This window comes from Myodes glareolus, chromosome 4 (genome assembly GCF_982192425.1).
Source record: "Myodes glareolus chromosome 4, mMyoGla1.1, whole genome shotgun sequence".
Lineage (NCBI taxonomy): Eukaryota > Metazoa > Chordata > Mammalia > Rodentia > Cricetidae > Myodes > Myodes glareolus.
The window spans coordinates 27601131-27672650 of NC_142029.1; the positions used below are offsets into that span (position 1 = coordinate 27601131).

At 46.6% G+C, this 71520-nt stretch overlaps 1 protein-coding gene, 1 long non-coding RNA gene and 1 pseudogene across 2 annotated transcripts; 2 read left to right on the forward strand and 1 right to left on the reverse strand.

The window, feature by feature from the left end:
• Window positions 1–4682: 4682 nt before the first annotated feature.
• LOC146894585 (uncharacterized) lies at window positions 4683–7447 on the reverse strand. The gene is made up of 2 exons (XR_015001774.2): window positions 7283–7447; window positions 4683–6825 (listed from the first exon to the last, which is right to left on the reverse strand). It is a non-coding gene; the product is annotated as an uncharacterized LOC146894585 (long non-coding RNA).
• LOC148122217 (nuclear receptor ROR-alpha-like) lies at window positions 6772–16800 on the forward strand (annotated as a pseudogene).
• A 17885-nt stretch (window positions 16801–34685) lies between these two features.
• LOC148122218 (large ribosomal subunit protein eL37) lies at window positions 34686–35069 on the forward strand. The gene has a single exon (XM_087905036.1). It carries the CDS (start codon window positions 34726–34728, stop codon window positions 35017–35019), a length of 294 nt encoding a protein of 97 aa, XP_087761162.1. The 5' UTR covers window positions 34686–34725; the 3' UTR covers window positions 35020–35069.
• The last annotated feature ends 36451 nt before the right edge of the window (window positions 35070–71520 follow it).

Here is a 71520-nt window from a genome sequence, read left to right on the forward strand (position 1 = left end):
TTAGCAATTGATTGACTTCAGTCTCAACCCTAAGTGATACTAAGGGAGGCAGGGAACTCTGTTGCCTAAAGGTCTTACCTTTCCTACAAGACATAGGAGCTTGGTGTCTCCTGCTCTTAGCACCCTCCTGGATGCCATGTAAACAGCAGAAGCACAATAAGGACGTTAGGAACTGAGAGTATGGGTGCTAACTCTGAGCCAGGGGTGTTTATAGCTGAGCCCTCAGATTAATTCTTAATAGATCATTAACATACCTACTATGTGCCAGGCAGTTCACACTGCCCTACCTAGGATGTCAATCACACAGTCATTTAAATATTCTAGTGGTCAGATTTCAGTTTTTAAAGTTTTTATGTGTGTGATGAGTGTTTTTGCCTGAATGTATGCATGTAGCAGTGCGTGGTGGGTGCCCTCAGAAGTGAGAAAAGGACACAGGATGTCTTAAAACTGGAGTGGTAGATAGTTTGAGCCACCATATGGGTGCTGGAAAGTGAACCTGGGCCATCTGCGAGAACAAAAAGCACCATCTCTGCAGCTCCTCAGATTTTAAATAAAGGTGAAAGAGGTGAAATTAAATATGATTCAATGACATACTTCTATTTAACCCAATGTATCTTAAGCCATTGTCATTTCAACAACCAATTCCTTTATTTATTTATTAATAAATGTCTCTGGCCAATTGGGCTATCATGACAAAGTCACTTCTTGGTATTTTAGTGCCCTTCCTGGTCCAGTGGGATCAGTGGACCCTGCAGGCTTCCATTTCCTTTTTGACCTCTTAAGAGTCTGTTGTGCCTGAGTTTGCTCTGACCAGACAGAAGATTGTGTTTTCAGTCACTTGAACTAATACATCTGAAATAAACATCCTTCTAACAGGGGTTATTTTGACCCTGGGTTTCAGGTCATCAAGCTAGGGAAGGCAGAGTGAGGCTCCTTTTGTGGCAGCAGGACCGTGCATTGGAAGTTGTTCCTGTTCGCATGATAGCTGATCTGGAAGCAGAGAAGCTCAACAGGAAGTTGGTACCATTATAGCCTTCAAAGGCCTTTAGTGATCTACTTCCTCCAGCTAGACTTCGCCTCTTAAAGGTTTAAAATCTTCTCAAAATAGCATCACTAACTGGCGACCAAGTCTTTAAACTGGAGGCTGTGGGAGCCAGGCAGATCACATTAGTGACTAGGATATCCAGTCCACGCCTTGCTGTTTGGGTTTAGCCCAAGGCCTCTTGTGACCCTGGGTATGGACCACACTGTCTACAGGAGCAGGTGGCAGTTTGTCCCATGCTCGAGAGCAAGACTACATAGTCATTAGATTCTATTTCGGCACATGGCTGTGCTTCACTTGCTTGAAGCTGTTTTGAAAGGAAGGAAACTTGTTGTCTAGGCACTCAGGTTTAATTTTCTGTCTCCTTTGTTCTTGAGAGCATTGAAGAAAGCTCCGTGCTCCCAAGGAAATTCTGCCATATACTGCCATCGTGTTCACTCTCTCTTCTCTCTCTCTCTCTCTCTCTCTCTCTCTCTCTCTCTCTCTCTCTCTCTTTCTCTTTCTCTCTCTCTCTCTCTCCAAGAAACGCAAGGAAAATAACTGTCAACTTTTTTGCATATATAAATTTTAACAGCCCATACATGTCAGCCAATCTCTTCTCCAGGAAGGAAAGGCTTATTCCAAGTGATTGAAAGTTGAAATACTCAGCCTCTCATTCTTGTTGCATAATGGGACCGCTGTGTGGACATGGTAGCTTGTGATTAGTTCAGCTCCACTCCCCAAGCCCTCAAACTCTAATGGCTACCTACTGTGTACAAGGGCGTGATGATTGTTTTCAAGAACTGTTATCATCTACCAGGAAGATAAATGTTCAGACAATCCTGGCACACCTAAAAGGACAATATTTAAAGTCTTGAGGGGTTTAGCTGGGTATTGTGACTTGGGAGCCCCAAGGCTGAGGAAACACCATGGAAGATGGGGTGGGAAGAACGTAGGAGCTGAAGGATGGGGAAGAAAGCCGTGTAATGCTGTCTTCTGGACTTGACCTGTCTATTGAACCTTATGAGTTCATAGTAGCTATGGTTACTAGTCCAAGATCAAGCCAACTAACACTCAGCCTGAGTGTTGGATGGAAGATCCCCATTAATGCGGCTTTATGAACCCCTCCCCTAACTGAGGCGCTATTGGCAATTGATGGCTACTGAGGAGGAGTAAGGGTCATTTATCTTCAGGGATGTGGCTACTGGTAGGTTGCCCATGTTTTGGTGAATGACTCAATGCCCATGCACGTGTGGGAGGCACTAACTGACATCAGTGAGTTGTTAAAGGAAGAAGAGGGCCTGAAGGTTGGAGGCAAACTTGTTGGGAAGCAGACTCTGGGGAGCTATTGAGAGCAGAGTTGAGAATGGACTTGATTAAGACGTATAAAACTGCCATTTTAAAACATTTACTTGAAAATATAAGGACCTTTTTCTGAGGGACACAGTTTTAAATATTCATTTACAAGTATCACGACAACAAAACGGGGGTCTAGCTGGGGATATGGCTCAGTTGGCAGAGGACTTGGCTGGTATGGATGAATTCCTGGGTTCAATGCATAACTCTACATAAATTGGGCATGGTGGTGAGCAGCAGTCATCCTAGGAGGTGGAGGCAGGAGGATCAGAATTTCAAGGTCATTCTCAAGTCTGTGGCCAGCTTGGACTCCAAGAGACACTGTAGGAAAAGATCCGAAGAAGCACCGAGACAGGCCAAATATTGGCATGCACCTGGAGCTTGAAAGGAAATAGAGAAGCTTGGGAAGGCGCTCAGAGAAAAGACACACGGCCATGTAATCTGGACACACTAAGGAGGGAGAAGGAGGCAACAGTGCCCACCCTGGCTTAAAGACTGAACCTGCCTTGTAGGGATTATGTAAGGTAGTTTGGCAAACTCAAATTCGCAAGCATGTCACACTTCCTATCCTTCCGCCCATGGGAGACAGCATTCGTCAATCCCAGCCCACACCTTCCCAGCCAACCTGAGATGGGATCCGCTTTCCACCCTTGGTGTAGGAGTGCCGAGAGAAGTGAGGTAGAGCTGTGAATACCTTGTTGACTAGTTAGTAGCTAATTGGATAGGCAACGGGGAGCCATTAAAGTCTTGTAAGCATGGGAGTGACATGGTGGGAAATGAGAGCTTGTAGTGCAGGGTAATTAACTTGGCAGTGCTATCAAGAATGAATGGATTCCAGTGGTTAAAAGATTGGAGGCCAGTTACTGGGGAAGTTTACTCTGTTGGTTTGGTGGAGTAATAATGTCAGATACTGAATGAATTACAGCGAAAAGGAGGTGCAATTGCCAGGGCCAGGAGCTGAAAGAACCTAGCAGACACATTTAAATCTGGCCAGTTACGGACTGGAGTGTGAGAGAACTCTAAATGAACTCTGAGGTTTTCCGTAGCTACCTTAGCACAGAGGAAAGCACTGTCACCATTGGGAGAAGAGCCTGGGATTGGTGAGGTGGTTTCTGGACTCCTCAGTGGAGGCAGGGGTTGAAGAAACAGTAAAGCAAAACATGGATTTAGACTTATCTCTTCTACAGAGTAGCGTTTCTGAGCCAGAGCCTATCAGAGAACAGAGTGTAAGGAAAAACAATCCTTTTAAAGCAAACATTGTTGCCCTTTGTCAGTGAGCACAGTCTAAAGGAGGCTCCTGTCTCTCCAAATATTTGGGAAACTGGAAATCTTAATTAGTAATCAGAAGGGGACACCAGGAAAGGAAAGCATATGAACCCAGTCATGGAGCTCTTCCGGTTTCAAATGCTTCCACAATCCAGGTGATTTACACTTTAGTAACAATGATTGACAGCCAAGAATATGTCTAGCTCACTTTTATTTTTCCCCTGGGGGACAGCACTTGAGTTTCTGATTGTTTCAAATTGCAGAAGCAGTATCTATGTTGAGTTATGAGAACTTTTCCCCCACCCCCTCTGGGACTCTTCTATGAAGGAACTGCAGTCAATCTCAAGGTTTCCTTTTGTTTTGAAACAGGGTTTAGCTATGAATCCCTGGCTAGCCCGGAACTCCCTATGTAGACCAGTCTTGCCTCAGACTTAAGAGAGTTCTGTCTTAACTGATGAAGGCCAGCAGGGCTTCCCTGTCCTTTCTTTTCTGGAAGATGTTTCTGGAGTGACCTGTTTCAGCTGGTTGAAGGAGAATCAGAAACACACCAACTGAATAACTAGAATCTACTGCCACCACTTTGCTACACCAGCAGACTTCATTACTACATTCTAAATTTTACCCTTACACCAACAGATAACTGTAGCTACCACAGGCTGTATCGCAGATGTTACTCTTCACAGAGACTGAAAATCTACACAGAAAACCGAATACAAGGCCGAGATCAACTGAACCTGGGGAGGCCAGCCCCTGTGGACACACCTACATCACACCTTCTGTAACTATGGCTCAGGGAACATTGTGGAAGAGGAGGCAGAAAGATTGTAAGAGCCAGAAGAGCAGGAAGTCGGCTCTTAGAAATGGCTGAACAAGATCAGAACAATAGCAATATCAATCAATTGTCATGCTAAGGTGGAAGGCGCTCCATTTATTGACCTCTGGGAAAAGGAGAATTAGCCTTCCCCAGGGATGAGCCCCTGTGTTGTTGTCCGATCCTGAGAGGTCATCTTTGAAACCATGTACACACAAACAACAAAAATGGACTCATTGGTTTTATTTATTTGTGCATACATACATGCATACATATGCAACAAATATAATCAAAGATAAAAGAGGCTGTCGACTTGTGGGGGTGGGAGGGAAGGTAACTAGGAGGAGCTGGAGTAAGGCCATGGACCAGAGAGTGATGTAATTCTATTTCAAGTAAAAATTTAAAAATTAAAAACAGTATTCTAAAACAAGCAACAGATGTATTTTGAGACTGTCTGTCCCAGAGGAAGTTGTCTATTAAGCCGTGTACTTTGAAGCATTTGTTTACTTAAAAAAGTCAAATGTGACTGTGCTAGGTCAGTTGCTGCAAGAATATCAGCAACAGGCTAACCAACAGTAAACTCTGAGTGGAAGCTGCTCAGAAAATCTGCTGTGGTGTCTGGGGAAGCCACACATGATTTGAGACAGGAGACAATTATAGTATTGTGTACAGGCACCAGTGGACAGGTTAACATCATAGACCCTCGCAAACCCAGATGAAGGTGGCAGAACCCTTCAGGTCCCATCTAGATCAGCTGGAGAACAGACCAATGGACCACAGCTAGGCTGAGGAATATACAGTCTATGGCAAAGATCACCCTGAGCTTCAATTCAATCTAAACAACTAAGCAATAACAAACTGCAGGGTAGGGTGGAGGTGGGGGTGGGGGTGCAAACTATTTCTCTAGATTTATCTTTCTCTCTTTTTTAAAAGCATTTTTTCAGAACCAAAAAATTAGCAAAAGTGCAATGTTCCCCAGTTCTCCCCCCCCACATCACCCCCCTAAAGCACACATATTTTTGCCACCTTCTGGTACATAATAATATTTGTGTTGTCAAAATTTTCAGGCTTTCTGGAAGGAAAGTGGGGGTGTAAAAAAACGGGCTGATTTAACTTGCGTCTTTGGAAATAAAAAGGAAATGTGGCTTCACTTATTGAGGCAGAGAAGCCGGCTCTCCATATTGGGATCGTCACTAGCCATCCCATTAGTAATGGTGCTTTGTACTGGAGTTTGGGGTGGAGGCACACAGACTTAATTCTCAGATTTCTTTGAGCATCAGTTAGCAGAGGGGTGAGCTCCAAGGCAAGGAAAGCACAGAATCATGCCTTATAAAGATAAGACTCGTTAATTATCTGGATTTTTTTATTATTCAGACGTTATTAATACCTCTCCAGGATGTCTGTCTGCTATGGATGAGCCCGTGCATTTAATATCAAAAGTACTAGTGGGACTAGGAAGCCAGCAGTCACACCGGAGTTCAGATGCAGCTAGGCCCGTTTCATGGGCTCGGTGAATCCTTCTCCAAACTGGCAAAAGTTTGTTTCACAAAACATGGCTTCTTAACTGCCAAATGGTTTATAGATCTTCACGTAGAAAAACTGCAAAAGAGCTAAAAGAGATCTCTTTCCATAACATTAGTTACTGGCTGGCCATACGCATCCTACAACCACAAAATTTATTTTAGACCCAGTTACATCTAAGACTGGAAAGCAAGGCTGTCCCATCCCGAAGTCAAAAGCGCCACATTTCTCGTCCCACCTTCCTCCTTCCAGGGGGTGTCAGTCAGTTTCTAATTCCCTTTTAGTTTCTTCCCAGTCTTGGACCAGGCTTACAGAAGAGCTGCAGTTACCAGCAAGTGTCCCAACGCGGATAACCGGATTTGTCTCCTCCTCCCAAGCTGGCTACGCACAGGGGACACAGAGTTACTGCCCCCGAGGGAATCTCAAAAAGTAGACAGAACCACACGTCGCCGACCGTTCATTTCTGTCGCTGGGTTAAAGAGCAGAGGGAGGATCGGGGCGCAGGAGACACCCCCTCTTTCTCCTCCCTCTCTCTTCCCCACCTCCCAAATTTGGCAGCCTTGTGTGGCTCCCGGTCTGGGGTCTGGAGGGTGTGGAGTGTGGGTGCGGGGGCCGGCTGGAGACGCTCTCGCTAGCGCTGCCTGTGGCCAGACCCGCCTCGCGTCCTCTCTCGGCCGCACACGTTCACCGCCACTCGCGCGCTCGCTCGCGCTCTCGCTTGGCTGGGTCCCTCCTGCTCTCGCCCGTCTCCTTTTCCTTTTTTTTTTTTTTTTTTTTTTTTTGGTACCATAGAGTCGCTCTGAAAACAGAAGATAGAGGGAGTCTCGGAGCTCGCCATCTCCGCCGATCTCTACATTGGGAAAAAAAACATGGAGTCAGCTCCGGCAGCCCCCGACCCCGCCGCCAGCGAGCCGGGCAGCAGCGGCTCGGAGGCGGCCCCCAGTTCCAGAGAGACCCCGCTGACCCAGGACGCGGGCCGCAAGAGCGAGGCGCCGGGCGCGGGTCGCAGGCAGAGCTACGCGAGCTCCAGCCGAGGTAGGAGACGCTGCGACCGGGCTCCTGGCAGGGGGGCGGCGGGAGCAGTGCGCCGAGCCCGGAGGGGACCGGGCGCCCCGGGGGAGCGCGCGCCCCCGGGGGCGGGCAAGACGCGGGGTCCCCGGGACTGGTGCGCGCGCGCGCGAGCCTGTCGAGGTGCCCTGAGCGGCCGGCACCCCCGCCCCTCCCCCCGCGGCCCCCCACAAATGTTGCAAACTTTTGCAAGCCAGTGCTGGGCTTGCAAAAGAGGGCGAGGGGGAACAGGGACGGACCGGAGCGTTGACAGCCAGCCGACTTCAACACCTTCTCCTCCCTGATTGCGTGTTTTATTTTCTGCAAAGACGAGCTGTCCAAATTAAATACGATTTACCCCCACCAAAAAGAAACCGAGACGGGGGAGTGGGGGAAAGAAACTTTTAAAGCGGTAGTGTCCTTTTAAGAAGGGGGAGGGGGTCTGTTTGTGGCTACTCGCTTCCACGGTTACCTTTTCTGCTCTTGACAGTTTCTCACATACTCACTCCCCCCACCCCGCAGCAGCTGTAGCGGCGGATGTTCGAGTCCTCCCTCTCCCAGGAAAGCTTAGGGGATCTGGAAGAGTGAGAGACCTAGAAGTCTCAGGGGACGGAAAGGGGGCGCTCCCGGGGCTAAGAGGGGCAACGCGGGCAGCTTCTCCTCTGGAGCTCTAGAGGTGGGTTTGGAGGAGAAGGCAGAGGAATTGGGGTCCTGGCACGCTGGATGCTACGGAGTTTCACCGCTGGGAGCGGCGAGGGGGAGAAGCGCAACTTTGTAGCCAAGGGTTCGGAGCCCAGAGCCCTGGAGGAGGCTGACAGGGGGCGTGTACAGCGCGCGGAAGGAAGGAGGGCGGCAGTGGAGTGGGGGCGCTTCAGGCGGGATCGGAGGGAGAGGCTGTGACAGCAAACAAACGCAGAGAGAACGCTGAGAAAAGCACCCAAACTTATTTCTGCTCTGGGAATCCTCCCCTCGCCGCGATGCCCAGCGTTTCTGAGGGAACCTAGAGGTGATCAGAGTTGAGTGCTGGTGGGCCTGGGCTAACAAGGTTGCCCTCACCGGGTCATTGGTTCATTTCGTGTTGGTGTCTGGAATGTGTGAAGGAGGGGACCTGGGAAGACAAGAGTGCTTGCTTCCCTTTGGTCGTTTCCCTAAAGTGGCCTGATCAGGAAAAGCTGACTCCTTTCTTAAAGGTGTCAGAACCTGCTGTGGGATTTCCCCCACCTCCTCCTTCGGGGGTGGGGGATTATTTATTTGAATGCTTCAGGAGTTTGCAAAGAGCAGGAGGAAGCTGCAGCTTTAATTACTGTTGTAAATAATGTATAAATCACGACTGTCACTCCGGAGGAAGCGGGCTCGTGCAAGCCACCGCGGGGCTTGGGACCTAGAGGTTTTCTCCAGACAGGATCTGGCGGCTAGGGGGCCTGAGGGAAGGCAAAGGAGGGACTGAGAGCCTCTCCCTTGCTCTCAGATATGCTAGTTGGAGGTAGAAACATGGCTGATCATGTGCTGGCTGTTTTACAGTATTCCCCCCCCCCGCCCCACCTTGGCCACACCCCCTGTCCGGGCGCTTTCCCATTCACGGAATTCGAGTACAGTAAAAGCCATCAGGATGACATGTGCTGGGGGGGGGGGCACCATTTAATTAAAGGCGATTTCCGAAGAGTGTCTGCGCTGAGACTCAGTTTGAACCGAAGAACGAAAGGAAAGGGGGAGGGGGTGAAGGCTTGGGGTGGGGGGCGGTCGCAACCGGTCACCAGCTCCGCGAGTTTGTGTGCAGAGCTTTTGGCTGCTAAGAGTCTATTTAGAGCCCGAGATTTGGAATGCAAGAGGGTTATGTAACAGGGTTAATCAGAAACGCTGGAGAAAATCCCCTTCATGTGTTCGGAGGCTTTTTTTTTTTTTTAAGAAGGGGGTGCAGAGTATCTAGGAAGCGGTTCTAATTTCTGGTTTGTACCTTTCCTCTTCCTTTAAGCCCTTCCCCACTTCCCCTGCTTTATTAACATCTTCAGGTGTCATTCCTGCCAGAAGGTGTGTTCTTGCAATAGATGGGGTGGCAGGCTGCAGAACTGACGACAAATCTGTAACTTGCTGTTACTGCAAATTATATAAAACTGGGAAATTTGGTATCCCCCCGCCCCCCACAAAGCTCCAAGAAACCAAAATAGAAGCAGTGTACATCTTACAGGAATGGCCTGCTGACCTATATCCCTTTACCCCCTAGAGCCCCCACCCCTATTCTTTAAACACACACACACACACACACACACACACACACACACACTGTCTGTTTCTCAGAGGAGATTTAATGGGAAGGGGGAAGTAAAGCCAAGACACTCCACTCACATCCTGCACGCAGGCACTAGGTTACATAACAGTCTGAATGGAAAAAAGGAAGGTCAGACATGGAGGCATCCTTTAGCCAACACAGCAGTGGTAATGTCTTCCAGGAATTACTTGGAGTTGCAGACCTTGACCTCAGATGTTGCGTCTACTTCTCAGGGGTGCCAATCTTGGTGTGTATGTGTGTGTGTGTGTGTGTGTGTGTGTGAGAGAGAGAGAGAGAGAGAGAGAGAGAGGGGGGGGGGCACCCGGGAGAAAAGGAGAGACTGTGTCAGTATGCTGGGTAGTTGAGAGTGATGTGCAAATGGGAAATGTTTGGGTTTTTAGATGATGTAATGGAGTTGGCAGACTATGCAACTCGGCTCCTGGAGTGTAAGCGTAAGAAAATTGGAGCTGGCATCCCATATTAATGTTGCATAAATTACAATATCAGAAAGAAATTAGCCTACACACTAGGTGATTATGCCTCTTAAATACTTAAAGCATAAAGGCACAGGCTCAAAAGGCAAAACAAACACCACCACCTCGCAATTAGCCCATTCCACCTCAGAAGAGTTGGTGGAGTTTCTGGGTGAAAGGGAAGCTTTCTGACTTGGGAGGTGCATTCCTCTGGGCTTTGGGGGCTTGGAGCCTACAGAAATTCCGGGTGTATTCTCATGACATTGATGTGACCTCATGAGATATTACCTGGGTAGATTTGAAACTGTTGTGAAATTCCTCTGTCCTGGGAATCTAAGCATGAACGGATTAGAGGCTTTCCGTGCCTGGACTTTGAAAATCAGATGTGTGGTTTTATAATCTGGGAGTTGATCTCCCAGTGCTCCTTCCAACTCCAAGGGAATGGTCGCAGTCTCAATGAAACCCTTCCATGGTCTAGAAAGATTAATGATGACGGGTGTCATTCAGCTCCATCTTTCCTGCACTATGGGAAAGAGGTGGAAGAAAATAAAAGGCAGGCAAGAAGCAAGGCGGCAAGTAAAAATGAAGTGGGGAAAAGAAAAACTACTGTGAATCTTTAATTTCACAAGGCTTTGTGGGACTTTCGGGGTCTGTGAGCAGCGTGGCATAACTGGTGTTAGAAACCCTTTCCCGGAATCTCTGTATTCTATGCATGCTAGAAGCTTACATCTTGTACTTCACGACTAGTTACCCTCACAGGACTGTTTACGTGTGGAGTGGGTTTGCAGTGCTGATGTAGAAAGGCTTTTAGGGCAGGCCAACCCAAGAGAAAACTCGAAACCAAAGGATGGGATGATGCGGAAAAGCTGGGGGGCGGGGGTTGAGGGACAACCTCCTGGAAGCTCTGCTGAGAGTGACTGAAAAAATCCATTCTCAGGGCCTGCATGGCTCTGCAACCCGGAGGAATGCAAGAGCTGCATCTCTCCTCCGCGTGGGGCATGCATTCCCTCACCTCTCCTCACCAGTCCCTGCTGATTCATTTTCTAGAAGGTTCTCTTACCTAGCAATATGGCATCTTTTCTGGAGATGAATTTTCGGATCACCTTTACTGGCATGGTCCTTGTTCTCTACAGCAAATAAACGATAGTTTCCCTAACTGGGAGAAAAATCCTTTCCCAGTGAGATAGGATGATTATATATATATAAACTAAGGGACTTTAATTTTCTGGTAAATTGCTCATAAAAACATTTATAATTATACCCTTTAAAATGCAATGGAATAACTTTAGAAATGCACTTCATGATAGGTAAGATAACCTTCCTGTTGCTTCATCCTAGTCTCTTTTAAAGAATTGAATTATTAATCTAGAATCTAAGCCCTGAGTGGCTAAAAACACTTATAGCACACCCTTTCTCTGTTTTCCAAAACCCACTGGCATTGTGAAGAGCCCTGAGCTTTCGAAATGTCTTTTTCTGACTCTGAAGTGTGGCTGATGCCTGTCCAGGAGCTGGGTTCTGATGCCGCCTCTCCCCTTGACTGTTCAGGGTGTGGAGGGGGGCAGGGCACAGTACTCCCCTTGATGTCAGGCAGACTGGACATGGGCTGGAGAGGTGCAAGGACGCTGCTAGCCAGAGTTGTGCCTGTGGCTGAAAATGTTCAGGGAACTTGTGGAGAGAGCTTAATTATGTTTGGAAACAAAGCCACCCATGTCTAAAGTTAACCCTTGGGATGCAAGTCAGCATGGGCCCTTCTCTGGTCAATGTCAGGTAGAGGGTTTTTTTTTTTTTTCCTCTAAAGTTCCCATTTTGCATTTAGGAACTTGTGTGACGTTGGAACGACTCACTGAGTTGGATGTTAATGGCCATTATATTCACATAACATGAACCCCATTTGTAAAACGCTACTGTGTTGTCAGAGGTCAATGTCAGGTGTCTTCCTAAATTGTCCTCTACTTTATTTTTTGAGATAGGGTCTTTCACTAAAGTTCGATGATTCTGCAAGGCTGGCTGGCCAGTGAGCCTCAGGAATCCTCCTGTTTCGGCCTCCCCAGTGTTGGGATTACAGGTGTGTGTTTCCACATATGGCTTTTGTATGTGGATATTTTCCCAACTGAGCCAGCTCCCTAGCCCCCATGTTTTACAGCATATGTTACTTTTCCAGAGATCTCCTCCTTTCCCCATGCCTCTCCCCACTCTGATCTTCATGTTATATCTTAGCTTCTATGGGAACTTCTGAGTCTCGAGAGGCAAAATACAAAGCTGCATTTTAGAGGTAGGTGTGTTTATCAGTGTGTGTGTGAGTGTGTGAGTGTGTCCTAATATGGCATTCTCTGCCCCTCACTCTCTAAGTCGTCTTTGAGATGATGTTCAGATCTCTGAAGGCGGTGCCTTTCACTCCCTCGTGGAGATCCCTGATCCATCCGTCAGGGTGAGTTATGAATTCTCCTAGAGCAAAGGGTGTCACTTGAAAGGGCTTCGGCTACCAGGGTGTACACTAACCTCAAATGCAGAATACATTCCCAAGTCCAAATATCTCCCTTGCTCTGGATTTGGGGGCTGGTGGCCCCTTCCTTCCCACTCCTCTCTCTCTCTCTCTCTCTCTCTCTCTCTCTCTCTGTTTCTCTCTCGTATATTTATTTGATGCCTAATTTATCATGGGAAATGTTGGTTAGAATTAAGCTGTTAAAACTTTTCAACCATATTTTAGGCTATTTACTAGTATACTTGTGTAATTTGTAGGTTAAATGCTTAAAAATAACCCAGATGGTCATTGGCCAAGTCTTGGCGGCTGTATAATAAGCCATGTTTTGTTTTTTGTTTTTTCCTTGAGGGAGCCAAGACTTTGCCAATGAATTGATTTTTCTGTCAGGCACTAGATTAGCCCCATGCATTTTTTTGTTTTGTTTTTTGTTTTCTGTTTTGTCTTTTCCTTTTTGAGAAAGTTTTTTAGCTGTGTGGTTCCCTCTCCTAGCCTAGCGAGCACGTCAGGAAGGTAATTGAATCTTTCCTTAGAGTTCCGGAGTCTCCTGGTGCTATGGGGTCATGGTCCTGAGCATGAATTCTGATTGTACATTACAGAACTGAAAATGGAGCTGCTATCAGGGACTGACTGCCGTCTGTCTTGATCCCACCTGGAAATCGTTTCTTTTTTTCTTTATGTGAAATCCTCAGCAGAACTGTTGGCTTCCTTGTTTTCTGTGTTGCAAGTAGCAAGTCAGAAATTCAATTAGTTGTTCCGGGTTAGTGGAGGGTTTTGCTTACAGGAAATTGTCAACCAGAATCTGAATTCTTTCTGTTTGTTTGTTTGCTTCTTTGAGACAGGGTCTCAGGGCGATCCTCCTGCCTTGGCCTCCTGAGTGCTTGGGTTACAGCTGTCTGTTCAAGTCTTCCTTCTTTCCACGGAGCACTGCTTCTGAGCTTCCTCAACACTGGGACCCTTTAACACAGTTCCTCATGTTGTAATGACCCCAACCATAAAATTATTTTTGTTGCTACTTCTTAACTGTAATTTTATTACTGTTATGAACACTAATGTAAATATTTGATCTGGAAGATATCTGACATGCAGCCCCAAAGAGCTTGTGACTGACAGTTTGAGAACTCCTGCTTTAGAATTAACTATAGAAGATGCAAAATCCTGAAGTATCCAGGGAGTCAGTTCTGTTTACAAGGCCTATGTGGCTTCCTCTCATGGGAAAGGGGTGGAAATCACCGCTGACTTAACCATTCCCTTGGGGATGGTGGGAGCATCTCTTGGGTAGGGGTCTCCTGCACCTGAAAGGTTAGAAAGATCCAAGGGTCAAGCACATAGGAAAGAACATTTCGAGGCCCTAGGAGGAAGTCCTTTCCTAGCTGTGGCCTTTGGGAGGCATTTCTGGACGACAGAGCTGGCTTCCTCAGCGCCGTCACACAACTTAATGTTCGTCACTGATAATCTTCTGCAGCCTTCGATGGCACTGTTTGGATTCCTGGCGTTATGATAGCCTGTCATCATCATCATCATCATTTGTACTAATGGACTACTTTTTGGTGAAGGCATCAAGGGGATTGTTTAAAGAAGTTGTTATAGTAGAAGAGGAGGGTACTGTGAAGGGTGAAGGCGGCACAGCTCATTGTGGGGAGACTGGCTTTCGGCCCCAGCTTTTCCATGCTGCTGTTGAAAGGAATTTCAGGGAAAAATTCACCATTAATAGAGGAACAGTCTCCCCCCGCCCCACCATGGAAGGAATTGCAGGGGAAAATCCCCTGTTGATGGATGAACAGTCCCCCCCCAACAGATTTTTATGACATGACATTGTTATAAACTATGCCACCATGTCACAGGAGTTGATGCATTAATGATAGTGGAGGTATTGTGGCTGCCTGGTGATGGGTTTATCTACAAAACTTGGATCCCCGTGACTGCCCAGGGAGTCCTCAGAGTATAGGTTGCCCACACCTTCAAAGATGGAGGAGAACCCGGGGCTATCTGAGGGGGAATTTCTGTCCATTTTCCCCTGGGAGTGAGACAGAAGCGTCTTGATACACAGGCTGTGTTTCCTCTCAGACGGAGTCATCTTAGCTCTGTCACCAGGTGTAGGTGTTGGTCGGCACTTGGGATACAAATTGCCTTAAACTGTTCTGAAGTAAGAACGAAGTTTCTACAAGCAGGAAACGGTCATAGTAGATGACGTCCTCCGAGATACAAGGAAAGGGCACCACTTAGTGTCAGATCCTCAAGCCGGTGAAAGAGGTTTGCACTGTTAAAAATACCTAGCTTACTTCGAGGGAGGATTTGACTGAACACTGATGGAGTTTATGAAATATGAATATAGTGAGTCGCTGTACGTAAGTGGTAGGCGTGTGTGAAAGAAGAAGAAATGAAATTGTGTATAAATGACACTTTGAAACTTGATGGAATCGTACATGTGGCAGGAATGGTGACGTGTGGGTCTGTACTTCATAGGGGGAAAGAGAAGCAGGCTGAAAAAAATTCATCTGTCAAACTTGGTATGGGACTGGAAATTATAGAATAGAAAAGTCAGTTGACTTGTTTTACAGGCAAAGAATATCGCTGAGGCTAAGCAGAGAGCTGGCAAAGAGTAGAGATGAAATTTTCAGAAAAGGGGCAGGGGTGGAGGGCAAAAAACCTAGAGGCCAAAGTTTGAATGCAGAATGAGGCACACGAAACCCTGTCTTCAGCATTCTGGGCTCTTAACTCTTGTGGTGTTAGGTGTTGGGCTTGTAGTCCAACAAAAGACACAACTCTGAATGTTCAGTTGTGTACCAGGAATCACCTTGACCTCCCTTAAGCATAAATATATGTAGCAGGACGCGAGTTGCACATGACACCATTTCCCTTGCCTTGTTCTGATTAATTGACAGCCTATGCTATATGCTTCTTTCCTGAAGGTGACTTTACAGTCTCTAAGCGCAGACATGTCTCGCCGAAATGAAGGAACGAGAACCCACAAGCTAAAGTGTGTCTCACTGGGTGAAGTATTTTGGTGGGAGGGAAAAGACCGGTTAATAAGGGGAAAGGAAAGGTGAGAACGGTTACCCATTTGCGGCTGGGAATTGGGGGCGGTGGATGAAGGCGGGGACAGAGATGCTGTGTGCTGAAGAGAAGGAAGTTGGCATTGACTCTGAATTGTTAAATTATCTTTAACAAGGACAATGAAAAGAGGCACATTTGACACTTTGAGAAGTTATGGCCAACTTGCCGAAAATGCCATCTGACAAAGGCAGCTCTGGGAATATTCAGCAAAACAGACAGCGAGAGTTGCTCTGGAGGGCAGAGAATCAGCTTCCAGGAGTCTTGCGGGAATTGGTGGGTGTGCTTATTGACTCTTCCAATTAGTTTTAGAGAAATGGACAAAGGCGGAGCAAAGGCAGCCAGATGTGATCCTGAGCTTCCAGAAGCGGAGAGCCTCTATCATCCCTTAGGAACCACGGCAGTCCCGAACAGGACAAAGCGAGTGGACATGTGCGGATCTTGAGACACCCAGTCACAGAGGAACCACGTATGCTTCCTGGGCCTGAGCCCTCTTAAATAAACTGCATCTCTTTTCATTTTCAATTTCCAGTCGGGAAACCCGAGCATGATGAAAAGGTCATGATCCAGTCTGTGCTTCACAGGGATAGTGGTGTGCCTAGGATTGTCTCTCCAAAAATGTAGGGCAGCTGGGAGGATGAACTGTCCATAACTCTCTGTTGTCCAGGTAATGAAGTATCCAGAAAAACCAAGCCAGGTAAAATAATTTGATCATCAAAAATGATTCCTCTGACGCTGCTTGGAGTGGCTGGCTGAGGTGACAAGTATGGAATTGCTAATTTATGTTACTTCACTCTGCTTCTCTCTCCCAATTGGAATGAGCACACATGAACAGGATGTGAGAACCTCAGCGGTGTGCAGAACCCGAGCTCTTAGCCCAGACAGTTTAGCATTTCACAGTCTCAGAGGTGGCAGCGCTGGGGGGCGGGGGGGGGGATTCAGTGAGATTTCTCAAGTCCCCACAGAGCCACTGGGAGAATGGAAGCCACGCTGAGAGACTTCCTGAACATTCTCAAGTTTTCCTTTGGACCTGAGTGTGGGGCTGTACCTGAGGCATGGATGCGCACTCAGTATGCTGCGCTACCCCTGTTTTGTTAGGCAAAATATTAGCGCGAGAAGGGTGTCCCTAGAGCTCTCTAGCCCAGCTCCTCCCTGACAGTCTCAGTGGGGGTGAGGGTGGGAGTGGAGTGTTCTTAACACAGGGAAGTCTGTGATTTGTTCCAAATGAACAATAACATCGTTCACCGCAGCACACAGAGAACTGTATCATTTTTATGTAAAGTGTTACAGCGCGTGCATTAATGTGTATTCATACATATGAAATACAATTATATCAGTCAATGAACTTGGTTCTACACATTGAAATGAAATAATAAAATGATCAGGTATAGATGGTGGGATTGTCTGTTTTGTTTTTATCTTTTCTTTTCTGGGGTTCCTGAATTATGTATGAATGTACAATTTTTGTAGTAGAAAAAAATAAATCTTTTTTTTCTTCTAAAAATACATGATGTGTTGTGAAACTGGAAGTGAATTGAAGGGTCTGGTCCTAAACTCAGGGTCTAACATAGAATTTATGATGTGTCGGAGTCGTTCAGGTCTACTCTTCAATAGAGTAGGGCCTTTTGATGGTCACATTCCAAACAAGAGACATTCAACCTGATTTAGGAGGTTCAGGTTTGGGAGCTCCTTGGCCCTTGAAATACTTACAGCCCAGTGTCCAGTGAAATAAGCAAATTTAAGCCAGTTTGCACGCACGTGCGTGCATACACGCACTCGTGTATGAGTATGCAGGAATACGCATGCACACACGGCTATGCACACCCATATGTACATGGGTGCACACAGGAAAAAGCTTTTCACATAGTGTCTCCATTTATCTGAGCTTTGCAGTTATTTTTGTTTTCTCACTTAAAATACACATCATGGCCCTTAGAATTAGCTTTATTGTGTATTTAAGAGATGTTCCTTACAAATATCAATCTGTCCTGCCTGGGTGAGGTAGATAGCGACATTCTGGGGCTTTGGCATGGGATGGAGGGGAAAGGAGTCCTCGGGGTTACTCAAATGGAGCTCCAGGTGCCGCTCTTAGAGTTCTGGGAGAGGACAAATAATGTAAATACTCATTATTATAAGCATGCCATAGCTTGATGCCATTTTAAGCATACACTTGTTATTACCCTATTACATGTATGAGTGCATCTGCCTTGGACCGGCTGGGAATACAAATTCTGGGATTTCCCCCTGTGCCTTAGAGCAGACATACTTGTGTCGAAGCACCAGGTAGCCTTTCTTTAGTTTGTGCATATGAATGTTTCCTCTGCACGTATATCTGGGTACCACATGTGTGTGTGACGTCTGGAGCAGGCCATCCAATCCACTTGAGTTATGGACAGGTGTGATCCACCATGTGGGCGCAGGGAATTGAACCACAGCCCCTAGGGCAGCATTTCTTTAATTCAACAAATAATTCCTAGGAGCTTTCTCTGTGTCGGGCTCTGAAGCTGATAACAAGGAAGCTGGATTCCTGCCCTGCCGAACGGTCCAGTCTGCTGCAGGTCTTATTCTTACCTCAGACTGGAGGCTTCACTTGATTTTCCACTTGGCCTGTTTGACCTCTATGTCTTAGATGGCTTTCCTCTTCGGTCCTCCTGCCCCTTTCCCTGTCCTGTGTTCTCCTCTCTTCTTCTCAGACCCTCTGTGATCAGTGTGAGACCAGATAACATCTACCCTCTCACCCCTGCAGTTCCCAACATCCCTGTTTTTCACAGATATTGGTCGCATGGACCAAGGGCTCATTCAGCCATCATGTGACCACTTCTCCCAGTTCCTCAATGGCTTTCTTCATCTTCTAGTGTTGTTTCCTCGCTGTGAGCCTGTCCTCCACATGACCAGGAGCCCAGCTTATATCTTTACCCCTTTACAGTGTCTTCGATAAAGTAGACCCCCATTAGCTCCTCCGATATCTTTTCCCATGTTGCCCTGCAAAGTATCTGCTTCCCCAGTTACCAGCTCAGAGCTCCGCAACTGCATGCCCATCTTCAGTTTTCTTGTGCTTTGGTAAGGTCTGGTTCCATCTGTTCTCCTTTGTTCCATAGCTTCCTCTCTTGGACCCATCGTTTCCCTCCATTCCACCCTCAGGGCTAATCCAGTCTTGATCATCTCAAACCGAAACGCCCACATTTTGAGACAGAGTACATGTCCCTGGTTTGTTGAGATCCTGTAGGAAGTGAGTGGTGGAGTGAAGGTGCAGATGTGCCCTGTGCTGTGCCCTGGGTCAGTCCAGTAAGCCGAAAACTGGGGAGGATGGTGTTGCCAGCCTTGCTGGGATGATCTTCTGATATTGCTTGCCAAGTGCCTGCCAGCAAATCTGGGGAGCAGTGTGTGTGGCTCTGGTGGTGGTGATGATGGTGGCCAGTGCAGTGGTGGTAGGTCCCCTTGCACCTCCGCTCCCTTTGCATGGAGCGTTCCCTGCTTGGTTCTGAGGTTCTGTGAAATGAGCGTGAATCCCAGGGGCTTCAGTGGTGATCCTGACACCTTATGCCAATTCTCTTTCTGGCCTAGATCCAGTCCCTATCATTCAGCTGGCCCACCATGGGCTGGACCTGCCAAGAGAGCACACGTGACTGGATTGAGCCCCTTCACCTAATGGTTAGGGTTCTCTAATGTCTTTACTTGCTGTCTCCTTCCTGTCTGCAAGGGTTCCATTCAGCATGTTCTTTTGTAAAGTTCCACTCTGTGACTGACTGCTGAGTCTTTAAATTCTAATCTAATCCTTTCCATGCACTTTGCAAGTAATACTCCCAAGGACTCACAACCTGTTTGCAATCATGTTACAGCATCACCGCTGATGAGCAAGCAGCCCGAGAAAGAGTGATAGGTACCACGGTGACACTGGGTAAACCCAGGAAGGCAATCTTAGCAGGAGCAGAGGGTGTGCCCCTGGATTATAATATCTTTTCTTGCAGATTCAATTCCACTTGCCAAGGGTCTTCTATTGATTTTGCCTGCAACTGGACTAGGATAGGTCAAAGGACAGACGAGGCAGAGGCATAGCTTGCTCAAGGAGGTCTTTGAGCAAGAATCCCGTCTTTCTGCCAGGATGGTTTGGGTTTGATACACTGTGTGACTCTTACAGAATTAATTGGCACTGTGATTTGGTGGTTTTATTTCCTCATTCAAATATCTTGGAAGCTAATATTCAGTGGTAATGAAAATAGAGTAATGCTGTAATAACTGTTCCACTGTAAAGAGAATTACACCGTTAACCATCTATTTTGTCTAATTTGTGTTGGTGATGGTAAGGATCACAACACGCACACGCGCATGTGCATGTATGCACATGCAGACATGTGTGCACATGTGCACACACAAACACAAAGAGAGTAGCTGATGTTTAAGAAACAGAGTAGTTAAGAGAATCTTATTCCTATGATATAGTCAGTAAACGAAAAAAGTTGTATATGTGTGTATTACCACATTACATTATATAGTAACATATACATACACATACACATCACTCAGGCACACAAACATTGCTGTCAAATATATATACACACACAAATCCATATAGGCACATGCACACATACACATGTGTCAAGCAAATTAAGAAGACAGTCAGTAGAAAGAACTGGCATGAAATACTTGGCCGTGCTGCCTTTAGCCAACCTGAACCAGACCAGATTATCTGTTACCGCAGGTTAGGCTCCTAATGACACCAGCCCCTTCATCCTATTGTCTCATCGGAGAACTTCGCTTCCCCGAGATTCTCCATTTGAGAGTGAGGTATCCCAGGGCTCAGGAATGCTGGCCATTTCCCTTTGTCATCTGTCCCCCAAGGAAAGTGCCTCGATTTTCGTAGCACAAAGATAGAAACATATTTTTGTGCATTAAGTCATAGCCAAACCCTGAGAGCAGAAATAGGATCTAGGGAGACGGAATTCAATATGACTTCCCCATTGGGACACGGCAATTAAAGAGCCTAAGTGAATAGGTTCCTGTGACTGTGTCCCTTAGCCCTGGGGGCCTGGCGTTGGCAGTGGGACTGTCAGGAGGGCTTTGCCAGTGTGCATGGGACTGAGTATGGTCCCAACCAATCCCTAGGCCGGTATCTCTAGGGAGGTCTTAATAACTTTCCTGGTCTGTTTGTACTCCGGGTTGCTGTCTCCGAGGCTTCCCTCTTTAAGTTCTAAGGGGCCCAGAAGCTTTGGGACACTATGGCCAGGGTCATAGGGAAATCTCTTACCGCCCTCACTCTAGGGTTTTGCTTTGGCAGCATTGTCAACTCCGCCCCCGCTAATCTGGCACCCCAGAAAGACCTTATCTGGAGAACTGAGATTTTTATGTCGTTTAGAACACACTTAACTTTCATAGGTAGAATATTTGCTCTCATGACCAAATTATCGGAAGTAAATTTGCCCCATAAACAGCTGCTGCACCGTACCTGTATCTGAAATCAGCAATGTTGATTTTTAAACTCCCGGGAAGAGTCAAGTCAGAGGGAAGACAACGTCAACCTCTGGCATCTGGATTAAGAATATAGTTAGTGGAGAAATTTATTGCAATCCTCCTTGAAAAAATATCAATATCAACTTGTGCCTAATAAAATGTTATAATGAAAATTACCACGGAGCTTGACAACATCTCTTTATTAATTGGCCTCTTCCAGGATTATTTTCTTCGTAGCAAATGCACCCTGCTTTTCTGGCTCATTAGTTATAGTCCGTAGTGAATTCGCAGTCTGTTGCTCCAGCCACGCTTAGCTTCCCACTGGGCTCCATCCCTCCGGGGCAAGGGTTGTAGATTTTCTAGCGTATGTGGTCTCATCTCTCTGTGCTGTTTACGCCTGCACTCCTTGCGCACCCTCAGGATGCCGACACCAGCGCTGTAGATCAGAATGTGAAGGCCAGCTGACACGGACTTAGGCTAGGCCGGAGGTGAGAAGCCTAACTCTGGGCAGCGCTTTTGCCAAGAAGCTTGCAAGATTGCATCTTTATTCCTAAGAAGACTAGGGAACCCATGTGTGCGACTGGTTGGTAAACCGAAGGGCGTGTGTGGTTAAGAAAGGAGGATGGTTTCTTTCAAATACTGAAGATCCAGGAGCTGGAGAGCTGGCTTGGTAAGTTAAAGGTTCACTGCACAAGCGTGAGGAACTGAGTTCGGGTCCCAGCAGCCCTGTCAAACCTGGGGCAGCAGCTGCCTGCGATTCCCAAGCTCTCTGGCCAGCCTGTTTAAATGAATTGTTAAACTCCATGTTATTTGAGAGATGTCTCAAAAAAAATTAGATAGAGATGGGTACCACAGGATGTCCGACGTCAGCCCCTGCCCACCCCACCTCACCCCCAACACACATGGATACACTCAACGCACAACACAAAAGGCGGAGTTCCTCCAGGTACATGGAAATAACTGGGGTCTCTATAAAGTCAGAGTCACGGTCAAGTTGCCTTTGAGTTTCTTCCGCTTCGATGGCGGTCCCTTCCTGATACCTAACTGATGAGTGAGGAATGGCTGCCCCCCCCCGGCCACACCTCCTCAGACTCTCTACACAGCTCAGCATTGATTTATCCTGTCTCTAAAGGGAATCTGCCTTGCACTTGGCAGAGCCTCAAGGCTGGAGATGTGGGATGAATAGCAGCTTGGCCGTGCTCTCTGCGCTGCCCGGAGAGCATGGCTGTGTGGGAGAGAAAGTTGAAAGGGGCCCGAGAAAGGGTGTGAGACCTTCAAAGGATGGATCTAACCAGGAGACACACTCAATGGAAAAATCTTTTATGGTTGGTCCAAAAGAGAAAGAGAAACACATAAGGGTGTTGGCCAGGCAGACAATATTGGGTGTGATTTTAGTGAGGTTTCTGTTGTTGTGTGGGTTTGGACACTTACTGTTTTCTAGGGTCTCTCTCTCTCTCTCTCTCTCTCTCTCTCTCTCTCTCTGTGTGTGTGTGTGTGTGTGTATGTGTGTGTGCATATTCGCAGACCAGATGAAATCCCAGCTATCGATCTTCACATACCACCCACCTAGTTCTTTTAAACAGTGTTATCACTCGCTACCTTGGACCTTGAGGTCAGGGCTGGGCTAGGCTAAGCCCGGCGAGCTACAGGGATTCACCTGTCCCCACCTTCCCAGTTCTGTGATTACAAGCCTGTATCACCATGCTGTGGTACATGGTTCCTGCTTACATGGCAAGCACTTTATCAACAGAATCATCATCCTGCCTCTGTTTTCCAGGGTATTTTAGGTAGGCAGAAGCTTCTGGAAGTCCTGGGAAAAAGTTGGTCCTGGTGCATCCCAGGAAGGACTAGGAAAGTGTAGTGTGATTAGGGGGACCTGTGGAGTTCAAGCAAGCCAGACAGACACTAATTGGTTGACCTCATCTTAACTCCGGTTACTGCTAGGAGGGGTTAGCCTTGTGGAAGAGCCATGCCATGGCCCTCTGGAATGCATTATTGTTTTCAATGGGCTCCAACTGAACGTTCTCCCCTCCGTATCCACTAATGTGTCACATGAGTTACTTGTGTTATCTCTATGCTATGAAATTAGAGGCCTTTGCCCACAGTGTGCTAAGTAGATTAAAGGGAAAGCCTGTTTTTTATGGTGTGGGGGAAAACCAGGCAGATACCAGGGAAATCGCATGCGGGTATTTGATCTGACAGTGGGGAGGCCTTGGGAAGCCGGTGTCTTCTAATACCTGGAAGCTGAGCTCTGGCTGGAGTTTTCATCAAAGGGGTTTATATTTTATCTGCTGGCACTTCTGCGAGGAGAGGGGGTCTGCGGTGGGTTAAGGGGGGGGGATCGCTCCTTTCCTGTTGTTTTCTGTCCTGGCTTTTTAACTCTCCAGAAAGCCTCCAGGTCACATACTAGACCCTGCTCAGGACACCAGTGACCAAACAGTCCCCTTTTGTTAGGCAAGCGTTCTAATTTTTTTTCCCCTCTCTCTTGAAAGGTGCCCTTCAGGACAGCAGAGCCTTTCTTTGGGCTGTTTATAATTGAGCCCCGAGGAAACCTAAACAGAATTCAGTCTCAAGCCATGCCAAGGGCCTCCTTCGCCTACCTAGACAAAGCTAACCCCACGCAGGATGAAATCTCACCAACTGGTCACTGGAGAAGCCCCTTGGGGAGCTCTCAGTGTGACTTTTCTCCCTGGCCACAATCCCATAAACCAGTGAAGGCTGAAGGCCAGGCGTCGGGGTGCTGAGAGGCTGGATGAGAATTGGGACCCTTGGTGAGGGAGACTAGGCTGGGCTGTGTCTTTGAGGGTCCTGTGTCAGCTTGAGGAGCCCTGAGCGTTTCTGTTTAGGATCCCAGGGTCTCGGGGCTGGAAGATGTGTTATCTAAGCCTAGTGCAATGGAGAGAACTTTACTTGTTTGTGGCTTCAACTTTTGATTAAGTTCAAATATTTATTTTTCCTTCAGACATTCATTTACTTACTGTTTGTTTATTTGTTTATTTATTTATTTTAGCAGGGATGCTCATGCTAGCTTAGACTGGCTTGTAATTTACTATGTAGCCCAGGCTGACCTCAACTTGTGGCAGTCCCCCTGCCTCAGCTTCCCGATGCTGGGCTCAAAGGTGTGGATCGCGACGCCCTCCTGCCTCCTCCTTTTCCTCCTCTTCCGCTTCTTTCTCCTCTCTCTGTCCTCTCTCTTTCTCTCTCTAAGATGAAAGCATTTATGGCTTTAGGCTACACGGATACCCTTCCAGCATTCCTATTCTTGCCTGTTTCCTTCCACAAGCTAGGAAAGCTGAGTTATTTGAGGAAATTGGGAGGTGATAACTTAGAGATTGTGTAGTTTGCACTGTTTTATTCTGTGATAACGGGCATGGAGTTAACCTCTGTGGTTTGAAACAGAATCTTTGTTTCCACCCCCAAACAGTTTCTTTTTGTGCTTAGATCAAATCTCCTCACCGTTTTCTGTGTGGAATTTTCTCCCCATGTTAGATAGGAAACTAAAGAGTCCTTTTGAGTAACTGAAGTGAAAGAGGGAAGGAAGCTGGATTTTGTCAGAGAAAGCAAAACTGGCCAGAATCCTCCTAATCCCTCGGCCCTGTGAGCTGCTCAGGCATGTGTGGCTGCTGCTGTACTTAACATCTGAGCCTCTTCATGACCTGGACAATGAAGTCCTCTCTCCTTGGTTAGTCCCGTGGTTTCCCCGAGTTTCCAGAGAAGGCAATATTTGCTTCTCTCAGGGAACCTCCAAGACCGTGGAGTCAGTCATCTGCCAGACCCCTGAGGAGAGAGGCAGTTTCAGGAGAGCCATCATTTTGAGGCCGAGGTACATTTTCAGAAGTTAGGGCCTGGTTCTGCGACAGGGACGTTGAGCTAAATATGCAATTCTATTTTCGTTTTCACTGAGTGCCAAGGCAAAAGCATCAGGAGATAGACTGTACATGCATAAATAAGTCAGCACGAAAGTGGACCCTGCAACATGCAGCATGAGGGATGGAGTGGTTCTACCCTTGTTCCAGGCTGATGGGCACAGTTGCCTTCCTAAGGAAGGGTCCTTGGACAATCACTTAGACTGGGTCACTTTAGCTACAGACCCATAAAGGAGGTATGTGGTTGACTCTTGTCAGCTCAGCTGCTGTAACAAAATGCCACAGGCTGGTGACTTAAGCAATATTTATTTTCTGACTGTTCAGATTTCAAGCTTCCTGGCTTGGCAGAGCCACCTCCTCATTCATGTGTCACATGGTAGCAATGGGAAGCTGAGGTGACTTTTACTCCTATTATTTTTGATTTTGTTCTCTGCGTGTGTCCGTTCATCTGTCTGCAGATACACATGTATGCATATACGCAGACTAGAAGTCCACCTCGGGTATCATTCCTTATCTACGATCCAACTTGGTTTTTGAGACAGGGTCTCTCATTGACCTGGAACTCTCAAACTCACAGGTAATCCAGACTGATTGCTCAGCAGCCACAGGAACCCACAAGTCTGCTTCCCCAGCCCGGGGATTACAAATGCAAGACACTATACCTATTTTTGTAGCAGGTTTATGGGGTTGTAAATGGATGTTTTCTGTTTCAACTTCCTGTTCCCAAATACCTGGCAGTTGCTTCCCAAATTATCACACAGGGACTTATATAACTTATAAATGTTTTGCAAATAGCTCAGGCTTATTACTAACTAGCTCTTACATTTTGAGCTAACCCATATTCCTTATTTACACTCTGACACATGTCAGTACCTTTTAGCATGGCACATCCATCTCCTGCTCCCTCTGCATCTGGCTATAGATTCCTGACTCTGCCCTTCTGCTTCCCACCATCCTTAGTTTGGTCTCTCTACCTATGCTTCCTGCTTGGCTACTGGCCAATCAGTTTTATTAAACCAATTCTAGTGACGAAGCTTTACAGTGTACAAGAGGATTAGTCTATAGCATAAAGGTTTGTAGGAACTTAGGTTATCAAGTATGCATGGCAATCAGTTTACCAACTGAGCCATCACTGCCCCCTGTCTCTCCCTTCCACTAATAAAAATAATGATCATGTTCTGATGGGCTGAAGACCATCACTTCATTCTGCCCTATTTAGTTCTCAAAGGCTTCATTTGCTAATGCCATTGCAAAGGGATCTACCACTGCGACACAGATGTTTGTGGGGAGCATAAACTTTTAGGGCATGTCTTGGTCAGTGCTTGAAGCATACACATAATTTTCCAGGGTGATTGAGTTGTTTCCAAAATGTTGGTTCTTTCTTGCTCATTTGTTTAAACAGCAGAGTATTTTCTCATCCTGTTCCTGTATCATTTGAGCTCTGCCAGTGAATCCCAAGCTAATTGAGGTTATATTATCATTTGTTTTAAATTGGAGTATGAGATTTATTTATTTATTTTTCATTTTTCTGGTAATTTGGTGACAAGTTCCTTTGTATCCTGCCTAATTGGATTGCATTTTAATTCTGTGGCAACTGGAGGATCTATTTTACATTTCTGTTAGGTTGACAGCCTGAGGCTGGCTCTGAATTAGGGAGTTTGCAGTAGCGTGGATTGAAACTGTGAGTCTCTTAGAGTCGACTAGCTCTAAAATGTCTTCACCCATGCATCTCTAGGCTAAGGGAAGAGACTTCAGTTGAAAGCTCTGAAAGGACAAGAGACTGAAATCCAGAAGCACCAAGGTAAGCCAAGAACCACTAAATCATGGGTTATCCAGAGTGGGGAATAGTCCAGCAGCATGTAGTCTGTATCTTCCTGAAGCCCAGAGTGTTGCTGTAATGCATAATGATCCAAAGCAAATGCTAATGGTGCACAGGACAAGTACTGGGGGTACCAGTGTTCCCATCGCAGCGTAGTTCTTTGTTGTAGGTAGCCCTGAGTCAGCATCCTTTCCCCAAGAGGTCCTACCTCTTACACAGTACAGAGATTTGCCAAGGTGTGACTTCCTACAGCTCTGACATCCTGTGACCTGGTAACTGAGTCCTTATGTACAGAACCACAGGACACTAATGCTTTCTTTCAATAATTGTTGAGGTACACTTGAAAATTACTGCCTCTTAAGAATGAAGTCGTGTGTTTTAGTAAATTCATTGGGTTTTACAACCTGTACCTCAGTCTACGCGGACACTCATGTCACCCCAAGGAGATCCCTTCTCACCCAGCTACCTGGGCCACTACAGCCATAGTGAATTATATGTAAATTATATATAAAGCCACTGAAATTGAATGATATAAAATGCAGTCTTTCTGTCTGACTTGCTTCACTGTCCACAGCACATTAGGACTCATCTGTGCCATAGAATGTGTTAGTATAGGTTGAATATCCTTTACTCAAAGGGTCCCAAATCTGGGCTCTTCAAATTTTGTTTATTCATGTAGACTTTACTGGCTCTGCATCCTTCATTCGAAAGCTTCAGAGTTTCACATTGGAGTTGCTGAACTTTTCACTTTTTCTGAGTGAGTAATATTCCAGTGAATGAATGTGCCACATTTAGTCCATCCCTCCATAACTCATGGGGTCCTTTTTCCTCATGTTTTATTCTGAGGTTTGCCCATTCTTATGATAGCCTTGTTCATATGAGCAAAGAATTCTTAAGATGTCTTCTCGACAAAGTCGAGGCCTTTATGCTGTCTCTTGAGGGAAAGAATAGAATTTTTTCTTTTTTAAAATTATTTAAGACCTTTCAAAGGCATGGACTGTGACATCTGGATCATTAAGAGTGTGATCACACAGCTGTGCATCAGTTTGTGTGTTTCGTAATCAGGCCTCATTGTAAATTTCTGGAAGGTTGAACCTCACAGGTAGAATGGATGTGTACATGTATGAATATGGATGCATGTGCATCTGTTTCTCTGTCTCTCTGTCCCTCTCTTTGACTAAGATCTCCTGCAGCCCAGCCTGGCCTTGAACTCACTACATAGCCGATGATAACATGAAACTTATGATTCTCCTACCTCTACCTCCTGGGTGCCGGGATTACAGATGTGCACTGCTGTGCCCCATTTATATGGTTCTGGGAATCAAATCCAGGGCCTTGTTACATGTTAGACAAGCAGCGTACAGACTGAGCTATATCGCCATCTCTGGGAGTTTATGCATACTGTATGCATACATTATATAGACATGCACTGTACATATGCACTATATGTACACACACACACACACACTCACACACACTTCCCAGCTACTTAAGAGGATTTACCCTATGAAAAGCAGGCACCCATTGCAGTTTTATTGAGCATGATAATTGTAAACAGTATCAGTAATATCTTTGGGATTTAGAAGTCAGACTGTTTACTATTCCCAGTGGTGGAAGTGTATTTTAGTATACCTTGTTCTGCCTCCTGGGAAAACTTTCTCTCAGTTGCATCCATGTAGGAGACATGATGAGAGGCAGATAACCCGGGCATTCCAGTAAGCGTGAATACCTCCCTGTGGCTCTCCGAAAGCCTTGGGACACTGTGGGTAGAGGTGGCTCTGTGCCACCAGGCTGTCCAGAGGAGCAGGCGTGATTGCATCTCGTCTTTTTCTCTCCTACAGTTTGAAAGAGAGAATGTTTCCTTCTCTCTGCCAGAAAAGAACTCATTAGAAGAGATACACTGAGGGCCTGTTTGCTGGGGGAGGAGGAGGAAGAAGCTTAGTGTCCTCCCTTGGTTGTGAGCTTATCTTCCCAGCACATCATTGGGAGGAGGAGGATGTGTAGGAGCATCTGTCTGAGTTGGGAGCCCCAGAGGATGGGTGCTTTGAACCGATATCACGTTTCCCAGGGATGTTTGCTCACACAGTGGTGTGCTTATACTTAGCTTTGTAGGCAAACCCAGCACACAATATTCATAAACACAATGGTAGCATCCACAGCCCTTCTTAACACTACTGCTGGGGTTCTCCCCCACACACCTTTATCTTATATAGCACTTGTCCGTAATCCTAGCACTTGGGAAGTAAAGGTAGAAAGATCTGAAGTTCAAGGTCATTCTCAGCTAAACAGAGTTCCGCAGACCGTGTATAAATAATAAACAAACAAACACCCACACCTCCACCTTGTCTGCCCCCACTCTCCCCTTCAGTCCTCTCTCTTGCTCCCCACCCTAACCATGTCTTCACGCCTGTGTGCTGCGGACACTGCACAAAGGGCTGAGATTTCATGGATGAAATAGCATCCTTTCCATGGCCTGTGTGGGGGATGTGTTTATAAAAGCCACCATCCTTTAGTGTAGCGTGTGATCTGCGCTCTGATAGGGTCTCGTCCTTACCATGGCCTTCTTATTCTACGTTTACTCTATTCTGGGTACTGGGGACTCGCAGCACAATCCTTCCAGCTCTGGGTTCCTAGGAGGAAGAGTTGCAATCTCTGTATCGTGGGTAAAAGACTGAGGACTGGGAGAGCTGCTTAGTCTGAGTTCAGACTATTGCTTTCAGGCATGGGACAGAGTTCTTACTGAAGGTCTACCTGTCCCCTTCTGTTGAGAGTCTTATGTGTCTACATAACAGCTCCAGTCTCCCAGACCCCTTTCCACCTCTGTTCGTTTCTTTCTTCATTTTCAGAGGTGGAAGGCAGCTTTGTGGGCATAGCGCCCCCTGGAGTTGTGCAGTGTGCAGCAGAGCCCACTGCCCACAGCTGCCCCTGTAGAGTCTTTCTCTACGTTCTCTTTCCCCAGGCTGTTCCTGTGGCAACTTCTTCATCTTCCAGTGGCAGACTTTCCACTTCATTCCTTAGGTCTCCCCTTGTCCTTTCCTGGCCTGAGATGCCTCATGCCAGGGGACTGCTTGAGACTGAACTCTCCTCCTCAGTGTCTTGGCAGACTTCCGGCCGCCTGGATAAAACATGACTCTGGCCTTGCAGGAGAAATCCCTGCATGCCTTCTAACAAATCACTTCAGCTGAGTGTTGAGAAGAACCTGTGACTGTGGCTTGGGGGATGTTTGCACGGTGGACTCTGAATATTAAAGATGTGAACGCAGGGACGGCGTCTTCAGAACTGACCTGGTGTTCAGCAGTCCCGTGAGGGAGCTGATAACAGAGAAGTTGCTGAACTTGGCTTTGGTGGAGGCCTGACTTTATTCAGCCAGATTCTGTGAGTTTGCTGCCTCTTTCCGGAAGGGCAGGATGACGAGCAAACACCCATCTCTGGTGAGGCACAGTGGTATTCTGGCGACAGGACTTGGCCCAGAGGAGGCTGAACGCCACCAGAGCAGTAACAGTGCTGACTGGCACACTGAAGCGTTTAGATTGAAAAACCGGGACAGAGTGTTCAGCTGGAGCTGGGAGAACTTTTCTGTTTCTTCCTCTGCTCTGCTGTAAGCCTTGGGACTGATTGGAAAACGCTCGCTGCGGGATTTGACTGGCCAGGGTTTTATGGATACTTTTCTTAGACTTGCTCAGACACAGTTTGTCATTCTTGCTGGCCCTTTTTGTGTGTGAAGGGCTGAAGGCGGTTCATCTCACCACAGTGAAGAGCTCTGGGGCACCTCACGGAGCATTGCTGTCCTCACCAACATACTGACGTGGACACCCTTGCCAAAATGCTCTTGGCAAATGCAGATCTCTTGGATCCCCTCTTTGCTTAAAGGCTTGCACTGAGGCTGGGGCTGGGGCTCAGCTGGGAGAGCACTTTGTGTGTCCTGCCTAGTGTGCAGGAATTCTTGGGTGTGAGTCACAGTACAACATAAGTCAGCAGTGGTGACATGTGCCTATGACATGTCCCAGGACTCTGAAGGTGGAGGCAAGATCAGAAAATCAGCTATACAACAAGAGTGAGGCCATCCTGGAATACGCGAGATACTGTCTCAAAAATAATCACGCTCACACCAGAGTCACCGAAATATAATCCCATCTGATGCAAGCCCTTGACCATGGGCTGTCTCACGGGCGCTTCCCATGAACCCTCTGGTGACTTTATTATACTCTGGTCCTCACCCTGTGCCTTCCCACCTCCCCTGCTTTGCTTTATCTCATTTTGTTGCCATCCCCAGTCTTAAGAAGCATTTATGCTGTGCCCTCTGAGTACCTGGGATTTCTTTGAGTGCCAAGGCAACAATTCTCATGTATGCCAGGCTTTTGCTCTTTTGGGGACAACAGCCCACTTGTATGCCACGCCTTTGCATCCCAGAGTTTATGCGTCCCCCTAGCTCATAACTGCCTGTCTGAGGACACTCAGCTAGAACCCGCTTCTTTCAGGGCACGTCTCCCCTGGGTCCAACATCACTCCGTACTCTCCGGTTCACCTGAATCCACTGTCCAACTGAAAGCAGAGAACCGCCTTCCTACCTGGCACACAGTAGGAACTTAGTAAAATTCTGTGGAAGAAATGAATGAAGAATACTTTTAACCCTAAAGGGCTCATATGATTTGGGGGAAGTTTCTCTTGGCAATCATTTTGAACAAAATTCATTCCCTCCAGTCAAGAGCTTGGCGATGGCCCTTGACCAGTAGGCGGCACGTGGATGATAAGTTTGCGGTCAGTCAGACCGTCACTCCTTTATAGGTAATTCATCTTCTTGCGTGCTTTTAAAATTGTGTTTTTCTTTGGTGTTCTGCAGGGTCATCATGATAGGTTTAGGCATGAATGTATGTATCACATTCAGGCTTTGATATGTTTATCCTTTCTGATAGCGCCCACTCTCCTCTGAATCTGGAACATTCTTAGACATTGCCTTTTTTTTCTCTTTTTCTGAGACTCTGGTTGTCCACATAAAAAAAATCCCGCCAAACTCTTCTTTTGTTTTCCCTTTAAATATATTGCTAGCTTTTGTTTCCCTGTGCCTTTTATTCTGGGTGATTTCCTTGGTCCTCTTTCGGAATCCAGTCATCTTTATTTAGCCTAGGGTTTAAACTGACGTGTGTGTGTGTGTGTGTGTGTGTGTGTGTGTGTGTGTGTGTTTAGATGATCATTTAATATCTATGCACTGCTGAAGGGATGGTGCCTTTATATGTGAATGTATTCATATGGACACCAGTGTGCACCAAGACAGAGGGCCGTTTGGTGGGGAAGCACCTATCTGGCCTACAGAAAGCCAGGAGCAATTGCAGTACTGAAAAAAAAAAGATAGAACTCCATTTTCTGTGAACAGCTTCCGGTTACATGACACACACGGAGAGTGGCAAATGTCTTCCTTGGTGTTGTGTTTTAAATAGATGTCAATCTCTATTTGCTTTTTTTTTTTTCAGTTCTGAGAATTGATCTCCGGACCTTGTGCATATTAAGTAAACCCTGGACCCCAGAGCTACAGCTCCAAGCCTAAATTTGTTTTCCCTAGAATTCCTTTCAAATTTTATCTTAGTATTTTATTATTTCACTGTGTTTCATTTTGTATCTTCAAAATTGTCCTAAGGAATTGTGTCAGTTTTGGACTGCACAGTCATTAGAATTCTTGCCCCAGGATGTCCTGTGATCTAAGGGTAGTGTGCGTTCCAAGTATGGATATCACCGAAGTACCTAAGCTGCATGTTTGGGTAAAATGAAATGGATTCATCCTGTTTGGAGTTAAATTCACCTTTCCTCACTCATGACTGGAGAAGGCTCCATGCACTGTGTTCTTTTGGATGGAATGGAGTCGGGAGCACAGAGCAGCCTATAGCCTAACAGAATGGCTCCTCTTCCCACTGACTTTTGCTTAGCACTTAGGGCCTCCTCTCTGTAGAAGTTATTCTCTCTCTCTCTCTCTCTCTCTCTCTCTCTCTCTCTCTCCCTCTCCCCCTCCCCCTCCCCCTCCGCCTCCCCTTCCCCCCTCCCCCTCTCCCTCTCCCTCTCCCTCTCTCTCAGCTTTTCCAGAAAGTGTGGCTGTCTTGTGATGGAAGAAACAGCTTGTTGTTAACATTGGTTTATTTATTTTCACCTGTGGCTGCATGTTTGCGTGGGCGTGTGGGCGTGTGCACGCTCATGCTTGTGGAAACTGGAAGGCATTTTAAAGTGGCCTTTCTGAGGCACCATTCACTGTCTCCCTTCATCCCTCGCCCTCCTTCTCCCTCCCTGCCTTCCTCCCTTGTTCCCCTCCCTCCTTCTTTCCCTCCTTTCTTCCTTTTGTTGAAACAGGGCAGCTCATTGGCCTAGAACCCCACAAGTAGGCCAGGCTGGCTGACCAGTGCGTGGACAGTGAACTCTGGCGATCCTCCTGTCTGCCTCCCCTTTAATGGGATTAGAAAAGTCCTCCATTGTACCTGACTTTTTTTCTTTTAAATGTGAGTTCTGGGGATCAAACTCAAGTCCTCATTACTAACTGCACTTCCACCCCAGCCCTTAATACTTTAGTTCTGAATACGCAGCAGATTGGCAAATGTACACTGAGTCACAGGCGCTCCCAGCATTTTTTAAGGTTGGCCAGTGGGCTCTGATCTGACCTGGGCACTGGGTCCGACCTGCCGTATCTACCGTCCTCTGTGTGTTTGAGCTACTTTCAAGATGTGCCTCATCTTTCCAAACCCAAATGGGGATCATGAAGGTGGCACGGAAAATAACAATTGGCTGTGAAGGAACCGTTGAGGAAAGTCATTCTTTGTGCCAGTCTGTCGCAGGGGGAAAAAGAAATACATAGTCTCGCATTTGTTAAGACAAGTCGGCTTCTGCTTTCTGGTCTCCAAATACACTTTGCATTTTTCTTTTCCCTGGGACTGTCAATTTAATTCAGGAATGATCTAATTATGAGGCTGTGGATCGGATCCTCTAGATGGTAAGTGTGGTGCACCCTGGGAGAAGTCCTGGCAGATGGTTAGTTCAGAGTGAATTTACCTTGGGACTGGGGCCTTCAACTGACAGCTTTTTTTTCACTCAATTAAGTGCAACAACTGCCAAAAGGACAGCATTGAACTTGATGCAAATCACCGCTGTCCCTGGTGTTGATAAAGTCGAAGCTGGGTCCCGAGTCAGCTGAACTCGGAGGAAGGAGTGTCGCAGGCGCCACACGGTGAGGGAAAAACAGGGTGCAGAGAGAGGGTATAAGGAGGAGGAGAGAAGAGGCAGCTCCTCCTTGCAAATGTAGGTATTTGTTGCCTTTTCCAGGTCGGCTGCTTTATTTGGGGCCTCTATTTCGGTGTGCTGTCTGTCTGTGATTCATTAGGTATATCTCCTGCCGTTTGCATCTGCTCTGGGCTTCACGCAGCCTGCAGTGACTCTGTGTTCCAGAAAGTTAATGCATTGCTCTCTTCTCTGGGGTATGAGATGACCCTACTCTGCATGCCTATGCCTACCCTGATGTCCTCCCAATCCAAAGAAGGTAGAGACCTTCTCAATACACGTGCACTTCTGTTATTAAGAAAGACCCCCCCCCCCAAAACCCACCAACCCAACTGAAGGGGCAGTGCTAGGCTGGTGCCCAGGAAGCCTTTACTCAACACTAGAGTATCTCTGCGTAGCGTTGACAGACTCTAGGCCTTGTCACAATGTATAAGCCTAACTTCCCTAGGCCTCTTCTTATTCCCCAAAGAGTTTCTTTATGCCAGAGTTCTTTCTGGAGATGGTTCAGTTGGTAATGCACCTGCTGTATTAGCAGAAGGACCCCAGTTCAATCTCTTGCGCCAGGTATGGTGGTTAAAATGTATAACCCAAGCTTCAGGGAGGCAGAGATAAGCAGATTCCTAGTTTGTTGATCAGCTACCTTAACTTTTTGATAGTCTCCAGGGCCCGGAGAGAGCCTCTCTCAAAATACAAGGTGAGCTGCTACTGAAGGATGACCTCCACGGTTAACCTTTGGCCTCTACATACATGTATACATATGCACATACATGGATGAACAAACACGAACACACACATACCCCAGCACATATACAAAAAGGGAAGGGAAGGAAAGAAGGAAGGAAGATAAAATTTCCCTATTTCCTTGGTCCTGCAACTTACTACTAGAATTCTGTAGTGTCCGAGGTCAGGACCAATAAAAATGCTTTTGAGCAGTGTGAGAGTAAATAGCTTCATAGCTCCTGCAAATGGGGTCAGCTGAGGCTACTCAAGGAAGCTCCTTCAAGATTTTTCTCTTCCGGTCTCTTTGGCCTCGGCGGCAGAAGCAAGATGACGAAAGGAACGTCATCCTTCGGAAAGCGTCGCAACAAGACGCACACGTTGTGCCGCCGCTGTGGCTCTAAGGCCTACCACCTTCAGAAGTCTACCTGTGGCAAATGCGGCTACCCTGCCAAGCGCAAGAGAAAGTACAACTGGAGTGCCAAGGCTAAGAGACGAAACACTACCGGGACTGGGCGGATGAGGCACCTAAAAATTGTCTACCGAAGATTCAGACATGGATTCCGTGAAGGGACAACCCCTAAACCCAAGAGGGCAGCTGTTGCAGCATCCAGTTCATCTTGAGGATTTCAATCTGTCATAAAATAAATGTTCTGGTTTCAAAAAAAAAAAAAGATTTTTCTGCTCCACCCGAAGGCCATCGTCAGCCTTCACTCAGTGTGCCCAGGGCCCAGCGGCGCTTCACAGCTGCACTTTCTGTTTGACAAGCCTGGGAGAGCGGAGCCTGGAATCCCTCAGTCAGGTAGAGGCCATTGTCAGCTTGTTATCAGTTTCCTGATTCCCTGTGTAAGCAGTTTTGATAATCCCTGTCATACATGATTACATCCCTCCCCTGCCCAGAACATCTCACTGTAATTGCTTTGATAAACTCCACCTCAGTCCAGTAGTTTGCTCGGAATACACTCTTACTTTCTATCTATGTGACTGAGGCGCTTCTGAAGTGCTCAGCTCTGGGGAAATCAGGTTTTGAGCAAGAGGCCCTTGGTAGTAGAAGTCAGTCACTCAGGCAACAGCACTGGCTGGGAGGCCTGAAGGAGGGGCAGGTGCTGGGGAGTCCAGCTAAGCCTCAGGGGTCCCAAGGTGATTTTCCTTTCTTCCACTGCTTCGAGACTAGAATTGTCAGTTTCTGTGTGGAGGATTTTCAGGGTTCAGAGAACACTTTTCCTATGCATGTTCAGCTGGTTTCTGGGACCATTGGATCCACTCTTTGATGACATGTAAAAAATTAACTCCACATGTGCATTTGTGGAGGCCAGAGGTTGATGCCTTGAGTCATCCTGGATCATTCTCCATCTTATTTTTGACAAGCTCTCACTGAACTTGCCATTTTCTAGCTGGTGAGCCCCAAGGCTCCTCCTGTTTCCTCCGTGGGCATTGGAATTACTGGTTTTCAGCTTTTTCCATGTATGCTGAGGATTGAACTTAGGGCCTCAAGCTTGCACAGTGAGCATTTTACCAACGGAACCATTTCTCCAGCCTTGAAACCCATTCTTTTAAAAGAAATGCCCTTTCTGGTTCCTCAGTCACATACGGCTTGCTATTCTCTGTCAATATAATCTGGGTATTTTTCTCATCACCCTCCTGCCCCAACATTTGTACTAATTTTTAAACTAATACACTAGAGCATTGTGTATCTTGCCTCTTGAGACTTTGGGGCATCCCCTGAGATGGTGTGTAAGCAAGCTCCCTGATTATTCCTCTTAGCCTGTTCCTGATGCATTTTTAAAACAAGGTGCCGTCTTCGAGATGCTCTGGGTCGTTTGAACACTTCTTCAAATCTATTCTCATTTTTGCAAATTCTGTCTCCCCTTTGCACAGAGAGAAAACCTCTAATGCAACTGTCAGTCTTCCCTTGCCCTCACTGGGGGGTGGGGGGTGGGGGGTGGAGTCTTCCCTTCAGTGAGTGGTATGGGGTTCTTGTTTAAACCTCTCACCGTTGGGCAGGAGATACACATGCCTCTTCTAAGTAGAAGTTCCTGGTCTCCACTAACTTGTTCCTTGTCTGGTGACCAGGGACACCTGCCTCATAATGAGTTCTGCTGGCGAGACAAGAGTCTGGGTGGCATGATCCACCAAACTGATGTTTTTTGACATCTTGACACTTTCCTGGGAATGTCCTCCATCAGCTTCATCTGGCAGAGTCTGTTAGAAAGAGGATCTACCTTCACAGGTGTTTCCTGCCTTTAATGAATCTGTTGGTACCAGCAGAGGGAGGGGAACCGGTGTGCTTGGCAAAGCAGAGATGCAGAGAGGTAAAGGATCCCTTCCTGACCCTTCAGCCATGGTGTGGGGTCCTGTTCCTGCCAGCTTTCTCTATGCCACTGAAGCAGTCGAGCCCTTGCCTAGAACTAAGTGCTCTCTCTTTCTCTCTCTCTCTCTCTCTCTCTCTCTCTCTCTCTCTCTCTCTCTCCTTCCTCTCTTTCTCTCTCTCTCTCTCCCTCTGCAAAGCACCCTGTTATTAAAGCCTTCCCCCAATTCTAGGTTTCATTGCTTTCCTTCCGAGGCACATTAGGTTCCCTAAGTGCCTTTATTGCCATGCAGAGAGAGGGAAAACGCAGACAGCTTTGTTATTGAACAACCATGTTCTTGTCAGTTTTCATTGTTTTCAAGTCGGCTATTATGGGGAGGGGGAGGTTAATGCCCCAGTGTAGCCTAGGACGGCTGTATTGGGCTGTTTATCAGCTTCCCAAGTCAGCGTTCTCTCTGGTCCACGGGGCACTATGTCTTTAAATTCTCTTTAATTTTGAAGCTCTGCTCTGGCAAGCAAGCTCTGCCTTCAACCTGCAGAGTTAAATTTACCCAGACTGACAACTGTATGCACAGGGTTTGGTTACATAACAGCAGTGGTTGCTTTCTGCGCGGCGCTAATCCAAACACCATGCTCCTCGCCCCCCGAGAAAGCGCTCTTCCATCTGGGGAGCTGCGTGGATGACTCGATGGTGTGCCTTTATTTTTTCTCCTTAAAACACTGTAACAATTATCCTATTATCTCAATGCTGGTGTCATTAGGTGACTTTTTAATATCTTAATTATTAGGTTAGCAGATGCCGAGTGCACACGTGCAATTTGTTAATTTATGCGGCTGGAAATGAAATCCAGTTGTTTGCGGTGTATTTCATAACATCGCGGCCAAATGAATTTTCATAGCCCTGGAATAACAAGGCTGCTGGGAGGGAAAGCGCATGCGTTCTGTCCAGGACCCGTCGCTAGAATCTTAGTTCTTATGACTCCTAGGTGTCCACCTGAGGCGAGCAGCTGGTGAGGATGGGCAGGTAGCCTCTGAGCTGCTAGAATATAGGGATGAAGGCTTTCCGATAGGAACAACCACTTTCCTTGGTGCTTTGAGCAAACATCTGACCAGAAGCCACTGAAGAGAGGAAGGCTTTGGTCTGGCTTACAGTTTGAAGGGATTATTGCATTATAGGCATTAGAAGCAGAAGGGTAGAGGTCACATGGCATTGACAATAAGAAAGCAGATAGCAATCAGGAAATAGGGTCAGGGTATAACGCCCCATGACCCTCTCCCAGTGACCCACTTCCTTCAGAGAGGCTCCACCTTCTAAAGATTGTCCAAATGGGTAGCAACAGCTCAGGACCAAGTGTTTAAACATGTGAGCCCGAGGGGGACATTTCACATTCAAATCATGAGACCCAGTGGTCTGGGAACCCTGGCTTGTTGTGAGCTGCCTGCTTTCTGAACTTTGTTTACATCTAGGGCCTGGCGCTCTGAGGCTTGGTGATACAGGCAACTGTGTGGTTGGTAGTTTGAGCCTATATACCCTGTGCGTGCTACTCCTTAGCCAGTCAAGTAACCGCTAAATCGTTGTTACTGCTCACAAGGTTGGATGGGTGTGAAATAATGGGGCAAAAAGATGTGGTTTAGATCAGACTGGGATCTGAATGGTGGGCTTGGGGCTGACAAACAGTGAGGCCTTGACCAGGTCTTTTCCTTCCCCCCTCACCCCTTAAGGCTCAATTTCTACAAGTAGTTTAAAAATTTCTATCCAATGGGCTTGTTCATCATAATGAATTATGCTCAATACGTAATATGACTCTCATTAAATGTTCAGACCTCCCTTATGCTGTTCTGGGGCTCATGTGGGGTACCCAAACAGATGTGACCTCAGTGGGTTATATACAGCCTAGAGGGTGAGGCACAAACACCTCTCACACACACAGGTGATGGGTTAAATAGAGTTATGAAGTCACAATACCAGAAATGTCTAAGGCTGGCTTTGATACATTAAGAGAGATCATGCTATAGACGCAGAACTTGGTGGCTTAAAGGAGGCAGGGGTTCCCTAGTCACTAGTCTAAAGAGGCAAGCCTTGGCTGCTATTCAGGGCAGAACAGAACTCAGACTGGTAGACAAAAGACTAAAGGCATGTGTGTTGGGGGTCGGGCCGATGCTGGAGGGCAATTTCAAACTATAAAGGCACAGGGATTCAGGGACTGTGTATTTGAGAATGCTGGTCTGTGTAGGGTAACATGTAGGTTTAGGTGCTCATAAGGTTGGAATGCCACTACGGATAGCATTAGATGTTAGCTTAGGGAAAACCACAGCAGTAAGAGATGGTCTGACAGACCTTCAAACCTATGGGGTAGCGCAGCGTGGCTCTGAACCCCTGTTGTAAGGAGTGGCCCCCCAGTGGTCAAGGAAGTTACTGCACTGTTTGATAGAGGACTTGGGCTGTGTCACTCACAAGCCACACTGTATTGTAAACGGGAACTGGACTGTACATCCAGGCTCACGACAGCTGGGGACTGTTACAGCTGAGAGAAGTAAAGAAATCGTTTAAAAAGTAAAACATCCCGGGGGCTGTTTAGTGATAGGAGTGGCCATACCTATGACGTCCATAGATCCCATAGGCATGAACATCTGACAGAAGAATCCCAAGTGATCAGGTTAAGTCACATTAATAACAACAGCAGCAGCAACAGAAATACCAATGTTTTTGTTTTGTTTTTTGTTTTGATTGGCACTACATCGTGAGATTTAATTCTCAGAACCCTCCTGTGAGGTCTTCGGATGAGCCATGTATGACAGATGTACGGAGTTATCTGAGTGAGGTTAATTAACTCGCCTGAGGTCACACAGCTGGTAATTGTATTGCTGGAATATGAACCCTGGAAGTGTGGCCCCCTACCTGCACTTTACGAATATGCTTATTACCCAACAACCTCCACTACCCTAGGTTCTGATGGAGGGATATAGGCAGGCAGCGTTGAAATGTTCATGTCCGGGTTGCATTTTCAAATATTAGCCAGAAGAGAAGGACAGACCCTCTCGTTGGAGAGCCTGAACATGGAGAATTCTGCCTTCAGTGTGGTCAGCAGGCATTGCTACACATTTTAAGCCAACGGGGGAAACAAGCAATAGATTGGGACTCTTCTCATCTGCCCCCCTTTCCTCGTGCACATTGCTTTCTTCCTTGGGAACTTGGACGGACACAAGGTCACATATCTTGCAATAGATTAGGACTGTTCTCACCTGCCTTCCTCCAGCGAGCATAATGCTTTCTTCCTTGGAAACTCGGAAGGACACAAGGTCACATGTTTTGCAGAGGCATTCAGTGTGCCTTCTGCTCTAGAACTTGGAACTGTCTCGTTGATTCACACAGTGTACTTCCCACAGGCCGTTCATTGTAAGTCTTGGCCTTGTTGCTCTCGGAGTGAAGGGCAGCTTCTAAAACCACACTCCCCAAGGCTATGAGAAATCACTGGAGAACTTCCAGCCAAGTCAGTTCAGAGAAAATGGGTCAACAGTAGACCGGCGACCTTTCCTAGGTGCACAGTGCCACTCGCTAAGGGTAGCTGTGTGCAGATGGTGGAAGCAGAGCATTGATGCTTGACCTTGGGAAATACACTGAACCCTGCCCTTCTCTTTGGGTGCCCTGGGTGTGTCACTGTGCCACACCACAGTCCTTGGTGCTTTTAATTTTGAGACAGAGTCCTGACACATTTGTATAGGTTGGTCTAAAACTCTTGCTGGGCCCAGGCTGGCCTTAAATTTGTGATCCTTCCATCTTGGCATCTTGATAGCTGGGGTTCAAGATATCCATGTTGGACTCAACTTTGGCTCTCTCTTAAGCCTTGGACTCTGCAGCTGTGACTACGGAGAGTGAAGAGGGCCTGTAATCTCTTAGGGTGGAACTAATGCGGCTGTCTGAAGTGAGAACCCACAAAACTCTATTTAACAATTTATTAAGGGGTGCCATGAAAAGCAAACTCATGAATACAGAACAATGCAGACACTGCTGATCCAGCTGCTGCTGTCTTGATCTCCCAAAGGCTGTGAGGACCAGCCAGTAGGCTTGCTCCAGCTGCGACCACCGAAGAGAGCAGGCACCCAATCCCTCGATACTTCTCCTCCGATCCTTTTCTTTTGAGAAAACCATGCCCATGGCAAGTCACTCCCAAGTGTCATTGGCTAAACAGATTCAGTTCCCCCAACAACTGTCCCAGTCCTAAGTTCATATGAGAACAGTCAGATTCAAACTGTCTTATGCAAACATAATGGGCTCACATAATTTGAAGATTTAAGGAAAAGATTAAACTTCAGGATGGGCTGGATCCAGCAAGACATTTCCAGGTTGGTTCATTGCTGTTCCCAGGCAGAGTATCTGCATTAGGAGACCCATGAGAAGTGGTTGGGGAGAGGGCTTAGTTGTTAAAGTAACTACGACATAAACATGAGGACCTGAATTAGATCCCAATATGTATATGCAGTACACGCTCATAACCCCAGTGCAGAGAGGCAGAGAGAGAAAGAAGCTGGAGTTTGCTGGCCAGTCAGATGAGCCTACTTAATAAGCTTCAGCCAGAGTGAGAGACCCTGCTTCAAAAAATAAAGTGGAAAGCAGCTGAAGAAGATCCCTGATGTCAGTCTTGCCTCCACAAGCTCATGGACGCACAAGTACACACATGTACAAACACACAAACACACAAAGATTCAAGAAAGAAATAAAGCTTTTCTATATGAATCTTAAAATAGATGTTCATTGCTCAAGCTGAGTCATATGACCCCACTTTCATCTAATAACTCTCTGGAAGGGATTGGCATAATGTAACCAGTAGTCAGCCAGGGTCTGGGACCTTTTCTTGTGTAGCACACAGTAGGTTCTAGAAGAATATTATTATTTTATGAGTGGCATCATGTATATGGGTAGAGTGAGGATGGGAAAATGGAACAAAGGCACGAGCCCTTGAGCATGATGGGATGAAGTGACAGAGGGTAGGAATCAGCAGCCCGTGCTAAAAATTAATAAAATAATACAGCTGCAATCAATAGTTTGCACGGGGGAATTAAAAAAAAACGTAGGAGAGGTTCTGTTGGTTGGGGAGGGTCTAACAGGGAGGTGTCAGAGGATTCCCAGCAAAGATGACAGTGATGTATAACAGTGACAGCAGCAACCCACGTTTGCAAACACCTTTCCAGCTGCTGGTTACTGCACCCGTGTGTCCAACCTCCCCACTGACCAATGCACAGGGTTAGCTCTTCATTCAAAGACTGGAAGCTACAGACTGTGGGTGTTAAGAGACTTGGTCCAGCTCTCTCATATCCAGAGTTTCAGAGACAGGAGGTTGACTTGCATCTCTGCTCCCCAAATCCCATATCCTCAGAGCAGAGCATGGTGGATTGGGATGCAATGGGCAAATGAGATGTGTCAATCATTCATCCCTCCCAGAAATATTTTTTCCTTGATAACCAAGGCGAAGCAATAGATTGAATCACTGCCTGAGTGACTTGTGTCTCAGCAAGTGACGATGCTAGTGACTGTGTCAAGCACCTCTATTTGGGGTGCTTCCAGGTAGGTAAGGTTAGGCCCCATCCTGATCTGCACAGAGGTTCTCAGTCACAGAGTATTGTACCTCCTTGTTTTGCAGTAGGTGTGTCTTTGCTGGAGCTGGGGTCCCTGTCAGTCTTGAATAGTACCAGTAGATATATCCTTGTTGTTGGTCACTTAGATTTTCTTTCCCAAGTCACATATCCTGGGACCCCAGAAGTTTGGTTACTAATGACCCTGAGTCATTTGCCTTTAGGCATAAGTCACTTTAAAAACACAGCACATTCATTCCTAGAGTGACTATTTTATTGCAAGGCGCAGTGTCTGAATGAGAGGAATTAAAGGCTATTGAGCAAGCCCGCTGATCTTCCTTCCCTTCCTCAATAAATCACAGTTGCTGAGATTGTAGGATTGCTCTGACTTGAGCAGTCACGTGTTGATTGAGAGCGATTCATGTTGACATGGCCTCTGTGTCTTCACAGCAGCATGGTCTATGAAGAACTACCCAAGAAGCTGCACGCCTCCCTGGCTGCCATGTGCACCTTACATGCCTTGTGCATCATTAAGCATGGACTAGGCTGAGCCTAGCCCTTTCCCAGCAGCCTTTTCAGAGAGAGCTGAAGCAGCAGTGGGGACAGCATTTGCTATTCACACCTGGGGCTCTCTGCAGCCCTGAGTTTTACATATTCTTGCTTCTAGCTGATTTTCAGAACGGAGGAAGGCCACAAGGGTGCAGGAAAGCAGAGTTCCCAGGAGTCCACAAGTGCCTTGGACATCACCGAAGCTGTCTTGGTGGGCAGAGTCGTACTTGGGGCTCCTGTCCTTGGGTTCCAGTGTCTGCAGGAGGTTCTCCCTGCAGTTTTACTATTTTCAGAGAGAGGCCAGATAAGCAGCTATGGTCTCTAGGCCATTAGAAGGAAGGGATAGAGGGGGAGATGCATATTTTAAAGCTGCCAGTCTGTTCGTGGAAGCGGTGGTTTTGCCTAAGAGCAACAGCAGCCAGCCCTGGGTCACGGGGTGTATATACACGGGAAAGAAAGGAACTGATTCTCTCATTCGTTAGGTGGGTCCTTGATCAGAACTGAGTTCTGATTTTGTTTTTCTTTGGTACAAAAGGAGAGATGGCAGCCTAAGTATGCTTTTTATTTAAAAATAATCCATGAGTTTGCAAAGATAATTAAACAGATCACAGTTATTGAGCACTAGAGGCATCACACATTGTGTTCCCACCCTGCCTGCTGAGTGTGTACGGACGGTACCTCTGGCACTATTTTTAGATTAGGAGCCAGGTTCAGAGCACTGCCCAAAGCCACAGCAGCAGACCCGGCCTCTCAGCCACGGTCCTTTCCACTCTAAAGATAATGTCCCTTCCTTCGTGCGGCGCAACTTCCCACAAACTCCAACATGTGAACTCTCTCCCTGATGGATTAAGTCTTTATCAGTAGACTGCTAATGTCTCCCCCAAAAGATGAAGAATCAGCATATAAGCTATTGAAAAAATAAAAAAAAAATTAAGAGAAGCCAGTGAGAAGATTGGTAGGATTCATAGATACAAACTTATTTATACTTTATATAAATTATGTACAAATTCACCCTGTGTAAAAGTTATGTATAAGATGGCATATAAATTACTCATGAAAATCTTTGTGTAATTTCTCTCATCTGGCTTTTTTATCTTACCATGTCATCTTCTGGCGACTAAAGGTTGGCCTCAACCTGTAGAAGGGGAGGCTCCTTTCGATAGCGCTTACACATGGGTTCACACACCATCAACCATGCAAAACACACAATTATATGAGCATACTCAACAGAGTCCCCTTCCTTGATGGGGACAAACACGTCCGTGGAGCGAGGCCCTTATACCTGTTTACCTGAGGAAAAGGCGAGGCAACCCTGCCTTAGGCACACCTTTGGGAGCTACTTGAGAGGCTCTCCTAGAGACAGGCTTGGCATCAGAGGCTCCGGAGGGCCTCTATTTGCTGAGTCATCAGGAACTGCTTTCCTTCCTTGCCCTTTCCTTACTTTAAGCCTCGTGTGCTGAGAAGACTTGGGCCATCCTGTTCTTTCCATTACGGACTATTTCCAAACTCCGTGAGGCCGGCGTTGTGATTTAGGGGTTGTCTGAGAGCGTGAGACTGGTTGTTGGCTCATTGGTTCAATTAGTTGGTTCATCCACGTTATCAGAATTGTTCAACTATTCTGCCAGTTCTGTACTGGATGGTTTCTCTAGAGAAAGTTCAACAAATTAAATCTCTGTGGGCAAACCCAGATCAGCAACCACTTGGTCTTGTTTCATTTTTAATTTCATTGTGTGTGTATGAGTGGCTTGTCTGCAGGCCTATCTGTACACCACATGGGTACCCTGTGAGCAAGGAGGCCAGAAGAGGGTTCAGACACCCTAAAACTAGACTTACGTAACTTTGGTTCTCTGGAGAAACAGTCAGTGATCATAACTACTAAGCCATCTCCCCAACCCTCTATTACCCGTGTTTTTGTAAATAAAGTTTTATTGGGACATACATATACCCATATTATCTGGGCAGCCATGGCAGGCAGAGTAGAACTTAGAGAGACCACAGTGCCTGCTGACTCTAAAATTCTTACTGTCTGGCCTTGCATGCATAGAAAACAATTTCTTTTTCATCTTTCAGGCTAGAAGAAAGAGCCCTAAGGAGTGTTGAGTAGGAAATTTCTTCAAAGGATAGGGTACAAGAGACCCACATGAAACCTACAAGCTGCTGGGAGAAAAGGCACCAGGAGGGTACATTGCATTGAGCCCCTCTTGAGTGCTGTGTTGTAGGGAGAAGTTCTTGTGGGTCCTGGGATAGGGAGGTGAAGGGTTTGTTGGGGCAGCACCAGGGAGAGGCTGTCTTTTAAATTCCTTTGCCCCAGCACAAAAAGACAAGAAAACATTAACGACCGCAAGGCACAAGGCAGTTCTGTCCTCTCCCTTGCAGAATGCTCCTCAGCCCCACCACCCCCACCCCCAGGGTGCTTCTGGGGAAGCCACCAGATAGTTTGCAACTCCTGCCAACAGAACAGGCTTGTAAACTTTCTCCCCCCTTCTTCTTATGCCTGTGGTGATAAACACAGGCTCTGAAGCATGAGATTTGATTATCCTGTCTTAGTGCTTATAAAAACAAATGTGATTAATGGTCATAAAACACAGGTTGACAGTGGAAGGCTAATTCTCAGCAGGGAAGCCCCATGTGGTTCTCGAAGGAAGCCATTGTTTCTCATAGAAGCCTTGTTTACTGGTGAGAACAGGACCTGTCCCCTCCCTGTCCTCACCACTAGTCAGTCCCAGCTTCCCCTCAGAGGCCCTTCCTCCTCGATGATTAAAACCAATGAATTGTCTTCTGGAGAGTTACCTGGTCAGGCCATTAATCGTCCAGCATTCTGTAGCAAGACCCTTGGCTACCTTCTCCATTCCCTGCTTGGGCCTGGTGGGCAGCCTGTGCGTGTTGGGGGGACAGCGCATCCTAAGTCTGGACAATTTGTATTTTACAGTGATGGGGATAGTCACCGTCTTCCCTCCGTCATTTCGCATTAAGGACCTGCCACTAATAAAACTAATTAATAACTGCTGGCTCACTGAGGAATCCTTGGACTTCTGAGAGCTGGCAGGCTGCCACCAGCACTTTTGAAAGAAGTGCTTCATCTTTGTCAGGGACAGGATGGATCTTTCTCCACACTTCTAATTGGACAAAGTGCCTTTCAAACTCACTGGCATTTCAGCGAGAGCAGATAAGGGGTCCGCTCGCTCTCCAGCTGCAGCCGCCTCTCAGCTGCCTCCCAGCTCCAGTGCCGAGCCCTGAGAGACACCTCCACAGAAAATTCCGAACTCTCTCTTCATTAGTGATTGGGACCTTCCCTCTGACCTCTGACCCTGCAGGGCAGATGCTGCAGGGACCCGCAGGAGACAGGAGTGTAGCAGACTCACAATGAAGGAATGGTTGCTATCTTGGGCAAGCTGCTGGAGGGTGACCTAGGGAAAAGCACTTGAGTTTCTAGAACTCTCCCGAGTCCTTCTGAATCAGAATCTGCAGGGGGTAGTGAGAAATGTGGATTTTTCTAAAATTTTTTCATTAGCATACATTAATTATACATAGTAGTGTTTCATTATGAAATTTACATAGACAATAGTAACATATTGTGATCATATCTACTCCCCTTTCCCCTCTCTTGGCACCCTCCAACCGATCTTTGCTTCTTCTTAATTAGTTCCTTTTTGGGGGGGGTCTCTCCATTTTGGTGACACGGTGTGATTACATGGGGTGGCCTTTGTAGGAGCACTGGTAAGGGCGATTTACAGAAGCATGGCCAATGCAGCAGTAGCTACCCCACTGAAAAAAAAAATATGTCTCCTCCTCTTTGTCTGCACTTTTGACAAGCTTCCCGGCTGCTTCTGAGGCTTACTAGAGTCTGAAGCCAGGAGGATAGTCCAGGTGCCTTCATCCCCTGGAACAGACTGTTCTTCGGTCATGAGACCACACATCTTTTAAGATGGCCTCTGCATGCAGGGCCCTGGGCTTGGCAACACAAGCCAGGAGAAGCTTGCACTCCAACCAAACACAGTGTGCATACAGGAGACAACCTAAACTCTTGAGTTACATAATTGACTTCAGCAGAGTAACTGTGCGTGGCAGGCTATCCAGAGATGAACATCTCTCCAGCTCCCCGGAGGGACCACTGAGGCTGGCCATTTCTCTGAAAGACTAAGTTATGCACAGCAAGGTCTCTGAGCAGCGAAGGCCAAGCAGTGTGACTCCGGGGCCCGACAGTGAAGGACATTTAGGAGTTTATGAAGGATAAGCTAGATGGTTCGGGGAGATCAGAGAGAAGTGGGGACTGCAGACCTCTCCATCTGGGGATGGACTGATCCTGCTGCAGAACAGATGTTACTGATCCTGAGCTTGCAGACTGGAGTGGGCGCAGGATAGACCTGCAAGGCTAATGATGAAGGCTGGAACTCGAGCCACCACCAAAATGGAACAGGAGGTAGTTCAAGGCGATTTCAGCAGCTGATCAATAGCATCGTCAATAATTGACCAATAACAAGAGGTTTTTTACCTGAATGTGAGCCAAGGGAGGGTGTTATCAAGTGACTGACAAATCTTAAATTTCTAGTGTGTGGAACCAGTGAGATAGTGAGGCCATTAATATAGTTCAGGGTCCATCATTGGGCTTTGTCAACGTCAAGTGCCACCAAGAGCTGTCATGTAGATGAGAGCTGGCAGAGAAGGCGGGAGAGAGGAGGAGGATGTCTCAGCTTCTTTACACTAGAGGAAACCAGAGTCACTGGGGATCCAGCTGGTCTGGTTGCCTAAATTCATTTCTTGTCCTTCTTTGGAGCATTAATACTCAAAGGGAGGGGAGGAAGATGGGATCAACAGGACGGGAGGCTAGGAATCATACAGTTTGCTGCAGAGGCCCAGCAAAGCCACAGGGTCAGCAGCTAACCACTTCCTATTTTACCAATATGCCAAGGCTTCATTTACAGAGAGACCAAACGTAAGAGTTCCCAGCTATAAGGCAAAGGACCAGCTGGATGGATGGCTTTGTCGCCTGCGTTCATTGGCTATAGGTAGCTGCTGCTGCACATCCCACACCTCTACCTCCTTGCAAAGTACCTGGATAATAGGGCCTGGAGATGGGGATTGACCGTGTTCTTTGATTCAGTGAGCCCTTATTGTGTGGCTGGCTGTGTGACACATGCTTTCCTATGTCCTGAGACTATACAATAAATAAGACAAACTTCCTGCTTGCAAAGAGCTCTGGGTATAGTCAGGGGTGTAGATGAATTAAAATTGGATGCTACAGGCACCAAAGCAGAGCCACTTTCTGGGGACAGGGGTACCTCAGGGCAGGATGCTATTACTTGTAAGGAGATAGGGAGTTGTTTAAAGGGAGCATGACTGTTGTCCAAGGGAGGCTTCCTGGAGGTGGTAACGTGGTTCATGAAGTCTGGGGGGATGGCTGGGCACATTTCTATCATGAGAAGGAAGTGGAGGCCAGGCTGTGGCAGAGCACAGATTTTCTTCTGAGAAAGGCTGTGTGTTTGTTGGATGCTGTGACTGGGGAGAACTGTGGCTGCAAACACTGCTCGTGTGTTTTAACTTAAGGAATGAGGAAATGGTGCCGATTCGGAAGCACAGCAGAATGCAGGTAGCAGGTGTGGGGCTGGCTCCAACTGTTGTGGGGTGTGCATGTGAGTTACATGGACCGGAAAACCGGGCCTCACCAGAGATGGTTGCCAGCAGTTCCACCCCAGCTAAGAGGGAAAACATTGCCTTGGAACAATGCTATGTGAGTAGAGGAGCCCTCTCTGTCTCTGGATAATCCTGTGGTAGACAAGGCTATACAAAATATGTACATCTGACAATGTTGTGGGGAGCAGAGGCATGGGAGGGGAGACCTGAGGCTATTGGATAGCCGCTTTAATCCAGAAGTGTGTGTGGTAAGTACATATCCTATGTGTGCATACATGTATTCATACGCATGTGTGTGCATTTATGAGGGCAGAGGCCAGAGGCCAGGGGTCAATATTCACTCTTTACCATAGTTTGTTGAAGTAGAGTCTCGAGCTTGCCAATTTGAACTGGTTTAGTTGGCCAGGTAGCTACAGGGATCATATATCCTGACCTCCTCAGTGCTGCTGCCCCTGGAGGTGTATTCAAAGATCTATATCTATATCTATGAATACTGAAGATCCAACTTGGGCATCGAGCTTTTGCGGAAGCCACCTTACCCCCTGAGTCATCTCCCCAAGACCTTTGGCAGAATTTTTGTTGAGCATTTACTCTGGAAAAAGGAAGGACTGGGCGCTATTCATAGGGAAGAAAATTCTTCATGTTCGGTGCTATTAAAGGATGAGTAGATCATCAATATACACGAGAAGAAACAGCATGTGAAACCTGTTTCTGGAAACGGAGGGGTGGGGCTAAATAAATATCTCTACCGGGAGGCTGAGAAAGGGCAGGACCTTTAGCTATCTCCTGCCAGTTCACAAGGCTCTTCTGTTCTTCTTTCTTTATTAAAGTGAAACAATTTTAGATGTGCAGAGCAGTCACAGGGCTGGACTAAGAGGTCCTGTGTATCCGTAACCAGCTCCCCAATGAAGGTGACATTCTCATTACCACAGGTACAGAAATAAGAAATTAACACCGTCCCAAAGCTACCACATGAATTATAGAACTATTTCAGATTTCTCTTACCTTCCAATCACAGCCCTCCTCTGTTCTAGAATTCTAGATTTTTTTTCGAGACAGGGTTTTTCTGTGCAATAGTCCTAGCTGTCCTGGAACCAGCTCTTGTAGACCCAGCTGGCCTCGAACTCACAGAGATCCACCTGCCTCTGCTTCCCGAGTGCTGGGATTAAAGGCGTGTGCCGCCATCGCCCGGCTCTGTTCTAGAATTTAATCCATGATTCCATGTTGCTTTCAGTTTGGTTTACCTCCTCTGTCACTTCCAACCTAGAACAGTCCCTGGGCTTTCTTTGTTTTTATAATTCCCCCTCCCACCTCCGTGAAGAGTACTAGCCAGGTACCTAAGAGAAGGTAATCTATTTTCTGGTACTTTCTCCTGGCTAATAGAGTCTGTGGATAGTTTTAGAAACACCATCGGGGTGCAATGCCCTCCCTGGCTCATCATGTCATCAGTGCCTTGTGGCAGGGAATCAACTCACCCCATTTCTGGTGCCATAAACTTGAGCACGAATCCAATGCTGTGTCTGTGCTAGGTATCCACTTTGAAGTCATTGTTTGCCCTCGTGATCAGACATTTTTGTGGGTGTCACATCAAGGCTGGGGAAGGTCACTGCTTTCTCTAAATCTGTGTATGGCCCCCTTGTCATGGCTCACTCTGATCCACTCAACCCCTGAGTAACCTCTGGGAAACCCCACGGAGTGGAGGAAGGAAGGCTGGAAGGTAGTTTTTCTTGGCACTCGTGAGCGGTGTGGCCTCAAGCCAGGAACTTGAGTTCTCTGGGCCTCAGTTTCCTTAATGTGGTCAAGGTCAGATTAGCCAGTGTCTCTTGGCTCTAAAATTCTGAATTCTGTGGTGAGATTTCCCTAGGCTAAGACTTTACCCCTAATGAGGAAAAATAAATTGTAATAGTATAAAGAGAACGGATAGAAAGAATTGTCTGGGTCTTATAGACCTTGGAGTCTTTGATAAATGAGGCATCTGATAAGGGAGGTTTGAATCAGTTTGATGAATGAGAAGTAAATTGGTGTTTTCAGTGTCTGACAAAAGGATCACATCTAATTAGATTAGAATGGTGTTGCGCTGGGCAAGCTCTTTATGCTTGGAGACCTTTGCCCCTTGGAGTGGGTTCACAAGATCAGATTGCCTTTAGCTATCCAAGCTCAGGCATCTACCAGCCTCCTGGTATTTCTCCTCTTTTGGAGTGTGCACACATCTCGACCGTGCTATGTTCTGGGCAACATCTCAGATTTTACCATATGGCCAGGACGAACATGGAAATGGCTTAGTTTATACCCATGCCTTTGCCAAAGCTAATCCTAGGCCTGCAGAATTCTTCTGTTTTGCTAATGAAAACACGTGTTTTTGCTAATGGGCATATGTCTTAAAAGGTGGCCACCAAGATCCTGCCTTGACTTTATGCAACCATTCCAGCTTCTTGCTTTGTCCCCATTCCCTGGTCCTTTTCTGATAAATTTTTATATCATATCAAATAATAATGCATGTACATTTTGTTATACCTTTTGCCTCTTGAGTGTTTTTCACTGCAGTTTCCTTTGCCACTACCCTGTGTAATTTGCATCCTTTTAAATATGAAAGGAACTAAGGATGCGGACGAGGAGATAGGAAGATATGAAGTTCAGAGCTTCAGGGGTTTGCCGTGCAAGCTGGATGACCTGAGTTCGATCCCCAGAACCAATATGAAAAATCTGTGTGCTGTGGAGTGCATCTGTGATCCCAGCACCTGGAATCCCTGTGGCTAGATGAGATGTAGAAACTAGAGACAGCCCAAAGCTCGTGTGCCCTGCTAATCTGGAGTGGGCAGCAAGGTAGAAGAAATAAGAGACACTGTCTCAACGGACCTAGTCCTGAAAGATGTCCTCTGGGTCTACACGTGGAAGGTGACATGCGTGTCTCTGCATACATGCACACACACACACACGCACACAAATGATAATAAATTAAAAGTAGAAACTGGGTGGCGGTGGCACACACCTTTAATCCCAGCCCTCGGGAGGCAGAAACAGTCTGATCTCTGTGAGTTCGAGGCCAGCCTGGTCTACAGAGTGAGTTCCAGGACCGACTCCAAAGCTACAGAGAAACCCTGTCTCGAAAAACCAAAACAAGCAAACAAACTAACAAAAATGTAAATAGATAAATCAGAGGTGATACAAACTAAATGTTTTTCCAAGAGAGACATTTAGGAAGGGGCTCTCTAAGGACTTCCTTTGCAGATAGCAAGACTAGCACAGACTCCCAAGGACTCCTGCTGGAACCACATGGAATGTCAACACCGCCTTCATGCTCCATTGTGCTATACCTAATTTTATTTTCCCTCTTGTGTTGTGTAACTGACTGACTTTTGTGAATTTTAAAAGTGTTTATGGTGTTTGGGTAGGTAGTATTCTAGGTACTGGGGTAGTGTTGTTTTAGGTACAGAGTCAGTGTTCTAGGTGCTGAGGTGGTGTTCTAGATTCTGAGGTAGTATTCTAGGTACTAAGGTAGTGTTCTAGGTGCTGGGGTGGTGTTCCAGGTGCTGGGGTGGTGTGCTAGGTGCTGGGGTGGTGTGCTAGGTGCTGGGGTAGTATTCTCGGTGCTGGGGTAGTGTGCTAGGTACTGAGGTAGTGTGCTAGGTACTGAAGTAGTGTGCTAGGTACTGAAGTAGTGTGCTAGGTACTGAAGTAGTGTGCTAGGTGCTGAGGTAGTGTGCTAGGTACTAAGGATCAGAAGGGACGTGTGGTCAGTTTCGATTGTGTACTTGATGAGATTGCAGAAACAGATTTCTCAGCAAATCTAGAGATTATAATAAGTGAATCAGGAGACTCTCCCTAAGTGTGGGTGGCACCATTCCATAGACCATGGTCCCAGACTGAGTAAGATGGAGAGAGCAAGCTAGGCGCAAGCAGTCATTGCTCCCCGGTGTGATCAGCCCACTCCTACTCCGGCAGCTATACCTCCCTGGGACCGTATTCGCTGGGACTGTAGAGCCAGGTAGACCCTTCCTTCTTTAAATTGTGTTTGTCAGGCATTTTATCCCAGCAATGAGACAAGTAACCGATGTGGATGGCTAAGGCATGGGCCTGCTTTCATGGCACTGCTGGTCTAGAAAAGCGTAAACAGGCAAAGTGTCATTCAGATGCTGCCCAGACCTGTGTGTGGTGGGTGAGGTTAGATGCAACTAAGACAAACACAGAGATTTTAACTTTCTCTGGAAGGAAAGAACTCAAGGACATACATGCTCCGGAGGAACTGTTATCTGCGGTGTACTTTGAAAAGTTGATAAGATATTAGAAAAAAAAAATGGGTGAAGGGCATGAACGTGGGCCATGGGACACAGAGAGCTGACCGTGGGATTATAAGCGCTCAGCCATGTAGGACCATGCACTGCTTAATTAACCTGCACATTACATCTCAGAAGACCCTTTAGAAGGACTGGCTGCCTAAACTCAAAGCAAGCGTGTTTATTTATTTGTTTACTTTTCTTTTCTTTAGATGGCACGGGAGTGGATAATTAAGACTCAGATTGCAGCCGTGCTCAGAGGTGCTGCCTATGCCTGCTCACCTTTTAGTTGTGTTTTCCCACCATGCTTGTTTTTCACTTAGAGGCAGAGTCTGGTGTGACCAGGCTGGCTCCCAATGTGACTTAGAGCTGTTCAGTTTGACCATGAGCATCCGGTCCTCCTGCCTCTCCCATGTGCTGCTATTATAGGTGCGTGCACTCTTGCCTAGTTTACATGGTGTTGGGGGTCCGGGGCTCAAACCCAGGGCTCCATGTATGTGAGGCACGTGCTCTACCAACTGAACCACAGCCCCAACCATACTAGGCATTTTTAATATGGTAATTATGACTTTATACAGTTTTAGCATTCATCATCATCTTCCCCATATTAAACAGGCAGGCTCAGGGAATCTGAGTCTGCTCATCTTTTCTGACCATGTCTATCTGTTGAATTCTATAGTCACTTTCATATTTAAGAATTATTGTTAGCTCTCTGAAGAAATCTATATGTTCCTTTGCTACGCTACTCTGAGTATTCACCATGTGTTAGAAATTATGCTAAATCATAGACTGTCGAACATTTTGGTCTTTGTACCCCCAGAAATCATTGAGGATATTAAAGACCTTTTTGCTTCTGTGAATTATACTCATTGATCCTTGCCATCTTAGGGGCAAAAAGGGAGAACATTGTAAAACGTATATTTATTTTAAAATCAGAAGCCCTTTGGAGCCTAACATAAATAACATATTGTAATGAAAAAAATTGCTGCTTTCCACAACAAAACAGTGAGAAGACTGGCAATTTTTATTTATTTATTTTCTTTGCTTTTGCTAGTATCTTTTATGTGTGGCTCAAAAGAAGGCAGTTGGATCTCCAACCCTGTGGCTCTAATCCATCTGTTGTGACATAGCACATTCTGTGGTCTCGGCAGAAGTCCACTTCTTATGGCAAGGATTATTATTATGGAAATAGTTGTGACCTCGTGGGTTTCCTGGAAGGAGTCTTGAGGACCCCAGGGGACCATAGGCCACACTTGTGGGAAGTGCTCTGATGCCCTTGTTCTCTGTGGAGTGGACAGACTGACGTGCGGAGATGGCAAGGGAGGTGGAAACAGTCTGATGACTTCTGGTGTGTGTTATTACATGGGCACACATTAGTCTCATAGTAACTGTTGAGACTGCCTTTGCTTAGCTTTGAATCCATGCAATTAAGGAGATTATTTGTGTTTTGGTTTTCTTTATACCGAAACAAAAAGTCTTGTGAAAACATTAAGGAATGGGTAAGAAAGACCACAATGTTTCCATCTCGTCAAAAGAAGTCGCAGGGACTAGGAAATATAGCCCACTGGTAGAGTACTTGCTTGCCTAGTGTGGTCCAGGCCCTGGGTACAGTCAATAACAACTAAACCAAACCAAACCAAAAAATATTTCAGAAGTAATATCATCCTTCTTAAAGGGAGTAAAAGGTGCTTTTTGGTATTGCGTGTTCATTACAAGTAGGCTCCCCCCCCGTGTGTGTGTGTGTGTGTGTGTGAGAGAGAGAGAGAGAGAGAGAGAGAGAGAGAGAGAGAGAGAGAGAGAGAGAGAGAGAAAGAGAGAGAAGGCACATATGTATGTGTGGGTGCCTGCTCAGTGTACATGTGCAGAAGCCAGAGGAGGATTGCCATGTCCTGCCTTGCTGTTCTCTGCCTTATTCCTTTGAGTCAGGGTATCTCGCTGATCCTGGAGCTAGGTTAGCCTCTTGTCTTCTTCCCTCCCACAGCGCTGGTGTTACTGGCATGTGTGTGACCGCTCTCGGCTTCTTTATGTGAGTTCTGGGGGTCTGAACGCGGGTCCCCATGATAGCAAGCATTCTTCACTACTGAGCTGTCTCTCCAGCCCAAGGAGGTTGTTTGTCTGTCTTTAGTAACTTGAACTGGTTCACAGGCCATTTCCTTGTCTAGGGCTGCGCATGTGTGCGCTGAAAAGCATTCTCTTTTGTTGTTTCTTCAGGCAGGGTGTGTTATCTCTTCAGAGAACATTTTAGAGTTCTATTTTAGAGTTGAATTAATCCAAGGATCCAAAAGCTTTACACCTGACATTTTAGGAGCTTTTCATTAGACACAGCACTACATGGTTTCCCAATATCCATGAAACAAATGGATATGAGGATTCTAATAAAACTGATATATTTATCTGTACCCTTCAGCTCATAAAATAGAATTTGATCACTTTCAAATTGTATTTTGAAATATTTAGGGCAGTGTATTGTAAATGTTTTAAAAGTTAACTGGGGGAAAAAAGATGAAAGACTTTTAATTTCCTTGGCCTGGAATATTTCAAGTTAAAAGCTGCTGCATCACATTTCCCCTGCCTTATGTTGGTTGGTTTGGGATTCTTGGCCTACGAGTGAATATTTTTCAGCACTTTAAAAAGCTCAAAAATGTATCTAGCTTTTAAAGTAATAAACCAGATGTATAGCTGAATGAATTCAGAATCAAAGAATCTTGAAAAATCACACATTACTTCATTGCTCTTTTTTTTTTAAAAAAAAATGTCATTAATAGAGAATCAGAATGTCTTGAATACGTTTTCCAATGAAGAACTTGGAAGTTTTTCCTTAAGAATTTAATTTTTACAATAGGCAGGGAAACTGGAGAGATGGTTCAGCTGTTAAGAGTGCTTTTTACTCTTGCAGAGGACCCAAGTACATTTCTCAGCGCCTAGAGCTTGCCTCTTACATTTGCCTGCAGCTACAGCTCCAGGAGATCTGACGCCCTCTAGTGGCCTCTGTGAGCACCTGCACGGATATATATGTACATACATACATACAGACAGACAGACACACACACACACAAATAAAAATAAACCTAGAAATATTCAAAGAGGAGGTCCCCTCTTTCTTCAGTCCCTCCTTTCCTCTCTTTGCCTCCCTTTCTCCTCCCTTTCTTGTTTCCCTTGAAAAATACTGTATGCTGCCTCTTTCCCTGCCCCAACTGGCAACACTCAGATGCCCTCTGGAATGTCAGGGGAATGGAGTGCTTAGACCAGGGCTGGGTGCTGACAGCCATGTTTTTCACATAGTTGTGAACATGTGTTTAACTTCACATTCGCCTTGGGTTCACTTTTTTGTGACATTAGTACAGTGATTTATGAAGTTCTTGTTTCAATGCAGATGCTGGGCTGTGCACAGATTCCAGACATGGTCACAGATGTGAAAGGCCAGTGTGAGGACCCTGCACCTGAGGGTACCACTTAGATAAAAAACCCTAAAGCACAGTCCCCTCTTCCCTGTCTCTTCATTTTCCCATAGCTGCTCTTGCTCTCACTAGGCCCATCTGCCCTCTCTAGGCACCAAGCCGTCCTCTTCTCAGCTGGAGAGAGCCTTGCCTGTAAATGCTAGGGTCTGTACTTAGACATTAGAGTTCCCTCCTGCAGCCTACAGAAGTCTCCCTATCAACACTAGTAGGGATGATGCATTCACTGCCTTTCAAATCATTAACCACCCGCGTCCAGCCAAGGCTGACCAATTCTCTTCAACTTTGTTCTCAATTCTGTTCTCTTTGACTTTGCCAACTTCCCTCCTCTACCCTGTAGGAGCTGACATCCAATAACATGGCTGCGAAATGCTAAAGAGCCTGGTAACATGTTAACAAGAGGTCAAGATATAAGTGTAGACATTTATATTAAAACCTTTGCATTACAGAATTAATAGCTGTAATTCTGACAACAATAATTCCAGTAGTCATGTTTATTAAATGTTTACTGCACCCTAGATATCGTGTTAGACAATTTATATTTATCATCTCATATAAATGAGAGAGGGCAGGAGACATGGCTTGGTTGGTGGAGCATTTACCTACCATACACAAAGCGTCTCTTCAGCACTGCATGAGCAGGACATTGGGGGCGTAGGCCTCCAATCCCAGCTCTCAGGAGAGAGAAGAACAAGGATTAGAAGTACAAGGCCTTCCTCTGTTACATGATGAGTTCAAAGTCACCCTGGGCTACATGAGACCCTGTCTATAGATAGAAGATAGATAGATAGATAGATAGATAGATAGATAGATAGATAGATAGATAGATAGATAAACAGACAGACAGATGAGAGGGTACACTCTTGTATCTGAGTTGATTTATTAATGGGAGCAGGGTGCAGGCACAGGAAATACCCAACTGTTTTGTTGCTGAGAAGGGGATGCTCAAATGCCTTGAACATCGTTGCTGTGCCCAAAGTGCATTAGGCAGCCTTTGTTAAGAAAGAACTAGATATTTTACCTGGAATCTGTTCCACACATGCTCAGCCATAAAAGTTTCAAAATAAATGCATATTCTGCTGTTTTCGGAAAAGGCTTGCACATGCTGTAGGCGAGAGTGTGTTTTTAGGAAATAGAGGGGCACAGAGGCCAAAGCTGGTGATCTTGGGGTGGGGTCAAGGAGAGCCTAGGCTTGAGTTAAGATAAGAGACCTTGTTGCTAATTAACCCTTAACGTCTCGTCTCACTGCTACAATGGCTTTAGTATGTCTTTTTAAAATGCCTTTAAATAAAGGCAAGCCTAACTCAGAACAGAAAGTTTGGGGGTTGCTTCGTTTTCATTCGTTGTATAACCTGGACAAGCTTCGGACTTGCCCTGAACCCAAGTTTTGCCATCTTCAGGATGAGAAGATGAAATATGGCATAACTCCTTTGTCCTTCCAGTTTGCAGAGCCAGGGAGATGCTGTCCTTGGGAGGCAGTTTGGCTCCTTGCACAGTGGAGGCTGAGCTAGGCAGCCATTATTCTAATTCTTACCTTTGAATCCGGCTTTTCAGGACCACGGACACAGCTCGCATTGCACGTTCAATTAGAAGTGGTAACTGCACCCCCAAGGACCTTTTCCTGACGACCTCTGAGGGAGAGACAGGACAAACCCTCACAGTGCAAAGTTGTGTCCTCTAAAATCCTGCTGTCTGTCCAAGGATTGATCTTGTACTATAAAATTGTTGCTTAAGCCATGTAAACTCACACACATCTTTTTAAAAATAAAAAATACAAACGGATAGAGTACTTCAAAACATGAGCTTTGCAGTCTGGCAGAGTTGGTGTCAAACTTCAGATTTTCGGGCTGTGAAGCTGTGGGCCTGTTATTTAACCTCTCTGAGCGCCGTTTTCTAAAAATAGTGATCATGTCGCCTATGAGGACTGTGTATTACGCAGACAGTGGAGGCTTCTGACCCTGATGTCTAGTAACTGCTCAAGGAGTACCAGCTGCCAATCAGTGAGCAGGTCCCTGGAGAACAGATGCAGAGAAGAAATGACCGGTTGGATGGCCGAGACTCAAACCAGGCCCAGGAGGTCTTGGCGACAGTTTTGGTATGAGAGTACTGGCTAATAAAGACAAATCCAAGTATTAAAACATTTTGACATGAAAGAAAGATGGGGGACTCATGTGAGAAGATGAAGAAGGGGACCAGTAAGAGAGAGGAAAGGGGTTTGGGAGAGGATGCAGGAAGAGGGAGAGGAATAAGAGCAAAAAGAGAGTGGCAAAGATGTATGGAAATGCCATAAAACCTCTCACTATGTATGCTAACTTAAAAAATTAATGGAAAGTAACACGCACTATTATGTATCACTTAATTATTAATTCTACATTGAAAACATCAGTCGGAGTTGGTGATGGTAAATTGGATTGCAGTGACAGACTGGCTCCAGACATCCATTTGAGTGATATTAATCTGTGATTGCATTTTGAAGTGGAAAGTGAAATATCATTTCTAATTTGTGTACACCTCTCTCTCTCTCTCTCTCTCTCTCTCTCTCTCCCTCTTTCCCTCTCTCTCTCTCTCTCTCTCTCTCTCTCTCTCTCTCTCCTTTCTCTTGTTTTCCCTCCTTCTTGCCAGTGGCACTGGCTGTCGGGCAGGAGAGAAGTCTGTTTCCAGCACGTTGGCTGCTCCCGGTTGCCAGGAAGAAATTAAACCTGCTAATCCCTATTAAGAGGCTTCTATCACCAGAGCCTCCGAACAGAGCTGGGGGAGGGCAGGTTTGTGAGAACCATCCTATCTCACTGAGCTTACATTCTGCAGAGTGAGCCTCAGAGCCACATCTCATCTTGGATGGAAGGCTGAATGCAAGCCGAGTGCTTGGGGCAGTGGGACGTGACAAATTCTAAAAGCAGACCGCAGCTTCAACTTCCCAGAGGCCTTTGCACTAGCCTGGGAGGAAAGTGTGTAACCTGCGTGTCAGGCTGGGGAACAGGCGTGAGCAGTAGTACAAAGTGAAAGTAGATGGCATGCATAGGGAATGGCTGTCACCCTCGGAGATGAGAGAGGTGATGTTTGAGCGGCCGAGAAAAAGATGAACTTGGCTTTGGTTGCCGCCACAGCATAAACTAGTTACGGCAGGGGTAAGCAAAGAGAGCCTTGAATGTCATCTAGTGTTTTACTTTCACCTGACTTCAAATCCCAGAGCATCCTGCAGTATTTTGAACAGGCTATTTTTGTGCCGATCTGGACAATTCACTTTGTAAGTGATGTTCAGGAGGTTCCAGGTCAACAGTTCCCCCATGAGAGGTCAAGGGCAGCTAGCAGTCTATGAAGACCTACATGGGGCTCTTGGAGTTCTTGTAGGTGTTTCAAAAACTTTAATGCAAACTGTGCATTTGTCTTCCATAAGCTTTTAGCTAGCGTAATGGGTCTTTCTTTGGTCTGGGGTGACTGGGAGGAGCCTAAGTGGCACGATCCAGAGGCAAAGCTATGGATGCAGGTTGAGACAGGGTCTCAGGAGCCCATGCTGGCCTCCACTTGTCTTGTAGCTAGAGTAACTTTGAAATCAGAGTCCGTTCATTTCTACCTCCCAAAGCCTGGGGTTCCAGATGTGAGTCACCATGCTCTGTGTATTGGATCCTAAGCACTGAACTCAGGACTTCATGCATGGCAGGCAAGCGCTCTACCAACTGGGCTACACGTAGTTTGGGGGCCCATTCTACTATCTCCCAACTACAAAATCCCGAGCCCTTATCATCTTACCCGCTCCTAAAATGGGAATGAGGGGCTAGAGAGATAATTCGGTGGGTAAGAACACATAGCACTCTTCCAGAAGAATGGGGTCCCACATCTGGAGGCTCTCAAAATTGCTGTAGCTCCAGCTCCATGGGACTTTGATGTCCGGGGCTTCACCAGGCACCTGTACTCACATACATCCCTTGTCCCCCACCCCTCCCCAATTAAAGATAAAAGAATGAATCTTTCACACAGTAACACTGGAATGATATTAATAGCACTTCCTCCCTCGTAGGACTGAGATGAAGACAGAATCCACATCCAGGGCTGGTAAGAAAGAAGGCTCCTGAGAACCGTTACTGATGTTAGGCCGTCTCATGGAGACGTGATGCTAAAGAGCTACATGCGGCCGTGTTTCGGAGCAGTACCCAGAGGAAAGTCAAGCAGCAGCAGATGCTTAGCGGTTAGAGTATAGCCAGGTTTCTCAAAGGCCTTGCTTGGACCCAGCAGCCACGCAGGCAGCACAGGTCAGCTGCTCTCCTCTCGTCTTTCCTCCCCATCAGTCCGGAATATGTGCTCCTTAGAGGGCTCTCAGACTTAAGCTCTGCCTCTGGAGCGTGATTTATCCTGGAAATAGTTATAACAGAAAATAATAGAAAATTACTTGCCAGGAGAAGAAGCAAATGAGAGACTGTATTTACTTTGGGCGTTTTTCCCGTTGTACCGGGTTGTATTGCCAGGGAGCTAAAAATAGCAGTGATAAGCAGTCTGCGAATTGGTCCCTCTTGGGGTGACAAGGGTCAACCAAAAGTAGACTTGCTCCTCCAGGGAGCCCCTGGGAGGTCAGCATCATCTGCCTTCACCCTATTTTGGGAGCCCCTCCTGAAGCTTCTCTTGGCTCTGTCTCTGCTTCCCCACTCATGACCTGGGTTTCCCTCCCAACTGATCAATTCCTCAGACTTGTCTCGGCAGCCTGTATTAAACCTACCGGTTTTCGATGGCCTCCCGCTTTAAATGTGCTATTTATAGCTGCTAATTCATGTTTTCACGATGCTTCATGTCTCAGCTGGTCTTTGTATCACCCTAAGAAGGGAATAATGAAATACATGGCATTTATATGGGTGGCTGTGCTGTCCGTCATTTTTCATCTAGGGGATGCTTATTGGAGGAGGCATGTAAAATTGCAGAGGGTATTTTTTCTCTCTTAAAGATAAGTCCCCAGCGTATTAAATATTCATCTGTTTTAGAGGAGCACTGTTCCAGTTTCTTGGCCCCCTCCCCATTTTTTTTCACGGAAATATATTCAGATGTCTACAATACGTATTGTTCTCATAAAACGCGCCTCACTGAAACTGGTCCCCTGAGCAAAACGTGAAATCTTCATCAACAGTTGTTGCAAGATATGGTAATATGCACGCCCTTCAGCCGTCCAGGTCACATCTGAGCAACGCCACCTGAGTGAGCTTGAGGCTTTGAGCCCTGGGAGGCTGTGTCATGGAGCTGTAGGTGAAGACTTGATGTTTGGGGGTCCAGCCCTGCCAACCTCGTGTGTGTGTGTGTGTGTGTGTGTGTGTGTGTGTGTGTGTGTGTGCTCGCTTGCGCGTGTCTGTGTCTGCAGGTACATGTCTATGTGACTGCCAGAGGACAGCCACGGCTCTTATTCCTCAGACGCTGTCCGCCTTGCCTTTAGAAAGAAACCTTTCACTTACCCAGAATGCACAGTTCAGTGAACTCAAGGGGTCTGCCTGTCTCTGCCTCGCCAGTGCTGGGATTACAAGTGTGTGCCACCATACCAGAATCTTTTGGCTTTGAACATAGGTTCTGGGTTTCAAACTCAGATCATAATCCTTGCAAGGCAAGCAGTTTACCAAGCAGAGCAGTCTTCCCTGCCCAGCTCTCTGTCGCTTAAAGGACTTGTTTTTCTCAGGCACCTCTTATCCAAAGGTGCTATTCTGGGTTTTGTGTTGTATGTCTTGGCCTGGCTGAGTTGAAGAGGCAAGGGAAATAGAAGCCTCTCTTCTAAAGATACAACCAGGAAAGCCCCAGTCCCTTTCTGGAGGGGCAGCAGAGGTGAAGACATGGGTCCTGGGGAGAAGGGGGCCCCATCCCCTCTGCAGAGTAGGAATGATCAGGTGCTGCTAGCACTGAGGAGCAAAAGGTGAGCAGAGTAGATGGGGGTGGATGAGCGAGCATTACATCCACACGAGACGTTCACTTCCTCTTTACCCCAGACACTAATCCAACAGTGACTGCAGCAACCATGTATGGGCGCTTATGTGAAACGAGGGTGTGGATCCTGCCTAAGCTGGAGAAAATCTAAGACCTCCTTAGGCACTGCCCTGTCTCATTGGGATTTCCCACCCTGAGAACAATACCTGGGTGGGGGCAGGGCTTGGGGATGCGGTGCTGAGAATCATACGCTGGCTTTCTACCCTGAAAGAGTCTACGGCTGAGAGTGGCGCTGGCCTAGGGCCGTTTTGACGCTCAGAATGAGTACAAGCCAACAGGTCACCAGATTCGGGTTCCTCAAAAGGTGGGGGAGGTGGGGCTTTTGAACCGGATAAGAAAGACCTTGTCTGATCACCAGCAGAGGGATCTATATACAGGGTGTGAGCCAGCTCTTACAGTCCTTATCTGATTAGTCCTGACCAACAGAGGGCATGCCCCCACTTAGGGGGACTGCAAAGATGAATAAAAGCAGATGCTAACTGGTGAGTGTCTAATAAAAACTTGTTTTTATGCTCTGGAGAGATAAGAACACTTGCTACTTTGCCCAGAATCTGAGTTCAGTTCTCAGCACGCACAATTGCCTGTAATTCCAACTCCAGGGGATCTGACACCCTCTTCTGGCCTCTGCAGGTACCCATACATGTGGTATACATGCAGACATATAACACTAAAATAAGATAAAATTGTACGAAAGGGTTTTCAAATGTAAGTTGAAGTAGATGTGGGTTCCTAAAAGGATGTTTTTGTGTTCTGTGCAGCCTGAAGAATGCCACTCTTCCCTTAAAATGACTGTCTTGCCTAAGGACACTGCCTGCTTTTCTTACTACCAGTAAGGCCGGTACTAGTCTTTTGATGGAATAATGAGTAATGGTTTTGGAGCCAGGCAATGTGCCCAGGACCACATGTATATTCTGTGTTGTAGGCAAAGTAATGACCACCAAAGATGTCCACATTCCGAAGGTGGGATTCCAAGAGTCCTGAGGAGGACCTTTGATGATATGACGTTGGAAAAGGCCTGTACGAATGTGATTCAATAGGGACCTGGCCACAGGGTGGGGCCCTGGATTATCTGGGCGAGCACAGTGCCATTGCAGAGGCTGGAGATTAAAGTGAGATGAGAGGGTTGGAAGACAAAAGCAGAGGCAATATACAAGTACACAAATGTACCTGCACCCACTCATAAGCAAACCGCACACACACACACACACACACACACACACACACACACACACACACACTCATACACACTACCACATGCATGAAAAATAGAAAAAGAAGTTGGGAGGTGGTGGCACAAGCCTTTGATCCCAGCACTTGGGAGATAGAGGCAGGTTGATCTCTATGAGTTCAAGGCCAGCCTGGTCTACAAGAGCTAGTTCCAGAACAGGCTCCAGAGCCACAGAGAAACCCTGTCTCAAAAAACCAAAACCAACCAAACAAACAAAACCAAAGAAAAAGAAAAATAGAAAAAGAAAAAAATGGTTTCTGTCAGAAGACTAGAGTAAGATAGGGCATCCTCAAGGTCAGTGTTACCAGGTCCTTGCATGGGGTCTGTCGGCACAGGCTCTGGCGACAGAATCTTGGGACAGTAGATGCTTTACTCTTCAGTACACCACACAGGGCTATGCTTACCACATCTAGAAGGCAAGGCCTTAGTACTGTACCCATTTGACAGATGAGAGACAGGGATCAGAAAGACAGAGTAAGTCCCCTAGTGTCCCAAGCTGTGCAGTAGGGATTCACATGAAGGTCCAATTTTTGAGCCTACACTGAGAACTGTTACTTTAAACACTGCTTCTCCGGGAGGAGATGTCTCAAATCTATGTTCCAATCACACAGCTTCCCATTGGTCCACCCTTCAATTTTCCCAGGCTGGAAGAGCCGACAGAAAGGTTCATACTGGAACATGGCCTAAGGAAGTCAGAAGGTGCTGATGAGTCACGCGAGGTTTTCCTTCTCTGAGCCTTCCTTTTCTATGTTAGGTGCCATTAATGTATGTTGTCCCCTTCCTTTGGAGGTTCTTCATAAAGAAGGAAGTTGCTGCTGCGAGGGAGAAGAGGAAGCGGCTTCAGCAGCCGGTGCTCCTCTAGAAGCTGATGAAGAAGACAAAAGGAGGAATGCTTTTCTCTCTCATGAAAGGGTTAGGGGTTAAAACCCTAACAAGGAGGCTACAAAGGATTTAAACGGCTGACAAAAGTCCCCCTGTGGTCCAGCTTACATTCCTTTCTCCTGGATGGAGAGGACAAGGAACTGGCCGAGGACTGAGAGAAAACTGTTTATCTTCTCTGAAACAAGGCTTCCTCTCTGTCTGAAATGTACAATGCAGAACCTGGAAATGGGCAGCTAAGGCACAGAGATACCATGGTGGGGCTTGGGGAAGATGCTACAGGGGAGGATGCTGGGCCTAGAGGCGTCTTCAGAACCCTGAAGAGACACACTCCAGACTGAATGTTTTTTGAACATCAAAGTCAAGTTAGGGCCCAAAAGAAGCCTAGACTTGCTTTGAAGCTGTGTATAGGCGGAGAGAATGAAACTCTGGAAATGGCAAAGATAAGGGAGGCCAGTGTGGAGTTCAGCTCCATTGGGGCCTACGACTGTAAGAGTTGGGACGGGCAGATGGACGGTGGTATCTAAGGCCGTCTTATTGCTTGGATGGAAGCATTCAGGAATACCTTCCTCTCTCATGTGAGATTCACATTAGAGTCCTAGGGGGAGGAGGAGGGCAGGACATCAGGTGAGGGCATCGCCCAGCATGCAGTAAGTCTTGAGTTTCGTCGCCAGCACCGCCAATATAATTATGGCAACAGTGACAAAATAAGAAGACCTGCCCAGAATAGATAGGAAGAGATGGGTAAATTAGTGGAAAGTCACTTCAAAGAGGAGAGGCCAAACTAGACACGATCTAATGAATTACCTCTTTAGCGCGTCAGGGACCGAGAGAGATAAATGCTGTGCTTTTGTAGATGGTGGTTCAGAGACACTTGCCCAAACATTGCTGGTAACTTCCAGAACCAGGACTGAAACTTGGTGTTTTGATTTTGAGCCCAACCCCCAGCACCACCCCCCACCCCCCACTGAGCTGCCTCCTGGGGAGGAGTCATATGCCCCGAGTGATAGTTAATGGCGTGGAAAGATGTCCAGGAAGATACAGCTAGATGGATAGTGAGGCTGTGAGATCATTTACTTACTCCAGAAATTCCAAGTGATATCACATACTATTGGATCACCAGGTCGCTACGTCCGAGTGCTCAAGTTCCAGTTACTGGAAAGTTCTTTCTGCTAATCTGCATCTGACGTGTTTTCTACTAGAAACAGCCCTCCATGTATTCATGAATACTGATTTAACGCTAGGCTTGTCAGACTCCTTTGGTGGAGTTTTGTCAGAACAGCTGTTGCCAACTGTCGTCGGGGTGGAAGGTGAACGTCAGGGGCTAGAGAGCTAGACGGGGAGCAAATGCGTGGTGGACAGAGGCGGGAGCTGTTAGGACCCGCTTTGCGTGGGAAGCGTGGCTTATGCGGCAGCTGGGAAAGGGGACTGTCAAGGAGATGCCCCTGGGCATAGTCAGGCTGCAGCCTCCTGAGAGGACCCCACGGGCCAGCTTTAGAACTCCGTGCTATAAAGTCAAGCCAATCAGCATTCCAGAAGGGACTGGAGAGGACCTCAGGAGACCCCACCCCCACCCCAGCTGAGAGCTTTGGGCAGTGGAGGGATACTGGGGAAGGAGGGTCACTTTTCTTCAGGGGCGTGGCCTCTTGTAGGCTGCGTATGGTCCAGTGATGTCTGTATATCCGTGCGCCTATGGACAACACTGATTGGACTCTGTGGGTTATAGAGGGAGGGAAGGAAAGGAAGAGAGAGAAAGAGAGAGGGAGAGGGAGAGAGAGAATATGAAGTTTGGAGAGGGGTGTGGGGAAGTGAAGGGTTTGAAGGGAAGTTGGAAGAAAGGAATCAAAATACATCATATATATGTATGAAATTCTCCAAGATAGATAAATAAAAGCTCTTGGTGTTATGAAGGCCATAGTCTAGATATGGTAGTGGAAATAGTGTGTGGAAAATAGCCTCATAAATACAGGAAGAAATTAAATGAGGATTGTGCTTAAGTTTTTTTGTTTTTTTGGTTTTTTTTTCAACATAGGTAGTGTGGAAAATCTCCCTGACGTCAGCTTTATTGGCCATAAGTTGTAACACATTATCGCCACCTGGTGGTCACATGGCCAAATTGTAGGTCTAAACTTGAAGGGATTTAGGCAGAGCCCAGGCTGTACAAAAAAAAAAGTCCTGCAAGTTGTCTGCATCTCCTGAGAGTTCTAAAAGTCTATAAATATCTGCATAAGAACTGAATATTTCATATTTATCTGGATTTCTTAGTGGTGTAGGCATTGCTGCTTTGAGGAACTCAAAAATCATTCAAATATAGCAGATAGAAAAAAAAATTATCTCCAGGAATACACAGATCTCTGAGTCCAGCTGGAAGTTGAGAAGACTCAACAGCTTTGAGACTTGTAATGAAGGGATAAAAAGACTTTTTAAAGACTCCCTGGCAGGTTGATGTCTAACAGCCTTAACCGCTAAGGAGCAAGTGAGCAGTGAATCCTGCAAAACTTCCCTTTTCGGCTGATTCTGCAGGCGGCTCACTGTCGTCACAGGGACAGCATCTGGAAAAGAGCTGTGGCTGATTCGGTGACTTGCTTCTGTCACTGTGTCCAATCGGACACAATTGACAACTGTGGCTTCTTTGTGGTTCTCTCTCTTGTAAATCCAAGGAGGGGTAGCCTTAAGAAGAGGGGTGCATGCTGGCCTCAGAGCCACGTGTGCTGGGGAGGAGGCGGTGCGGAGAAAGACAGAAACATTCAGGCAGGCAGAACCACTGATAGAAGCCATGCTGCTGCTGCTGCTGCTGTGGTGTGGTGCTAGGAGTCTCAAGGTCAGGGCCTGCCGCTGGCTTCACCTCTCCTGTGACCTTGGGAATGGCGCCCTCTCTAAGGTCACACATCCCTTTTCTATACAGCTTGGTTTTAGCTGTATTCTCCTGTTATATTCTGATGCCTAAATTTGCACATGAGTGCAGGCACAGGAGGAGGCATCAGATTCCCCTGAGCTGGAGTTACAGACGTGTGTGAGCCATCCCACACGGGTGCTGGGAACTGAACTCAGGTCTTCTGCAGAGCAGTATGTGCTTGTAGCCCACGAGCCATTTCTCTTGCCCCAGGACATTGTTTCTTTAGAAAAGTCCCAATGGTACATAAGGTTGACTACTTATTTTCTTTCCCTGCGATTCCCTTTCCTTCCTTTCCTTTCCCCTCTCTTCTTCTCCCTCTCCCCTCCCTCTCTTCCTCCTTTTCCTTCTCCTGTTCTGTCTCTTTCTACTCATACTCCCGGACTCTTCATCATACCAGTACCAGCAAGGTCGACATGGCGACCTAGCCCATTGTTCCATGGGGCTTGCGGGAGCACATACATGTTGTAGGTATTCAGGGGAGACTTGTCCAGCTAACTGCCGGATGCGCAGTCAGGACAGAGTGTCAAGGTCCTAAGGAGCCTCCTAAGTCAACAGTTTTCAAAGTGCTTCCATTTTAAAAATAGAAAAATCCTCTGACTTACTGTTTGCTGTGGTTCATCTCCATGTACTGAACATCCTCCCATTGGGCAGGCCGTGCAATCCTATGTCATTCCCAATCAGAGGCCCGTGAGAACTTGAATCTGAAGGCAGTCTGGAATATACGTAGAGTGGTTTCAGAGCCCAACCTCAGGCTGGCAGAAGGTTCTGTTGCTTACGTTTATGTGACCTTACAGAAGTTACTTAAATTTCTGGCCTTTATATTTTTTAATCTGTGAATTAAAAAACAAGCAAACCAAAAACAAACAAACAAAAAACCCACTATACACTACAGAGAATAATTGTGGGATTCAATAAGATCTCTACAAATGCCTCGTTAACCTTCAGAGTTGAATGCAGTGTTAACTAACTTCAGTGCTTGACCTGAACTTGTGTTACAAAGAATGGGCTGAGCATTGTCCTCTTCCAGGTTTAACATGAGATGACATACCCCTCCTTTCTGCTTACTGAGCCCCACTTCTCCTCATTGTCCTGTGTTTCCTTTTAATCCATGGAACCCCAGGGTTCTCAAGGTGGGCATGAGACTGCACATCTCTGATCTATTCTGCGTGTTGGAGTTTGAAGTGGTATTTATTTGGGGTAACGGTTCAAAACCACTCCCGTGGTACCAGTCTGCAGTGAAGACATGGGATCAAAGAAGGGATCCGATAAAGAACCAGATTGTGTTGAGGCATAGCCACTATAAAGCCATGGAAATGCTCCTGAGGCAGAGGGGACCAGGATACACACAACCACTTTTGAACCGTGGAGAAGATGGGGCTGTCATTCTAGCAAGAAATCACCCCAACCGATGACGGCGAGAGGCGCATCCACAATCAGATTTTCATTTGATAGTGTTTTCCTGGCTGAGAACCGTGAAAGGCTGTCTTGTGCCACTCAGTGCCTGGCATGGTCCTGACATGGGGAGCTACTCCTTCAGAAGCTGCAAGGAACGAGACGATTATTTTGACAACACCTGAGTGTCATGTGGCACAATGACAGCAGTTTCTTCTCTGCAGCTTGTGAGGAGGGAGCAGAGGGGAGCAGGATGCTCAGAGATTGCCGAGGAATTGGGGGGGCTAGGTAGGGGATTTCGGTGCGGGGTGACATAGGCAAGATTCCCCATCTGTCTTTATGGGGGTCCTCAACTGCTCATAAGAAACCCAGTTTTCGTTGGCACAGAATAGTGGTGAGTGTTCTTGGGTATTGCAAGTTCCTGTGTGTGTAAGCAATAAACAAGGCGTGCTTTGCTGTTGATTGGCACTTGGACTTTGGGAAGGAGGACTTCCTGGAAAGGGCGCTGTAATTACTCACCCGACTGTAGATTTCTTCTATACCTCCATATTGCTCTGAATTTTCTAAACATCATTCTTCATGTTTCTAGGTTTCCCTAGCTTTTAATGGGGGCAGTCATTGAATCTGCAGGCCTAGGACAGAAAAAAGTATCCCTAGAGGCTTTACTGATGCAGAATATGTGAGAACCAGGCCTCAGATGGAGCAAGAAAATGGCGCTCTCCCTGCTCTGGAGGGGAAGGCTTTACAGGGCCCGTTGGTGCAGACTCATAGGACCTTCATAAGGAAAACTGAAGCCTGCAAAGATTTCACAGAGCTCTGCATGGCATCCTAGTTAGAACCCTTTTCGTGCCTTTTCACTGAGCAGAACCCCCTGAAATAAGGTGTGTTATTTAGTAGTGTTGTGTAAATCTTGACCAAAGCAGTGACAGCTGGTTATTTTGGGAAAAGCCATCTTGCCTTATCTTTCAATTCTGCTACTTCTCTACCCCTAACCTCCCCAGCTGATCTGACATCTGGCATGTTACCCCCATCTGAATGGTACCCGCATCCCAGCTGGTCACTTGGTCTGAGGATGCAGAAAGAGGATGGATGTCAACAGTGCCTCTGAAGCTCTAAGGAGACCTCATCATCAGTGTTCTTGTTGCCTTAATCTCTGCTCTTTTTGGGGGCCTGCCACTCAGCTCCCAAATAATCACACAGAGGCATATTCTTTCTATAATGCCCAGCCTTAGCTTGGCTTATTTCTTTTTCTTTTTCTTTCTTTCTTTTCTTTCTTTAAGACAGGATTTCTCTGTAGCTTTGGAACCTGTCCTGGAGCTAGCTCTTGTAGACCAGGCTGGCCTCAAACTTCCAGAGATCCACCTGCCTCTTCTTCCCAAGTCCTGGGATTAAAGGTGTGCACCACCATCACCGGCACTTCGCTTGTTTCTCTCCAGCTTTTCTTAAATTATCCTATCTTTTGCCTCTGGACTTTTACCTTCCTCTGTTTCTGCATATCTTTACTCCTTACTCTGTGGCTTGCTGGTTGTGTAGCTGGGTAGCCAGCCTCTGATGTCTCCTTCATTTTTATTCCTCGATCTTCTTCCCAGATTTTCCTCCTACTTATTCTCTCTGCCTGCCACCCGCGCCTATCCTTTCTCCTGCCTAGCTACTGGGTGTTTGGCTCTTTATTAGCCCTGTCAGGTGTTTTCGACAGGAACTGTAACACAGCTTCACAGAGTTAAACAAATGCAGCACAAAAGAAAGCAACACACCTTTGCATCTTTAAATAAATGCTCCATAGCATAAACAAACGTAACCCATCTTTAACTAATATTCCACAACATTTCTCCATATGTTTATGTTGTGAGAAAGGCCATGAAGCTTACCGGGGCTGTGCTACAGACCTCGGTGGATGAGCTCTCCAGTGGTAAAGTCTTTGGGACTTTTCCACATTTAGTGGCACAGGTATTTAACCTGCCTCAGAGTTGACTGAGCCTGGTCACTGATTAGCCTGAGTCATGTCCTTCCACCACTTACGTGCTGCCCTACCCTGGGCAAGTCCTTTCATCTCAGCTAAGCCTCGGTTTCTCCCTGTGAGCCCCCAGAGTGCATTAGCTACGACTGTCAGTAAGAGGCAGGGTGGCTGTGAGATGAGACAGCAACTCTGCTGTGACGTAAGCAGCCTTCACCTCAGACACAGCCAGCAGTCCTGATTCCCCCACCCAGATTAGGAGTTGTTGTGCTACCTGCCTGCTCTGTTTCACACACATCTGACCGCAATATCTAACCTCTTCCTTCAGCAACTGCCCCCTCGCCACCCAGAGAACAGAAAATACACATCTGGAATTGTTTTGTTCATGTCCATGGGTTATTGATTAGTACTATTTCCTTGTATTGCCTAATTTTATGCCTTCCAGAACCTTCTAAGGCCCTTACAAGGGGGAGATGGCTGGCTTTTGGTACGCTGGATTGCCTCTGAGTGAACAGAGGTAGATTCTGTGTGCTATGACAGTTCACAGGTCTAGATGTCCTACGTCCTGGCCAAGTGGTACCTGCTCGACAACTGACACTCATGGTTTCTTTGGCCTGTGTGATTCCTGCATCACCTGTGCCCATGGCTCAGTATACTGATACTGAAGTACACGAGACATGTACATACAAAGAGGAAAATCGACCATAGTTAAATGAAACTAGCATAGGTAGAATTTCAGTGCAGTCTGGGGACAGGGATGGAGTCCCAGTAAGGGTGCCGAGTGGATTTCCACTGGTGCTCCCAGCCATTGACCCTGATTTGTTTATTCATTGACTGATCACCCAATGTACGCGGGGTCCCTGTGTGTGATGAGTTAATCTGCTGAGCGTAGAGTGTGATATATGGAGAGGAAGACCTGTTCTGACCCTCCAAAAGAAAACATAGCAATTCTGCATTCTGTCAGATTCCTCAGTGACAGTGACTTTGTTTCTGGTTTTGTCTTGAGATGTGTAAGTAGCGGGTAACAGGCACTCAGAAG

Excerpts from the sequence above, each read along its gene's own strand:
- LOC148122218 (XM_087905036.1), top strand. The coding sequence starts at position 34,726 with ATGACGAAAGGAACGTCATCCTTCGGAAAGCGTCGCAACAAGACGCAC.